The sequence below is a fragment of the Thalia democratica genome, chromosome 2 (genome assembly GCF_965202585.1).
Source record: "Thalia democratica chromosome 2, ktThaDemo2.hap1.1, whole genome shotgun sequence".
Taxonomy (NCBI): domain Eukaryota; kingdom Metazoa; phylum Chordata; class Thaliacea; order Salpida; family Salpidae; genus Thalia; species Thalia democratica.
In genome coordinates this window covers 33,309,511-33,381,599 of record NC_139166.1, presented here as the reverse complement: position 1 = coordinate 33,381,599, position 72,089 = coordinate 33,309,511, and the positions used below count along the sequence as shown (strand labels likewise).

Here is a 72,089-nt window from a genome sequence, read left to right as displayed (position 1 = left end):
GACTACAAACACGTAAATAATCTAATTTAAAATAGTTTATCATTTGTTTTAAAACTTTTAGTTTACTTTTTTATGAAATTATTAATATTTGTTTAAATTGATACCGTACGAACAAAAGTTCGTAACATAAAATTGTACCTGGTAAAAAAATATAAAGTCGGTAAAAATGTTGATTTATTTACTATTTGACAACCAAAGAAGTTTAAGTGTGAGTTTTTACCTAAAACATTTAAAGTTTTGTAAAATATATTTTTAATTCTAAACCTATATTTATATGTAATATTTAAAAGATATTAAAAAAAAATATTACAAATAATATTAAAATAATTGAGTTCGGTACTAAATTATTGTTTTAATTTTGAAATAAACAGTGTGTAATATATCAAGTACTACAAATCAAAAAACTAGAATATAGAAAAGAATTAAAACTTGACTTTGAAGTGGTATTTATTTGTATTAATATTTTTATGCTCTTTTTTATTTAACTTAAAACAAATCATAATACTGAAGTTCGTGTTAAAAAATATATACTCATAATCTAAAAATACGTTTCTAAACTTAAGGTAACTTCAAAATCGTGTTTCTGTTAATCTCTTTTAAACCTAAACACTATATGCTCAAAATGCTTACTTTGTGAAGCAACTTTGTACATTATAAAGTGTGCTAAAAATAACATATAAGCAAGTATTTATCTCTCTAAACCCCTTCCTATAACGTAAGCTATCATAGATAGAACAATGTCGTCAGAGCGTATTGTGTTATAAAACTTCATTTGCTCTTTCTGCTGTGTGTCTATATTTAGAACCGTATATATTTTCTTTTTATTGTCGCTGAGCTAAACGTTTCCTCATTTTATTTTAAAAACATATTATTCTTTTATCACTTTTCGCACTTTTTTTTCTGACTGTACTGCTCAATTTATTTTTGAAACTGAAAACATACATTTAATTTTTAAAATTACTTATACAAAAAGCTTCAAAATTTTCTAGATTTTAATGAACATTTCAGCATTGAAAAAGGTTCTTTTAGTATATTTGTATAACAGAGCTTCTAATTTCTACATGCTTCGCTATCGTTGCAATCGCTTACTGTAATTCTACAAGTTTTTATGTACGTCAAGGCTAGCCATTAACAACAAATGTTATTTATTTTTAGCACACCATAATACGCATTTTGTCCCCTTTTATGTTTTATAAATTAAGTAGACATTTAAATCGTTTAATTATTAGTAATAAACTTTTATGTATAAATTTAAGTGCAAACAGTATTTTGTACAACGTAAGTATATGTACTAAACCTTGGATAAACATTACGTTATGAAAAAAAAAATGTTTTAAATGAATTTAAATTTAAATTAGCTACTTAAAAATATTTTGTGTTATAAAATTAGCATTTTAAGCTGTTTTCATTGTTTAGTAATAATAAAATTTTATTTTTTAAATAAGATAAATAATTGAAGCTTGTTTAAAGTAGAAATACTATAACTGAATACAAGCTTAACAGTTTTTTTTAAACAATTTACTTATGTATTTATATTTTGTTGATCTTTAAATGTTTTTTTTTACTTTGATAACGAGTATGAAATATTCTATAATTTTTTGAAAACTTATTGAATCATTACTGCAACTCTTTTAAACTCTATTTTCGCTACTCAAAACGCTTGTAAAAATGCTTCGCAAGCTTTTTAAAAATCGCTTTTATAAAGTTATTATTTTAAAACTTTTTTATTGTTTATTACTTTCAATAAAGTTTGAACCAGTATTTTAAAGATATACTTTATTTACTTTTTGGCTTATAAGTTTTTTTAGAATTTAAGACTTCCGATAAGTTAAAATTATTTTTTGTTTATTTTTGTAAGTTGTAAGGCTACTTTCTTATTATTTTGAAGTAATATATTAGCAGTTTAATCGCTCTTTTTTGTACACAAAATTTAGTTCTAGTTTTATATTCAACCTACTCTAGATAGTTTTTGAATCATGTATACTTTTGAAAATTGTTGTTATAAAACATATAAACTTAAACTATATACATATATACGTTGTTTTTAAGCTAACCTTTATTTGAAATTTTTTTTTTAATACTTTTTCAACAATCAAAAAACAATCGTATGTTAATCTGAACAAAAAACTCAAACTAAAAATTAAGTGTATTACTTTGAATAATGTATTTAAGCAATCTTGATTTTTAGCGTAGTATTTTTTTATAAAACAAGTTTACAACGTTTGAAACATATTTATAAAAAAAAAGTACTAAAAGTTAGCCATTTTTATCACAAAGGTTATGAAAACTATCTATAATTTCTTTAGTTTCTTGAAATTATAACAAATGTTTTGAGTTAGATTAAAGTATTCGTCCTACTTAAAATAAAACAATCTACCACTATTTGCTTTAAGCTGCTTTACTAAAATTTATCTATAATATCAACAAGTATAAAACTAATAAACAACCCCATTTATGTTCAAACCTATCAGAATTTTTTTTTACTAATAGCTAAACTAGTTAAATAGGTTTTAACTACAACTTATTTCTATAACAATAATTCTTCAAAAGTATCTTATATTTTTAAATAAAAAATGCTCAAACTTTAAAAAGCAATTAAATTACAGTTTATAGTTCTCAAAAAAAAAAAACTGTTGTTTGAAAGTTTTAAGGTATACAAGAATCAAAATTATTAAGTAAATATGTTTTTCCATAAATAAATGCAAGTGTAAGGATATGCAACACTTCTCTCAAAGTTATTCTTTACTTATTTTTCTCTTCTTTTTTTGCACTAAATATGAACCTCTTAAACTAATAAGCTCATGCTTTTATTTAAAGCCCTAAAGCGTTTTGATTTGTATAAAATCACGTAAATTGTTTCAGATTTAATTGTTTTGATCAAATCTTTATCTTTATAACTTCTTTGTCTACAATTTAAAACTTCTTAAATACTGTTTTGCTTACTATAAAAATTTTTATAAAATAGTTTACTTTAAACTACTTAAATTTATGCATTAGTATTTCAAGTGCTTTTTCATCGTATTTGTTTAATTTAAAACTAAAACATTAAAAATATTCATAGAAGCTGCTACTAATTAAAATGATGACAAATATTCTAACTACCGTTTAAAATGGTCGAAAAATTAAAACTATTTAGTACGAGATATAAGTTTATTTATAGATTTTGATGATTTTACTTTTGCTGTCATACTTAAATGTATTTACTTAAAGGAATAAAAGAAATTGAAACACATTTTGCCTTAGGTTGTAGTCTGTATATGTTTAATTCAATTTTAAACTGTAATATGAAAACAAAGTACCAAAATATTGAAAGGAAGGTAGAAAGAAATTATTGTAAACTAGCATTAAAAATATTTCTAATATAAGCTTTTAAAATCATACTTCAATTTTGTAGTGGATAAAACTTTTAGTAACATAATTGTAAGAAGCGTATGAAGAATAGTTATTAAGTTTAGCGTTTTAAAGTTGTATATTAAAGTTTACTACTAAAAATGACAAAACAGCACATTACAACGAAAAAATTGTAGATAGAAATTAAGTTACTAAAATCTGATTGTAATCATAAATTTTCTATAATCTGTTTTCCTAAATCAAAAGTTTGATAAATAGCGTATAGATTTGAAGTTTTAAAATTATTTGTAAAAAAAATTCAATTTTTTATATGGGTGAACAAACATAAAAGGTATACACACTCGCCAGTACTCAACCAAACATACACAAGTGTTATAACAATAAAATAAACAATAAAAACTAGTTAAAATGTTTGATAGTTACTCTATTTGGTTTCCAAATGATAATATATAAATTCAAAAACTAAATTATTAATTACTTCTAGCCTACATACTAGCATATATAAGTCTAGACAATTATAAAAAAGTTATTACATACTGATTAAGCTATAAAATGGATAATGACATATAAAAAAACAGAGTAACACAAAAAAGGAAGTTTAGATTTTGTATTAAAACCTGACTTCATTTATATTCAAACGAAAAGTACCATAAAAACTTGCAGAAGTAACACTTAAAAACGGAAGTCGAATTTCACTTATGTTGTTTGTACCAAAATAAACTTAAAGAAGCGTCAAAACATTAATAATAAATTTTCTTTATAACCATTTAGTTTAGTTTCCTTGTAAAACTACACATTGACAAATAATTTTACATTTATAAATATTCAAAAAAATATCTTGTGATAAATTTTTATAATTATGGCTTTTTTATTTATAAAATGTATATATATAAATATATATATATGTTAATTTTTTAAAGGTTGAAAAAAAATTCTGAAAAAAAATTGATAGATTTAATTAACATATTGAGAAAACATTTAAAACTTTTCTTGTATTCGTATTAACTCAATTTTTTAATAAATTTGTTATATCTATCTATCGGAAATTATTTTTGTTCAGAAAAAACTTTTTAGTAAATATTATTTCATAGTATGTTGTTTTTAAATTTAGTTTACATCGTTTAATCATACTAATAAATTTTAACTCGTTTTTTATGGGCTTTAAGATAGGCAGTGAAGTTTTAATTAAACGATATTTTAATAAAAATATATTCAAATGAAGTACAAACTACCATTTAATTCTTTTAATATAAAGTTTTTTATAGCTTTAATGCTAGAATATTACACTGGGTTATTAAATAAAAACCTTAAATACTTATTAAAAAGTAAGCAAGTAAATAATATATATTATCAAAATAAAATATCTAGTTATAAGAGCTGAAATTAAGTTTGATAGATATCTACTTACTACACCAACAAAACTATATACTCTTAGTTTTTGTTGATATATTTTATAAAAAAAAATCACGGTTTTAAGTATTTAATTTTAGTTTTCGACAATCTTACATATATAATTAGTTTTTAAAAACGTTATAAAAGTTATTCTAGCTACTTTTAAAACTCTCAAAGTTACGTAATTTAATCAAGTATTTAAAAAACTCAACTAAAATTAAAACTAAATTTATACTTCAAAATATGTTCCATTAAAAAAGATAAAGTTCTGTTTTGTAACGACTACTTCACTGTAAATAAACTTTTTCTCAAAGGTCTTGCTAACTAACTTTTATAAAACTTATTTAGAATAGTGTTATGGAAACTTACTTTTTATTACATTAAAACCATTTAAATTTAATATTAACTTATTTTTATATCTTTATATATGTTTATTTAAAAAAAAAAGAAGTTTTAACTTTAACTAAGCGGTTTATAATTCAAGTTTATATCTGCTATATTGTTTAAACACAAAATTTTAATATTTATTAGCGGTAAAGTTTTTGTTTTATATTAAAAACAGGAAAAAAACTGGTAAGGATCTAATAATAACGTTGTGCTGTTAACAAGTTTAGTTTTGTAAAACAACTTATTTAGAAACAAAACTGCTAGCAACTTGTATGAATCAAAATCTTACCTACATTAGCATCTTTTAGAAACAATTACTCTTTAATAACAGAAGTCTAAAAATAAAAATATAACTAATTTATTTTTAATAATCTTAAGAAAACAAAAATATAAAACTGTTTCGATCGTTACAGTAAAAATAATTTATATTTGACAGAAATTTTTTTAGTTCACAATATAAAGTAAATTTTTAGATAAATTCAAATAGAATTGCATACTAGCTAAAAGTTTTTAACAAAAACTAAATAACTTTTTTTGCTAACGATTGTAGATATATAAGTTAGACATAAGTTATCAACTAACTGTTTATTTGGGTAGCTGTCTAAATTGCGCGAGCGTACAAAATTGCACGAAGATACTTTTTCAGACAATTTTGCACGGGTTAATTTTTTTGAATTTTATTTTTTAGTTTTTTTATTATTTTTATTAATTAAAAAAAATATATATATACTATCACTGTTACCCCAAACCCTTACCCTCGGTCGGTAAGTTAGTTTTATTTTTTTGTTTGTTTATTTATTTTAATAAAATTTTTTTTTTTTAATTTTAATTAAAATAAAAAAAATTTATTGTATATTTTTCAAAATGTTTTATTATCATTACTGTTACCCCTAACCCTTACCCTCGGTCGGTAACTTTTTTTTTTTAATATTTTTTTTAATTTTTTACTATCACTGTTACCCCTAACCCTTACCCTTGGTCAGTAACTTTTTTTTTTTTTTTTATTAAATAATTTTTTAGTTTTTTTTTTGTATTTTTTATATTTTTATATTTTTACTCTCGTTCAAAAATGTAACTCGTGCAAAATTGACCCTTTGTGCAGAATCATCTTCGTGCAATTTTGTTCCCTGGTACAATTTTGTGCCCTTGTGCAAATTTGGCTTCGTGCAATTTAGTGCATTCGTGCAATTTTGTTCTCGTGTACTTTTGTCCCCTCGTGCAATTTAGTAACCTCATGCAATTTTATCTTCGTGCAATTTAGACCCGTTCCCGTTTATTCAGTCTATTGAACAAATCTAAACTGTTCTCAAATTTAATATATAATAAATAATGCAATGCTTATGTTTATATTTAATGCGCTGACCAGAAATGATTTAAAAAAAAATTATAAGTTGTTAACTTTAGTTAAATGGCATAAAATCTTCTTGAACTAAAATAAAACTAGGTGGAATAGTCATACTTAAAACCGCTAATGTTTTTTTGAAAAAACATGTCTTTTTGATTTAGGTTTAATCTATAGAAGTTTTATTAAACTATTTTAGAAAAAAAAAAACGTCTTTCTAAAAGTGATAAACAGTTTGCTTTTTAAATAGAGAACTTTAAAACTCATTTAATTAAAATTTAAAAACTCAGTATAAAAAACAACTACATAATATTTTTACTAAAATTTGAGTATTACATTTGATCGATCTTATAAATACATTATTTTTTAGCAAAACACAGAGTTATGTGTTTTTCTGCCTCATTAAGTAAGACGTTAGTTTTAAAATAACGAAAAGCTTTAAACAAAAAAATTCATTAAAATTTTCTGTAAAATTTGTGGACTTCAGTAGCCTTTTTAAAAGCGTGTTTAAAGCTTTTCTTCTAAAAACAAATCTAACCTGGGTACACTTGTGAAAACATAAAGAAAATTAAAAGGAAAATTCCGACTTTTTTTATTTGTTTTTTATGGTTATCAAAACAACTAAAAGTCTATATGCTTTTAACATGTTGTGTTTTAAACGGTTTTGTTTTCACTGTCAAATTCGAAACGCGGCTTTTAACTACACACAGTTATATTAAGCGAAAAATATCATAATAAAACTTTGTGTGGTATTATGATTTAATCAAAATATAAATACTAGATCATTTTTTAAAGCATTATTGTGCTAAGGTTTGCTATACTTTCACGAAATTCTCCAAAACAATTTTTATATCTATTTAAAGTAATAAAATAAAACTAAAATTAGATTTAAGAGTTCATAAATGTGATAAAAATATTAGGTTTTTATTTTAACATAAAACTTTAGGGTATTTAAACTTAACAAAATTTCAGCAACAATATTCTAATTAATTAACTAATTTATTTATTTAGACGACTAGGATTGCATACGAATTTTAATAATTTTTGTTAAATAAGGTAATATTTAGGATTTTCTACAAGGTTTTAATTGCTTAAAAAATACTAAAATAGAGGTAAAGAAACGCAATAACTTACACAAGTTTTACTTTTACAATAATAAAAGAATAAAAAAAAAGAGAGTAAAATTTAGTCGAAATAAATAAACAGAACTTTTTTTTTTCGGAAGAACATAAACTTTACTTTTTATTATTTAGAGCTTATAAAAAGTTAATACGACTGAGTTTATTATCTAAACAAACTTTTTTTTCAGTTAAGTACCAATTAAATTTTAATGCTACAAAAATTTTAGTTAAGTTTCATATTTTTTGTATGTATCTTTTTATGGAAGCCTTTAATACTAAAATTGATTTTTATGCAGCTTAAAATAGTTAAATTAAGTAAGTGGGGTATAGCTCGATGACTGAAACGCTTTTCTATACAACAAGTGTTTTGACCATATTTTTAGGAGTTTTTTATTTAACATGTTCAATGAACCTATTATTGCATAACAATATCAAAGTAGCTGTATATTAAAATACATTATAAGTTATTTTCTTAAATTCTAGTAGTTAATCATTAGGTTTGCACATTTTTTTAGGTTATATTTTAACTTTGAATACATTTTTCAAAGAAATAACTACTTTTTTTAAAGTATAAAACAACAAATTAAATAAAACTTAGTGAAATAACACTAGCTTAAAAAACAAAGCTCTTATTTTTTTGAATGAGCAAAAAGTTTTTAAGAAAGTTAAAAGTATATCTTTAAAAAAAAATGCAAACATAAAAAATGTATCTCTTAAAGCTTGAATCGAAGTCTAACATTTTTAAAGATAATTTACGGCTAAGAATTAAAAATAAAACTGTTCATAATTGCATGTATTAGTAAATTAGCCATATAAAATAAATTTAATAATAAAATTAACCCTAAGGTTGAATTAAAATATAAACTTCTAGCTTATTTAAACAAGTTAATACACAGTTTTTAATCTATCAGTGTTTTAGTAGTGAAAAAACTAAGTATAATAATTGGTAAGTAGATTTAAATTGTAAACAATAAACTGTTTCGTTTTAGTTTACACTTACTAACTTAATTTTTTTTTTTTTATAAAACAGGTTTAAAAAAATTAATGTCTTCTTTATTTCAACCCCTAGTTTTGTTTTAATAAAAAAAACATTTAGTAAAATTTAAGGTAGCTCCTAAAACTATGTTTTTATTTTATTTTATAAATAAAATCCTTATAAGTATGTGATTGTTTTAAAGCGTTTTAAAAATATATTTTGTGACTTTAAAACAATTGACTTTTGTAAACAGGAATTTTAAGCTTTAAATTTTTTATAAGTAGTTAATTTTAAATATTTAAAAAAAATTTATTTTTTGAAAAAAAAAAAAAAACCTAATATACAATAAAAGTCACCAAAATGTTTTAGTACCTTTAAGCCTAAGTATAAAGATGCGCGTAATTAATTAGTTAGTTTCAAATTTTCTATCCTCTAAAGTTTTATGTTAAAGACTAAAATACAAAGAAATAGTTTTAAAACAAGGTTTCAGGTTTCGATTTTTAAACTTAAAACTACAAATTAAAAGTTTAGTTTTCTTTACCAACAATTAATTATTCTAACCGCTCATTACATACAAATTAGTGACGTACTGACCGTATAAAATAACAAAGCTACAGTTAAATAAAATGTTTTCAAAAAGCTAAAAAAACAAATTTTATAAAGTAGTTGATATAAGAACAATGCCTGTCGAGTTTTCTGTTGAACAAAACTCACATTTTTTTTGTGTTAAGAATAGAACCGCTTCTTGTTGTTTTTACCTAAAATAAACATTGTACATAAAACATAAAAATAGAATATTAAACTGATAAAAATTATCCTATAAATACTTTGGATTTTTTTGCATAAAATAATTGTACAAGGCCAAAGCTATTTTTCAGTCTTAATATGTTAAAAACACAACTGAGTTATAAATGTTGCTCAATCTTGCAGGAAATTTTATCTGAAGCTATTTATATACATTTCCCAGTAGTTGATGCGAAAACTTTTTTTATGATGTGTATTAAAATATAAAATTTGATTTTTAATGAAATATCAAAATATTTAAAGGAACTACGAAAAAAAAGTTAAGTAGTGAAGTTTAAGATCTAAAAAAAAATAAACCCATATTTTTCGATCTTGTTTTAATACTATAAGCGCAAAAAAAAACTTACCTGTTGAAAAACATTTTAATTGTAATATCTAGTTATAAAAAGTGTAGATGTATTTTATCTTTTTTCAAAAGTTCCTTATTAACATTAAATACTAATACTAAAATATAAATTGCTTTAAATGTAAAAATTAAAAGGACGTAAATTTGCAATTTGTAGTGTACTTTAAATGATTTCAAATTAATCATTTAAAAAAAAAAAAAAAAGTTTAACTCTGAATTGAGAACGATAAAACTAAATAAAATTAAAACTATATTTTAACTGCTTTTTACATGTACAAACCAAATGGCAGACTTAGACATGTACAACAGAGTTACGTCAATAAAAATTTTTTTCTCACTACTAATGTTTAGTGCTTAATTTGTGTAGATTTAATTCAAGTTGTTATAATAAGTAATAAGTCTGTAAATACTCTTTTTTAGTTTTATTAAACTTTTGCTAAGCTTATATCGAACGGTTCATTGTATTTATGGCAAAAAGAAAACCGACCATAGGTTATCGTAAAATAGAAATCAAAGAAGGAAATAGTCTAATGGTTATAACAAAGGCTGTGGTTTTTATTGTCAATAAAGGCAGAAATATATCAAAAAGAGTACTTAACATATTTTAAATACCACTTTTTCATCTAAATATTTTGTATTTTTATAGTGTTTAAAACTTTTTTTTTTTTTTCAAAAAATTTAACCCAAGTATGTAGTTTGTAGCTCAATGTATGAAAGGCCTTTACTTACACCAGATCCATTGACAGTAATGGCTAGTTGTTACTTTTGAATTTCCTTTTTCTTTTATCTTATTTAGTTATTTTTCTTCATCGTTGACTTTCGAAGTCCTTGTTTTTTCTAAAAAATCTTAAAAAAAATTCTACTATCGACTTATAACTGGCAGTTGTTTCACAAAATGGTTGTCAGATTTGGTCACAAGCTGTCCCTAAACAGTCTGAGTGTAGAGAAAATTATTCAATCTTATTTAAAGCTCCGCGAAATCAGTAGGATTGAAGCTTTCGCTAACTAAAATCTAAACATTTCCTAACATTATAAACAATATTAAAGACCTTTTTTAGGGGTGAGAAAACTGTGGCCCGCAGGCCAAATGTAAAATTTACAGCACATAATGGTAATTTTAGGTAAATTTAACAAATGTGATGAGTTATAAAAGTTAATAAGGTATGTAAATGTTTATAAAACGATATTTAAACTAACTTTTTATTCTCAGTTTATTAAAAGTTGTGCTAATGAAAAATAATAGAAACTTATAAAGATAGCAAGTAATAATATCAATGAAATATCTAAAACTGTACATAACTTGCATAAAAAATATAATTGATACGTGTAGGCAGGGTAACATCCTGTTTTGCGGGTAGAATTGTAAAGTTACGAGTATTTAATAATGCTTAAGCAATAAAATCATGATTAAAACTTATCTAGACGCTTTAATTAACTTATTTTATTTTAGTTTTATAACAGAACGCCTACATAACAAAAATAAACTTTAAACGTGTTAAAATAAGTTATTTGTAATTTTTCATTTTTGCTTTAGACAGACGATTGTAGACTGTTGATTAAAAAAATATGATCAAAATCCATTGTTTGCGTATTTTGGTTAGTTTAATTTTTGAAACTGTCGGTTTGTTTAAACTCAAACCTTTTTAAAGCTTCAATACAAGTAGAGTAGCAAAAATAAAGATCAAGATTTTGAATTGGTGTTTTGCTCTGTGAGTATTTGAAAAGACAAATACTCTTTGAAATCCAACAAAGTACAAATTAAGATCAAAAACAATATACCTGTAAGGTTATTTTCATTCAATCGATAAAGGTCTTTACTATACTCAAACTTAAACTTAATAAATTATTTCTATCAAACAAACATTAAGTTTTCAAAGTAACTCTTTTTAACGGGTATGATTTATGCACGAGTCGTAACCTTTGTACAGGTTATTTTTGTAATACTTAATCAAAACTAAACTAAAACTTTATAGAGGTTTAATTAAGTTTTGATAATGATTAAAATAAACGGAAGTTTAATTGAAGCTTTAAAACTAAGTAAAAAAATTACAAGGACCAGTTAGCACATTTCAAAACTGCATAAATGATATTTTTACACGAATTTTTATTTTTTCGTTTTTATATTCTTTATTTGTTTACTACAAGGTCCATTTGTTAGATGTAACAAGTTACTTTAATCGTTATGATTTATTTAACCAACTGTTTTTATTTTAAAATAATTAAAATTGGTTGATAAAATTAGATTTTATTTATACTTTATCATAGCTACAAATTAAAAACTTTTATTTTAAAGCAACAGTACTGTGTGACTTTTAAAACATTCCTGTTCATCTACAAAAATATAGAAATTTTTATAAAGTTCTTTTTAGATCTCGAATGTTTGTTTATTAACTTTCATAATTAAAGATTATTAAAATTTTTTTTAAGTACTAACAGAATAGTTCTGAAAACTTTTTGGAACTTAGTTCCGTAATAAAATTGCTATTAAAGATTAAAATAAAAACATAAAAAAAGAGTCAACTAAATTTATTGGTAGAAAGCAGGGGCGTCGCGTGGGGTGTTGCACTGCCGCAACTGCACCACCTTAAAATTTTGTAAGAAAAATATAAGTATCTATAACGTTTTCGTTATTTTTTAGAACAAAATCTCTTACAAAAATCCAATTTAGAAAACAACCATTTTGCTCTCTTCACTGCCGCAAACTCTTAGCTGACTGCCGCAAACGAACTCAAAACAGCAAAATTTCTTCAAGAATTACCGCAAAATCAATATCTTGCAATAAGTAAGCTAAGTTGAAAATTCCCTGAAACAGTACAGGTTTAAGTATCATTCCACAAGTTATTGTAAACAAAAAATGAAAACAAAGCTTTGCAGAGCAGAGGTAACTCGAGTAGAAGCAACTCGAGAAGAAGCAACTCGAAAAGAAGCAATTCGAGAAGAAGCAACTCGAGAAGAAGCAACTCGAGCAGAAGCAACTCGAGCAGAAGCAACTTGAGCAGAAGCAACTCTAGCAGAGACAACTCAAGTAGGGGCAAATCGATAACCTTCAACCCAGTTTTTTTTCTGCACAACCTAAGAAAAATACCACGCGACGCCACTGGTAGAAAGTATTTGAGTTAAAGATGATGTTTGACAGAATTAAATTTCCGACTAAAAGCTAGAGTGTAGCTTTTTGACTTAACTAATAAGAAAAGATTACTTGCAAATGTTATGTAATGTAGATGTAATGATGGTTACCTAGAAATAAACCTTACAACCAGTTTTCTTATAAACACTTTAACATTACGATTTTATTTGTTTTTCATTCATTTCAATTTTTGTTCATTTAAACTTAAAATAACCTTTAAGTGGTAACCATAAGTCATACTTTTTTTACTTGTACAAATTTATTTTTATAGTTTTAATACATTTGTAACAAAAGTATTTGCGTTACAAAAAAAGTTTGAATTTTAGGAAATCAGTGATTATTTTTTTATTTGTGTACTGAAAGTACAAAACATAAAATTAACTGAGGAAGCATCTTCTAAAAGCTGTTGAAGCAAAAAAATAAGTACTCATTTAAACTTAAAACATATAAATCTTTTTATCTACAATTTTTTTTTAATACTGTCGTGTGTAATGTATACACATGCATATATAGTATTTTCATACCAACATTAATTATGTGAAGTAAATTTTGTAACAAGGGTAGGTAAAAGAATAAACTTTTATAAAGATTGTTAAGTAATGAAATAAGTAAAAGCTTACATAATTACAATTTTTTTTAAAACAAATTTTTTCATTTCTGTTAAAATTTTTGAAAATTCACTAAGGATAGATGAAACAGTAGTATTATATCTTATTTTAAACAATATATTCTAACCAAGTTAAGAATGACAAATAATACTGAAATAAGGTATGGCTAACAGACCTAATCATAATGACTACGAATTTTATATATATATATATATAAACCACAGATGTTCTTGTGCTAAAACTTTATTTTAACTAACGGCGTTTCACTGCTCTCAAATAAATTTAAGAACAGATCTACGGAGTCTCAAAAACCTCTAAGAATATTATTCTTAGACCTATTCTTAGAGCTTTTTAAGACTCCGTAGATCTGTTCTTAAATTTATTTGAGAGCAGTGAAACGCAGTTAGTTGAAATAAATTTTTAGCACAAGAACATCTGTGGTATATATTCCGATAAGCTTAGCTTATAAGGATCTCCAGGATTTAACGCCTTTTAACGTTACATCTTATATATATCTATATTTGTACTTACAAGTTTGCTTTTCATTGAATAAAACTTGGCTGAAGACGCGTATTAAACGCAGAAACAGCTGTCCCAAGCAAAAGTTTATTTTGTGTATTTTAATTTTATATATACTTATATATATTTTATATAGTTTTATTCCCAAACTGTAAGCTTAACTTATACTAACGAAATACAAACTTTTATTATTTTGAATTGTTATCCAGTTTGAAGTGACTAAGAGTAGTTTTTTTGTGAACTGTGGTCACTTTTGAACGGTTTGTTTATTATTAATGCAAGAGTTTATATAATTTAAGAATTCTAACATTTATTTTATTAAAATTTATTTATTTACTATCTTAGTGATTGTATTTGTTTCAACAAATTTGGTCAAAAAATCCCTAATATGTTTATGAAATGTAGATAATTATATAATTCGTAGTTATTATGATCAGATCTGTTAGCCATACCTTATTTCAGCATTGTTAGTCTTTCTTAACTTGGTTAGAATATATTATTTTAAACAAGATATAATATTACTGTTTCATCTATCCTTAGTGAATTTTAAAAAATACATAGATCATGTATGTAAAATTGAATAAAAGATTACGGCCGGATTCTATCTGAGATTTGGCCGGGTTCGGATCTAAATTTTTGGAAAGATGTTGTTTTCCGAAATCTTATTATTATAGCTCAAGAATGGAAACTTGATAGCTACATTTTTGAACAATTAAACCTTTTTACGGATCGGCTGCAGTTGTAAGATTTTAGAGATTATTCTATTCATAACATTATGCAAATGAGGTAAACTATTATAAAGAAGTATATTTTAGGATCTAAACCCATATCCTCAACCATTTATAACATAAACGTTTAATCTATACCCTAAACCTTAACCCACCTTACCCAAATGTATAAAAAGTAAACAGAAGAATTTTTTAAAAGAGTTAAAATACTTTAACACTTTAAGTAAGTAAAATATAAGCCAATTAGAAGCGCCTTAGATTTGCAACTGACGCCCTTTTCACTTTTTTATCTAACCTTTAAACGTCCATCAGGTCAAAGGGGTTCTACAACTTTAGCAACCTTGACAGAAAATATAGAAGAGGCTTTCGAAAGAAGGTTGTACACTACAAATAACAGCTAACATTTAAACCTACAAGATAACAGCTTTTGTTAGTTACACAGCTGTTGATCCACGGTATCGACTTTACTTTTTCCGTCCTAATCTCAACAGGAGGTTGAAAGACTACTGAAATTGTAAGTAAAAAAAAAGCATAGTTGTCATGGATTAGTCAAAGTTGTCACTTTCCTCTAGTACCGCCTAAAAATCCTATAACTCAACTATCTAAAATTGAAGGTCCCATTGGTGTTTGTCGTTCTACTATACGTTTGAAACAGAAACAAGTACAGCCACTCACTAAAGCGAGCAACAAGATTTAGTTGATTAAGTATTGAGACAGAAATTAAGATAGTTTTTTTGTTAAAGAAAATAAACAAATTCAAGAAGCTTGATTTTTATCTTTGTGGAAGTCATAAAAGAAAAGATACCCATGTCTCGCTAGGTTTGCGAGGAAAAGTCTTTCGGCACCTCCATCTTCTATTCATTCTGAAAGGTTATTTTCTAAAACTGGTAAATTGTAGAAGCTAAAAAAATCGATTGGTTCCAATGACCGGCAATTTTTTTTATTACTTTATCACATCTTTTAAAAGCTAAAAAATGTATTTTTTGGATATGAGTAAATGTTATCTACAAATTACTTACTTTTATATATCTAAACAGTTCCTAAAAATGTTAATCTTCATGTTGTAATTCAAACTATTGTTCACAAAAGTTTAATAAAAGCTTATCAAAAAAAAAGATTGTTATTTTTTAAACATTTTAGCATTTACTTTCTTTTCTGTTACAGCATGGAAGGATAAAGTTTAAGTTTAATCGTATAAGTAGCTTGAAATCATATTTAAAAATTTAAACTTAGATTTTGTATAAGTAGAATTTTATTGTATTGTTTGTACGAAGTTTATTTTGTTTTTTTAGTGTTCAAAATAAAATAGTTTAACCGTAATATTGTATTTATTTTTTAACAAAATATATGATTAACCATTTTTTAATAAATTAGTGGCATTATAAGAACTAATTTTTTAAGTTTTCTCTCTATTAACACTACATAAACCATAAAATATTTAGTATTTTGATCCAGCCGGATCTAAAGTTTTAAAATAGATTAGGATCTCGTATATAACTTTTTTAAATATAATTAGAGTTCAATACGATTTAACAAAAAATTAACTAGATTCGAAACACGCTTTTAATTTATTTACTAGTTTATTTAATAGTTATATTTTTTTACGTATTATGATAAGTCATATCTTACAATACTTTGTAACAATAACCCTGTTAATTAAGAAACTAACACAAGCTTAGTTCACTAAAAGACTACTCTTAGTCGCTACAAACTAGATACATACACAAATTGATAAAAATTTGTATTTCGTTAGTATAAGTTAAGCTTATAGATTAGAAATAAAATAAAACAAATCAAAGTTGAAAAAGTAACAAACTATAAAAGTTTAGTTATTAGTTGTCTTTAAGTATCATATAAAGTATAAAATTGAACCTTCAACTTTTAAAAATTAAATATAGTAATAGATATCTAGTTGACTAAACTCGTACAAAGTCAAAGCTGTTTAAAATAAGATATCAAACCAACAAGAGTTTCGCAAAAAAACAACTAAATTAGCCTTAATTTTGAAGCTTTTAGCTAAATTACCTTGCTTAATTCTTTGAACTCTTGTTAAAAAATCATAATTGAGTTACAAGCCTCTAGAACCTCCCAAGCTCATTTTTATGATTACCCACTTTGCAGAAAAAAAAGTACACCTTTATTAAAGAGTTCCTTATTTACTATTTTGTCTTCTTCGTAGTTACTGACCCTGATAATTGAAATTGTCATAAGGGGTGTTAACTTGTCAAAACCATATCTTTAATAATATAAATGAAAAGTTTTAAAAAGCATATAATAGATTTGATGTTTATATGTTTTTAAGAAAGTAAGCAACTAATTATGAAAAGTCTAAAAGTTTAAATGGGTTCTACTGGAGATTATAACAGGGTTGCCAAAAGTTTTTTCTAAATTTCTCCAATTGTATTTTACAGAAGAATTTTTTAGTACATTTTTAGTAAAAAAATAAATTTCAAACAAAAAACTGTTTTAGATAGTAAAACAACATTAAAATTTTGCTGTAAAGATACTTCAATTGTATTTTTTTATGGAAAATAACTAAATAATACAAAAATTCTTACCTCTACTTAATAGACTTTTTGTATGGATACTACATTTATTGAGCAACAAACGAAGCGCTTAAAAAGTTTAGTCCTATGACCTGGTGCACGAAGGAACCTTTCGGTTATCGTATATTATATTGTATCTATTCAAATTTTTGTTATTTTAATGTAAAAACTGTTTAAAGTTCTAGGATTTTCTAGATTTGTGTTTTCAAAATATTTTAAATTCCAGTTTTTTTTGCCTAAATTGTCAAGTTCCAGGTTTTTCAAAGACTCCAGGTTTTTTGGTATCTATGTTATAAATAAAACGACTGTTAATAGATATTCCTGAACAAGACATTTAACTGTATCCGTTGTGTATGATACGGCTACTGAAAGGTTTTTTCGTACTTCTGAGCACTCTTTTTGTCGTTAAATAATCAGTATACGAATTTATCCGTATAAACAATTTACTCACATAAAAATTGTAGCCTTTTTTTACTGTAAATTTTTAAATCTTACTAATTATATACTATTCAATAAACAGGAATCTAAAAAGTTTAAGCATGTGAACTTTGAAATTCTTACATCAGATCAGAGGTCGGCAAACTGCAAATCAAAAAATAGCTACCTATTATGTACTTTTTAATTGAGGTTTAAAATTACAGTAGTAATTTATAAGTAGTGAGTACTAGTACTTCACTATTGAAAATTTTATCACATTTTCGAATAAAAACAGTATATTTTTATTGGTGTTTCTGTAGGAACCAAATATGCACGAAGGGACACTTTTGCACGAGTGGTTACTTTTGAACGTTTTTTTTACTATCAGTGATACCTCTAACCTTTAGTCGGTAACTTTGTTTTTAGTTACTTTTTTAACTATCACTGTAACCCAAACCCTTAGTTGGGTCTTTTTTTCTGATTAAAATGTTTTTGTTTATTTTAACTATCACTATTAGCCCTAACCCTTAGGTAGTAGTTATTTATCACTTTTATTTTTTTAAATACTGTGGAAAAAGGACCCAACGTCAAAAGTGGCTCCTTGTACAAAAAATACCACTCCTGTAAAAATGTCTTCGTGCATATTTGACCCAATATAAATAACTTCGGAAACTTATTTTTAGAATAATTACCCTTTAAATATAAAAGCCTGCCAACCAGGGTTGCCTAAGGTTTTTGAGAAATTTCTTCCAGGTTTTCCAAAGAACAAATTTTTGGGTTTATCTTAAGTTTAAGGTTAAACATTTTCTCAATTAGTATAACAAAGTCGAAAAGATATTGTAAAGCTACGTTTAAAAAAATTTTAACAAGAAAATATATCAACAAAATATTTTTATCTATAAGACTGATTTTTTGTATCAAATCAAAATTTTTTTACTTTACAAGTAAAATTTGTTTAAAATTCTAGGTTTTTTAGTATTTTTTGTTCAAAAGCTTTTAATATTTTTTCACAAAAAATAACATTGGCAATTATTTCAAAGCTTAAAGTATAAACCATAAGAAACTTTTATCGAACGAAAAAATTTCATTAACCTTCAAGGTATAACAAGTTGAAAAAAAAATCAGATAGAACAGTATGGAATGAAAAATTATTTTCATATCTAACTGCTAAAAATATACCTCCTTCATTTTTAAAGCAATTTAATTCAAAATTTCAGGAAATGTTTTACTTAATATTACAAACATCTTGTAGGAAGCAGATTAAAAAAAAAGTATGGCCAAAGTTAAATAATTATTTAAAAAAAAAAAAAAAATCTTTTACAAAAATTTAAAAATATGTTTTCTATAAATTGTTTAAAACTTATTAAAAATTACTCTGAAAAAGTTTAAAAATTGAAGGATGAGATAAATTTTTAGTGAAATAGTTTTTTTTGTCCTTCTAGTTTGAGTCCCCATAAGGACCCTATTGAACGCTTTATTTGATCGTTTAAATCTCAAAAATTACTTCAAATTATAACAAGCAGTAAAAAGTAGCTTATCTAATTATGTAAAAATAAGACTAAATTTGAAAAAAAGTGTTTTACTGCCCTATGCTCTTAATATTTGACAAATTGTTATAAACTTGTGCCGAAGGTTGAAACTTGCATTATTCGATAGTTTTGAGAAAAAAGTTATTCTAAAATTGAAAATAGGTATAAAAATAAACATTTTGTGAAGATGTTCTAATGCGAAACACCAAATAAATATATTTTTATCATAAGGAGCTGCATTCTTTTAATGCGTATAAAACCTTAACAGACTTTGAAAAACCCACACTTCGTAGTAAACTGGTGTCGAAACGATTAATAACGATATTTTGTTACGTGAAGGAATTATTTGAAAGTTATTTCTGTTACTCCGCAAGAAGGGAACATTTAAGAATCGAGAAATAGTCGTATTTGTCAGCAAACTGTAAGAACTGAAGCTGTTAGTTACTTATTGCATGCATTGTAGTATTATAGATTACTTGTTTATTAATTAATACAATTTCTTTCTTCTTTTTTGAAAACTAATAATTGTTATTTTAATAAAGTACTTAAAATTAAATCTAATGTGATATAACTTAGAAATATAAGTTACTTTAAGTAAAGAATATTATTTGTAACTCTAGTACTATAAGCTACTCGTAATTAAGAAAGCCAGCTTGGCTTTAGTGCTTGGAAACAACATTTATAAGACCTCAGTACTATTTAAGCCCATATACATATCCTGTATTTATATTAATTTATAAACTAATTAAACGTTGGAAAATCTTAGCTATATAAAAAAGTAAAACGATAAAACCTATCAGTTAATTCTACTTTTACATTTAGTATGTTACTTAAAAAATTGAAGTAAGATAATAATTTTTTTTAAATTTAATTAATTCATAAAATAGACAATATTTCAAGACTAAAAGTCAATGTTATTGAATAAATACATATAAGGAGTATCTAATAAGCAGTGCAAAAAGTGTTTAAATATTTTATTTTGACAGAAATAACAGAAAAAAATAAAATTCAGTAAATAAATATAAAAATTGTGCAAAGAACTTAAATTCTCAAAAATCTAATATCAACTGAGATCAATTTTGGAATGTTACTAACTATTAACACACACTTAACTATGCTGAAATTTTATCTAATATACAAGTAAATTTTTGTTTATAAACAAACACTTAAATAATAAATTTCATAGTTAGTTTTTTTTATTAGTTGATATTTTCATCTAAAAACTTAATGGTTTCAGTTCGGTTTTTATCGTTCCATTTGCTAAACTCATCTGTTTGTTATTAATGTTAGATAAAAGGAAAAGCTAAAAATATATTTATAAAACAATAAAAATGAAAATTTTGACACTTTTTGTAGTTTTGAAAGTTTTGGTTAACATATTCAAAATTAACTTAAAATATCTCGAGCTGAGAAGTGGTAATCATAGTAAAACTTCTATTGTAAACACTGTTCTTAAAAAGAATTACTAACGTTTTAGTTTCATAAATTAACAAGGTGTTTGCAAGACTTATTCATAAAGTTAATATAAGTTTTACAAATAAAATCTATTGAATAAGTTTTAGAACAATATTTGTACTCGTTGATTTGATCTATGTATATATTTCATAGATTTAATTATATATGTGTATATGTTAAAAGCTAACTGTAGAAACAAATTAAAAAAATATTTATTTACCTAAAAGTATAATTGCCAGGTTTTAATCATTTAAAAGCCACACAAGTTGTAACAAACAAACGTTTAGCACAGCAACATTAACTTTCTGGCAACTCTGCTATACAGTACATAGATAATATTTCTTTATTTTTGTTTCGAACCTCGACTATCAAAATATTTCAAAATAGTGTTTATAATGTAATGTATTTTAACAAAAAAACACTAGTACAAACTTTAATATATATGCTTAAGCGGATTTTTTGGTTTTAGGTTTACTATCCAAAAATAAAAGATTATGTATAAGAAATAAATTAATTAGCAATAACATTTTGGAACCTTTTGATCTCAACTTTAATTTAAATCTAATTTCATAACTAGGGTTGACGTAGGTTTTTTGAAATATTTTTCCAGCTTTTAAAAATTTCTTCAAGGTTATTGAAAATAGAAGTTTTTTTGCCCATTTTTATTATAAAATTAAATTTAAGGTAAAAAGCTGTCTTAAATAATAAAAAAATATTCAGAAAACACGTTGATGCTTTTTTGAATGTGTTTTATAATAAATAAAATTCTAAAAAAAAACAAAAAAAAATTGTGTATGATAGATTTTTCGTATGTAATACAAATTTAATATTTTTATATGTAAAAATTGTTCAAAATTCCAGTTTTTTTCAAAGTTCCAGGTTTTTCGAGTTTTTTTTGCCTACATTGTCAAGTTAAAGAGTTTATGGCAACCTTGTTTAAAGTTATAAACGCCAACACGCATAACTATCTATAAATGAAATACTGAGTTTATCAAACTGCAAACCTTTTATAGTGTTGAGTGAATTCAAATAGAGTTTAGAAAGCTCGTCGCAAACTTCCTTACTTTTATCCATATTTATTTGTTGTTTTCGAGATTTTAATATATCTATTTTGTTGTTTAGTTCTGACTTTTCTTTTTTCCACCTTGAATATTCACCTAATAAAAAAACTACGTTTTACAAATAAATTTTATACATGCAAACTATTTTAATTATCTAACTTTTAAAGCCATAGTTTCACAACGAAACATCGTAAGGTAATTTTAGAAAAATAAACTTAAATAAATGCTTGTTTTGTAAGTTCCACGCTTGTTTTATTAAAAATTTAATTTTTCACATTAAGATAAATCTATTTAGCTTCATAAGAATAACTTTATTACTACAAGTACATAAGCACGTAAATAAATATACATTCAGTAGCTTACTTCGATTAAACTCTAACCTGCTATTCGAGTTTTGAGAACTTTAATGTCATGTTTGTGTTTTTCTTGTATTTTTTTTAGTTTATCTTCGTTGTTGCGTTCAACTTTTATTGAAGAATTTAATGATTTGATTTTCTCTTCATAACTTCCACACCTTAAAATTTGTATAAATTATGAAAAAATATAAAACATGTTTTAGTTCTATTCTAAAATATAAATTTTAAAATCGTTGTATTATCTAAATTTACGACTTGTTTAAAATTTAAATAAATAATTGTTAGTAAAACTCAAAAATCTACAAACTAATTTACTTATACAAAACTGTTCAGTGTTTCAAAATAAATACTATCAGTTTGTTTGTATCAGCTAATTTTTCAATAATGTAGTATTAAATCTAATTAAAGATTAAATTTAAAAATTTAGTAAATATTAATTAAAGCAAAATTTTGTATTACATAAAATATAAAATGATTAAATAAACTAAAGACCTGTGTCATGTATATATAAAGTAAATCTAAAATAAGTTGTTTATTCAAACTTGAACACCACTTGAAGGGCTTTTAAATAGTTATTAGAAAAATACGAATTTAAAAATACTAGTACATATGTTTCATAAAGCTAAACGCTTTAATGATCAGCTAGTTAAATTTAAAATAACAAGGACTTTACTAAACAGAGATGCAAAAGTTATACAAAAAACAAAAAACACTATGACGTAATATTGTGCATTACAAAAATTCGGTACAAAAATTGATCTTTCCGTCTAAGTAATCAAACAACTAAAAATTCACAAAAACCACAGTTAAGTGACTATAAAATACTTTGAAATTTATTGTATTTTAAGAGGAGCTTTTTCATATGTCGACAAGACGATATGAATTCACTCCTCTTATTTAAACAACCTTCCTTTTTTAACGCTTACATAACGGCTGTTGATTCTTTTAAGCACAGCCTACAAACAGGGTTATTACCATCTGCTATTGGCTGCGCTTTTTTTATCATCTCCCAAATTAATTTTAAATCAATGTTTTTGTGCTTTAGGCCGCAAACATACTTTGAAAGCTCAGTCTCATTTTCGTATACACCAACTTTAAAAAAATTTCTATGGTTAGCATACCGAAATCTGAACTGAGTGGAGCATAAGCCGATGTAGAACTTCTTTTCAAGGTCAGAGTTAACTGTTGCATTGTAAATAATGTTATCTGAACGGCAATTGCCCCCTTCCAAATCATATTTACAGCCACCAGCGCAATACACTGATTTTTGATTAAATTACTTTAGTTTAAAATTCTTTGATTGTGTGACTTAATTGATCTCTCCAAATTTGCCATACCTTTGAACTCTCAAAGTTGTCTTTAAAAAGTTTTCTTCGTTGTAAAGTAAATAAAGTTTAAAGTAAGTCTATATATAACTAATTGTTTTGAAAACAAAATATATAAACATTGAGATAAAAGAAATCTTAAAAATTAAAAGAAAACTATAGAATTTCATCAAAAATTAAGTTTCATGTAAAAAATTTGCCGACTCTTAACATTATTTTCAAACACAAATCGTAAGTAACGTGCAGATTTTGAGAAAAAAATGTTTTTAACAACATTTATACTTTTGATATACAAAAATATTTTGAGCAACAGTTTTATAATTACCATAGCCCGATTGTTTAGAACTAAACCAAATTTTTGCAATACTAGAGTATTTAAACATAAAACATTTTTTACTGGATTTAGCCGAGATTAACAGCAATATAAGACTATACTATATATCAAAACACTTGCTTTGAAGTTATCATATTGTGTTAAACCAGGTACTTGTACTATTCCTATTCTACTTTTAAACATTACCAACGACATGTCAACTGGAGTGTATCTGATACACACTTCCAACTGAAGTTTGTACTCACTTGACATTTTGAATTCGAATCTGTTCTTTGTGATGGTCTTCCATTTCCTGCAACTTGTTTTTCCACTTGTTGTCAATTTGTTCTTCTGTAGTTTGTACACTTTGTTGGATGCGCTGTGATTGTAAATTTTGCTCATTTGTTTTAAAATCAATATAAATATTTACCTTTATTAAAAGGTTAAACCTTTCAGTATTTTTCAATAAAAATACCTAAGACCACATAAGTATAACACTTATAACAGTTTGAGCAAAGCTACATAAATATCTAACAGTACAAATTTGTAGAAAGTGCAAGATGTTGAAAATTTTTATAAGTTTATAAACTTAAAAATAAGCATAATTAGTCCAAACAAATTTGATCCAACTTTTGTACAAAAAAAAGTTTTCTTATAAATTTCTTAAATTTACAGGCTTATAATTATTTGGATTATTTATAGCAGTATAATATTTTCTATAAATTCAGCTATGTTACATTAATTTGTATTGTAATGTTTCAGTTTCTAAACTTTTTTTAAAAGTTTAATCAACGGCTAAAAAAAGTTAAAAAGTTGTTTTTGTACGTAAATAATAACAAATATCTTAAAAAGAGATTAAAATAGAAAATTTATGTAATAAACCTTATGTTTACAAGCAAAGAAGTTCGTGTATAAATATAGATTTAGAAAAAATCGTGTAATGTTTAAGAAAAACAAAACTAAATTTTAACTTACTGAAGCAAATTAAAAAGTACTAGTTAGCTTAATGTAAATATTGAACAACTAGTTTTGTTTTATAGAGTTTTTTTTCCAGTAAATAAATATAAAGTAAGCTAATATTTTCAAAATTAGTTAATAATTAGTTAGTAAAGATTCTAACGAAACAAGTTCGTTATAATATAATGATTTTTTGGATCTTAAAAGCTTCGTGGAATTGTATCAACTTGTTTAACACCCAGAAACGTAATAAATAGATTAAAAAGTACTGTGCAAATTTTTGATATTAAAATAAATTTTTATACTTATAAATGTGCAACCAGTGTACATCAAACAAAGTGTACCAAATATTTTTTGTAAAAACTAATTTATTGCGGAATATTTTACAAAAACATTAAAACACTTCAAGTAAATTATGTTCTGTTTCTAAACATATATTTAAAAAGACGTTTTGCCTGCAATTTAGATAGATACTGCTGCTTCAAACTTGATTTCATTTCATTGATACTCTTGTTCATCCAAATCTAAAGAAATATTGCTAACAAAAACATATCAATTAATGTTAGAAGTGCTTATCTCATATGTACTGATTAACTTTAAATAACACACTTCTGAACTCTCAGAGTGTAAATAACTAAACATATTAGTAAATAAACTGATGATACACATTTTGGTTTATAAGGAATACTTATATAATAATTGGGTAAGATTTCAAATATGGACACTTTTGTACGGGTTTAATTTTTTTTTAATTAATCTTATTTTTATTGATTTTTATTTGCACAAGCTAAACAATACGTAGCTGGCAAGAGATTTCTAGTTATTGAGCTAGATCACAAGCCGTACTTTACCGACCCCTGCTTTAACTCTAAAACTATTAAAACGTTTTTACAAATATTATATTATTGAAAGCAACTTCACCTGGTTATTTTTTTCCCAATTTTCTTTTTCTCTTTTAATTACCTCTTCAATCTTATCTTTATGTTCTATTTCAAGCTGCTTTATTCTGAATTTTTATTAGGAATTTTATAAGCAATCTAAGCATTACATTTTAAAATCAAACTTATAAACTGTATCAGAACAAGACTAAACTACTAATCAATGTTTGAAGCAATTAAAACAACGTTGACAAAGATTGCCTTGTAAACCACAAATATGTACTGATCAATAAAATATTCGAATTTTAAAAGTGTGTCTTATTTAAAAAGTGTGTATCATTTAAAAAGTGTAGTATAAACATTTTGCTTGTTGTTCTTCATTTTTTCCTTTTATTTACTTAGCTTTAAAAAACAATTTTTTTTTAATTGGCTTGTACTTAGTCTCATACCCATAAGTTAGCCAATAAAGCTTATAAACGTATTGTGAAATAGCTTTAAGTTTTCCATAAACAAATTTATATACAAAATAATTAGATGTAATACAATAAATTATAAGGTTTAGTTTTAATTAAATAACTTCATTAACAAAAAGTAATAAAAAAGTCTAGTATGATAAAAATGGTATTTAGTTTAAAATATTAAGTAATTCTAGTAATCTGCTATATAAAATTTCATAATAGTCTTTTAAAGAACTTTTCAAATTTAAAACGGAATAAGTGTCAATACCAATAGTTTGAATAGGTAACTTGCTAAGATCTCTACACTTCTTCTAAAACTATTCTTACAATTTTTTTAAATTTTAAAATACGAATCAAGTTTGTAATGATAATTAGAGAATAATACTTAAAACAAAGGATATTAAAATAGCAGATGGTAGAATATTTTATTCTTTTTATATCTTAGTATATTTATATGTTTTAAATAAAAGTTTTTTTACAGGGATTTCAATGCATTTTACGTTATATCTGACATTTGCGTTGTAGTTTGTCAGGAAATAAAATAATAATTGTTAATATTACTTGGTAATATAAGCATTCTCAAATTCAAATTTCGCTTTCTTCAGCATACTATTTTGGCTTTCAATTGACTTTCTGTTCCATTTCTCGCGTTCAATAGAAATCTATATTATTTATAAATATCAAAAAAGTGCTTTTTGAAAGGTTGAAAATAAAAATAAAACGAAGACATCAATAAGTTATTTCAAAAATATGGACATTTTTCAATGAACTTCACCGCACGACCAACAACAACAGCATCCGAGACAACCTACGACCGGTTTCGTCCTTTCTAGGACTCACCAGGCAGGCATAGTCGCAAGAAACTTTACCCACAAATGTTTGCTTCAGTGCATTTGCACTTAAGCCCGCTTGGTTAAGACAGCGACAGCGGTTTCTCGCGAATAAGCCTGCCTGATGAGTCCTGAAAAGGATGGAACCAGTCGTAGGTTGTCTCGGATGCTGTTGTTGTTGGTCGTGCGGTGAAGTTCATTGTTTATTATATATATTTAAGAAGTCGTTTAAGATTGTTGTTTTCGACAGTTTTAGAATTATTTATAAGCATTTAGTTTAAAGAAGAATGCATATATGAACTGAATTTATGTTTCAAAGATTTGTGTGAATAAAAAAAAACAACGTAATAAGGGCTGTAAAGTTTTGTGAGAGTTTTTAAAAAAGAAAACAAAAAGAAAGATTTTTAACACTTAAGTATACAATTTTAAAATTGAATTTGGCCTGAAAACTTTGGCTTTGAAAAACCTAAAAAAAATTAAAGAAAGTGTCCAGTATACTTGACATACAATATATTAGATTCCAATTATATTGTTAAAGCTGAAGAATGGCAACTTGTTAGCCACATTAATGAACTGCTTGAAACTTTTTATAAATTAAAGCCGCAGTGCAGTAAAAACAACGCATTGCTGTCTAGTGTATTTCCTTATGCAGAAGTACTTACTTTTTTAAACTTTAAAGCGAATAGTTCATCAGGTCAAAGTGGTTCTACAACTTTAGCAACCTTGGCAGAAAATATAGAAGAGGCTTTCGAAAGAAGGTTGTACACTACAAATAACAGCTAACATTTAAACCTACAAGATAACAGCTTGTTGTTAGTTACACAGCTGTTGATCCACGGTATCGACTTTACTTTTTCCCTCCTAATCTCAACAGGAGGTTGATAGACTGGTGAAATTAGAAGTAAAAAAGCATAGTTGTCGTGAGACTGGTCAAAGTAGTCAATTTTGTCTAGTACCGCCTAATAATCATATAAATCAACTACCTAAAAATGATCTTCCAATTGGTGTTTGTCATTCTACTGAACGTTTGATACAGAAAAAAAGTACAGCCACTCATGAAAGCGTTATTTTGTAAATTTAGCCTGACTTTTCAAGATTTGACGGAATTAGCCTGAATTTTACCTTCCTCTTAGGTACGCGTTTTAAATACGCACTTTTAGTTAAATACGCATTCCGAGTACTCATATTTTAATAAGTACGTATTTTGAGTACACATATTTTGACAAGTACGCATTTCTTATTCAGTACACATTTTTGGACCAAAAAAAAAACTTTCTGTCAGGTTTCTTTGTTATTTAGACTAGTAATTCTTAGCTACAAACTTTCTATTGAGTAGCTGCTGTGTTCAGAATGTGTACTTTAGCGAAAGATAACTGCAATAATAAGTTATTGGAATGTAAAAGTATATATTATAAACTTATTTATAAAAAACTTTGCATTGAACTAGGTATATTTTTTTCTTACTGCTTACCTCTTTGCAAATAATCTCAAAGTGTCACAAATGTAGGTAAACTACTGGCAAAGAATTTTTTATTAATTACTCAAACTAAATCACAATTATAAAAACGAAAAATTATATTAAAATCTAAAACATTTGTTATTAACTTCGCTAAAACTTTAAAAAAAATTTATCATGACGATACTAAAAAAAAATTTCCATGACATTACATAAAATATTTAAATAAACCTTACAAAAAAAATCGAAAAAAAAGATAAATTTAAAAATTAAGACAGATAAAAATTAAATTATAAAGATCTCAATAATTTACTTAAACAAAAATCAGTCTGATTCTAAAATTTTGCAAAATAGACTTTTAAGTATATATCAAAGTTTCACTAAGGAATTGTCCTTGCCACAGATCATCAATACTAAAAGATTACATACACCAATACTTGTTCAAATAGGGTAATAAATCAACATGCTTCTAGGAAAATTTTGCAACTTTAGTCTGACTGAATGTTTTTTTGTTGTTAATTTTTTACCATTTTAAGGCTTTGAAAATTAAGGAATTTTGTAATTTAGAAGTGACAAATTCCTACATTTTGCCATTTTAACTTTAAAGAATATGATTTTAGGTCATTTTGACCCCAAAAAACTGACTTAGCCTGACCCGTGGCAACCCTGGATTAAAAACTATTTATTTTACCTTTAGCCAAGTAATTGCCTTTTAGAAGTACTTGGTAAAAAAACTTTATTATTATTATTATTGTTTTTACAAAATACGAACTTTGTTATCTAATTTACGCATGTACACTGTACAGTGTAGAATACAGTATTGCTAAATATTTATGTATTCAAATTTGTTTCTGTACTAAACAACCTTGCTTTCTATTAATTCTTGTAAATCAATTTTCGAATTATTTCTTTGTTCATCTAACTTGTCTTCTATGTCATCCATTGCTTTGGAATGGCTCTTCTTTATTTGTTCCAGCTCCTTAAATAAGAAAAAATTAAAACATATATTAGAGAAAACAATTTGTCTATTATTCCTACCAAACTTGTTTGCAGATTTTCAATGCAAATTACAAAAAAGACTAACAAACAAAAACAAATAAACTGAATAGCACTATAATGGAGTTAGACTGTTCAAACTTAATAACTTGATAATTTGAATTGTCGTGGTATGAATTGTACATAACACAAACAAATATTTATCTAGTATATAGAAAAAACAAACACTTTGATTTTGAGGTACACAATTCTAGTTAAAACTATATTATCGAAACATTTTCGTTGTGTTTCAAATTTATGCCTAAACACAAAAGTATGTTTTTAACTATTTCTGAAAAGTTTACAAAAGTAGTTTATTAAAAAAAAAGTAACTCAATTATTTTAAGAGAAACTTTTTGTTTTTATGCTAGAACTTAAAGATCAAATATCAAGATCCAAACTTAGTCTTTTTACTTTAAAATACATTAAACATATATTACAAATTTTAGTTAACTAAATTTTAAAAGCAGAAAAAAATTTAATACATAATACTTTAGATTAGGGCTGGCAATATACAGCCTGCGGGCCAGATACAGTCGAAATTCTTAAATCTTTGCCCAACAATTTATTTTTTAGCTTAAAACATATTGTGCAAATCAAATAAAACCGATCATCCTTATAATAAACATTTTAAAATGTGATCAAAGTTTAATTTTTAATACAAAATAGTAATTTTCTAATTATTTAGTGATCTGCAATTTTTTCTTAAATATATTTTTTATAGTACAACTTTTCAAAAATATGCGGCCCGCTAAGAAGTTTTTCTTAACAAATTCGGCCCGTGAATTTTTTTTTCTTGTAGATCAGGACTGCAAATGAAATAAGTTGCCTACCCATACAGTAGATTAACAGTTATGAAAAAAAAACTTTTATACATATTAAAACCTACAAGGCGTAACAGTTAAATTAGTTTTAAAAAATCAGGTCATTGTCCAAAAATGAATTTTTAAAATGTTTGGTATTTCTAGTGTTTCATTCAAATTTCAGAAAAAAGTAACAACGCCAAACTTATTAGTCAACTTAAATTACTTTTTGATATTGTATGTTGAGATTTGAATCTATTTTTTTCAGTTCGTTACATACTTCTACATATCGATTTTTCACTTCAATCAGTTCAGTTGTAACTTGCATATACTTTTTTCTATGAAAAATTACTTTATCGTTATTTTAATAATATAGTGAGAAAGCTTATATGAAATTAATAGCTATAAAAAAACTTTCATTTTACTAAGACAAATTTTATTCCTTTCCTATACCCTAGAAAACTTATCAGACAAAAAAATTTCAGTGAAACTGTTTAAGTAAAACTATTCTATAAGTTATTAAAACTATATACTGTAAATTTATCTTGAAACGCTTAGTTTTATTTATATTTTAAGTAAATAACTTATGTGTAGACTCTTTTAATTTGATATAAAACTCAACTAATATAATTATTTAGTTTAAAATATATTCGATAAACAAAATCAACAGATTACAATTTTCATTAACCTGTTTTAATTATTAAACTAGAATTGAAATTCAGTTTATATACAAAAAAAAAGGTATGACGTGATAATTTTTTAATCTATTAGTCAAACTAAAAAATCACTGCATATTTCAAAAATTATCTTTTTTTTGAATATTATAGATCATATGAGATTATTTCAAAAAAATCAATCAAATTTCGAATTGTGCTGCTATTTTAAATGTAGCTGATAGATTGACAAATTATTACGTGAAATTAACTTTTATTTTCTAATAAAAACTAAATTTAGACTCTAATTTAATAATAAAAACAGTTAATTAATAAAATATCTAATTTAAAATATGCATTAAATTAAATTTATATTGTCCTGAATTAATCTGTATATAGAATAAATATTATCATGTTTACTGTATACTGGAAAATTTAATATTTAATGCTATCACCTTGAATTTAAATTTTATAACTAAAAAACTTATCTAACTAATTTTAAAGCCAAGAACTTTTGTTTTTTAATTAAGTATTTATTTTTATTAAAACCGAATTTTTGTTAAAACAAATTAAATTAAGAATAACTTTATCAAGTTTAAAAACATTTTAGACTTTTTTTAAACCGGAACTTTCACAGTTAAAAATATTTTTCTTACATAACATTAAATTTCAACACTTGGTAATACAAAAGTATAAGTCAACTACTTTTCGTCAAAAATAATTTCATCTTTTTCGGCTTCTAATACTTTTAATTTTTCACTGTATTCTTCATTTAGTTTATTTGTAATTTGTAATCTTTTTTCATCAAATAGCTGATTTAATGAGGTTTCTCTCCTGTTAAACTTGCAATTATAATAGATGAACAATCTTTTACGGTGCATAGCTTATTTAAAAAAATAAACAACACAATTTTATTATCATTTATTTATCTTTAAGTACTTCCAACTAAGACTTATCTATGGTGAAGCGTTTCACCAGACTTTGCTCTCCTTGCTATTTTAAAGGCGAGTTCAAAATACTTTAAAACACTTTACTTTCTCTTGGTTAACCAGGTAATTTAGAATCGAAAGTTATAACAACAATAAAAATATCAACAGCGTTAAAATGATTAGCCCTCAAAAGTGTCCAGTTTACGTAAAATCTCTTTATCTTTGCAATATTTCTGAGAGAAAAATATTAATAAGCTGGTTAAAGGGTCTATCAGAAAACAAGACAATAATTTTTCTTTTTCGATTGGACAACACTTAATTGACAATCATGAGAGTTCCAGTAACTACAGTAGTAGAATTTTTCAACTTTAATGCGAGCTTAGAGCTCTTTTCAGCTACATATTCAGTACGCTTTATGTATTTAATCATTAAACCCCAGTTTTTGTAAGTAGTAAAAGATTGTTTATTGTACTAGGTTTTTTAAATCATTATATTAAGTAGTTTTATAGTAATAGTTTTCTTAGATATTTTAAAAGTTTAATTTCATTAATCGTTCGTTCGTTTTAGTATGATTTTAAATCTTACAACTTTTGACAGTAAACAGTAATATTTCTTTAACATTAACTCTTAGTTAACTTTCAAACTCTAATTTTACACTAGATCAGGGACGTAGCTAGCTCAAAAAAGTTACGAATCTGCAAAAATTTTATCATCTGAAATGACGCGTGTTAACGTCCTAGCGGGAACACAGCAATTTAAACTATCTCTAGTGTTATTGAATTTAATATGAAAATATGCAGATATGTAAATACTTCAAAAATGGAATGTTGAAGTATGAGTGATAATTGTATATAAGGCAATCTATTTTACTCCACACCCCCTATGACTCTTTATGTGTTTCCACTTGTGTAAACCCACTAAACTTTCATTGAAAATAGGTATAAGAAAATCACAATTTAAATCAAAAACATTTATATTGTTTTCAAAATCAAATATATAATGTAGTCAATAGATACAGCATTAATTTATGAAAATTTTTATAACATAAAATTAGATGATTCTGAATTTTGAAGAAAAATCTATAGCTTCCATTAGAATTAATTTTGCAATTCAGCTTTTTGACAAATTAAATTTTTAATGCGCTAAATGTATACAATTTAGATGTTTTTAACTCATTTAGTTTTTACGACACTAAAAGTGCTAAAGAGTACATATATGTCTAAATTATTTTTTAGGAGTGCATAACTAAGTATCAATGAATACTAAAAGCTAAGAAAGCAGAGTCTTTTCAAGCTGAAATAAAAGCAAGTTTTTTGCACATAAGTATACGTTTCTGCAGATACCAAGCTACTTGCCTAAACTAGATCATTACATCACTTTATAACTTATAAACTTTTAAACGTTTGATTTTAATATTGATAACCCTTGTTAAAAGTACTTAACAACAAATAAACAAAAATGAAATGTGTTTTGTGTTTTTTTTTTGTTAATAGTATTCAAAACAATTACATGATAATTCAAATTCTTTAAAAATGATTAAGTGGTCATATCTCAAAAAGTAAAACATACTTGTAAAAGATAAAAAAGCGGTTGTAGATCTTATAAACAAGAATAAGATAGTAAAAAAAAATTGCTAAAAAATATTTATTAAAAGAGGATATTAAAAATTAAAAAAAAACATTATGTTATAAAACTGATTATCCGTATCTAAAAAAAGGGTGCACGACTATTCAAACTCGGACAATTAAAATTCTTAAAAAAAATTTAAAGCGCCACAACTAAAAAATTAATGTATATTAAATATTAATGTGTATATTTGTCACATATTAAAAATACGGGTAGCTGTCTAAATTGCACAAGCGTACAAAATTGCACGAGGGGACAAAATTGCAAAACTACACGAGTGCACAAAATTGTACGAAGATACTTTTGCACTAAGATACTTTTGCACGAGGGGTTAAATTGCACGAAGACCCTTTTGCACGAGCAGACAATTTTGCACGGAGACAATTTTTCACGGGTTATTTTTTTACTATCACTGTTACCCCTAGCCCTTACCCTCGGTCAGTAACTTTTTTTTTTTGTTTATTTATTTCTTTTTGTATTTTTTTATTCCCGTGCAAAAATGTAACTCGTGCAAAACTGACCCTTGGTAACTCCTTCGTGCAATTTTTTGCCGTCGTGCAAATTTGGCTTCGTGCAATTTTGTTCTCGTGCAATTTTGTCCCCTGGTGCAATTTAGTAACCTCGTGCAATTAAGACCCGTTCCCAAAAAATACATATGTAGGTCCTATTAATATCTACTTGCCATTTTTTTCTTTTAGAAAATTATTAAATATATTTTGAGATATGGTTTAAATAAAGTAAAAAACATAGTTGTTTTTAGTAATCTTTAAATATATTAAAAAATATTTAGAATTTTGTAAAAAATAAAAAGTGACTTGTAGACATTAATAAGGTATCCATATGTATTTTTATTTTTTCAAATTTACATTACTTATTAAGATATAGTTTTTTAAATATTTTTTTTGTTGGATTTTGAGTTGTTCGAATTTAGATTTGTCATGTAACCTCAAAAAATATTTGAAATTTTGCAAAAACAAAAAAAGGACTGTAGATATTAATTACTAGATACTATTTTCTTAATTTTTTGAAATATTTATTACTTTTTAAATTGTGGCAATTTTAATTTTTTTTAGAACTTTAATTGTCCGAATTTGAATAGTCGTGCACCTATTAGTCGTGCCCTTACTTAGTTTACAATATAAAAACTAGGAAAATATATTATTGCAATTCACTTCAGTAATTTATTTGCAGGAACTGTGTGATTTTTTGTTAAGATAAGATACAAATAGTTTGCAGTAAACCTAAGTTTTATTATAAAATTATTTAATAATCAAGTAAACCTTTGTAGAGCTTCTTCTTTATCTTGGTCATGAACTTCGATCGTCCTAAAAAGTTGCTGTTTCGCATCTTTTAGACATTGAGTTAATTTTTCCTGCTTTTCTGTCAATTCTCTAACTTTTTCGGACTCCTGATGTTCTAGACTGTTATTTTCTGTTTGAGTTTCTTCTGTTATCACACTCTGTTATATAATAAAAATATGTTAGAAAACAAAATACTCATAAATAGTATTTGAATACTACTTAGACTTGACTGGTTCAACAAAAAAATATGACTGACTCAGACGATTGAATAAGACTTGTAACTTCTCGATATCTTTTAAAACTGGATAACGAAAAATTAAAGACAGAATAATGTTTTAAATACAATAAAGTTTGTTTAGTACCTCAAAGATCTATATACCAAGCTTTCTGGTGAATTTTATTTTAAGTATGAAAAATACCTGCTAATAACAATAAACATATGTAACATAATTTTTTTAGACACTTCATAATAAAATACAACTAATTTTAAGACTTTAAAACTAATTAAGAACATGCAAAATAAGGAGAAGGGGTCAAAAATTTACGGAGTCACATTTCACGATTCATCATTTTTGCATGAAGCATCAATTGTTCACAAAATCACTTTTGCATGGATGATCACTTTTGCACGGGTGGCACTGTTGCACAAGTCATAATTTAATGATAACTATGCAACAGTGAAACCGTGCAACAAAGATCCTCTGTGCAAAAATTACTTTGTGAAAAAGTGATTCCCCGTGCATTTTTGACACCTGCAAATAAAATAAAGTTTTACTTTATTTTTTAAAGTAGAGCTTTTTTTTAAGATAATATCTAGTTTTAGAAGTTTTACAAAAACTTTAATAACTATATACAACTAATTTTTTTTTTAATATGTTAAATGTATAACTTTAGTACCAATAATTTTATTAAAAAGATGATAAGTAACAACAAAAATATGTAAAATAATTTATTAAGATAAATAAATAAGTGTATAAAACTTAATTTTTACTAAAAAAAAGTAATTTTATAAAAACAAACATAAAGTTATAATTGATCCATTTGTAAATTATCACGAAAATACACACAGTTAGTAGTTAATAACTAACAACTATTTAACCTCTTTTATCTATATGATTTTAGTAAAAACTTTTTTATTTTTTATATAAAGTGTACATATGTATTACTAATATAAGTGATAAATACAATTTAAATTCTATTTACTGAAAAATATAACAAGATAAAATTTTTAAACAAGGAATCAAACACTTACTTTATGTTATTTTTAAAAAATGTAAATACTTGAGAAATGTTTAAACACAATTTACTTATTATAAAAATCAATGAACTAAAACCTTTAATGTAAAAAATACTAATCGCATACTGTATAATTTGAATAGCAGCACGATATAAAGAAAAAAATTAGAACATATACATGTTAGACAAAATTCAAAGTCCATAATACTAAGTACATCAGTTTGCAAGAATAAAAATAAATAATCAGATATTATTTTCTTTAAACTGATTTATTCTTTCTCTCTTGCTTTATGTCATTGACTTTGAAAACCATTTAAAAATTTTATTAAATTTGTGTACATTAGCAAAATTTTTAAAAATATTGTTTCAAATTATAATTAAATTTTACTTTTGTTGAGTTGTTTGAAATTTGTTGTTTTAATTTCTTGCATTCTTCCCTGGATTTTTCTAGTTCACCTTCAAGCTTGCTTGCCTAAAAAATTAATTAAATTCTCTTCTTTTCTTATAGTTAATTATACTATCATTTATACTTTATAGACTTATACTTATTATACTATTACTAGTACATATTAACCAAAAAGTAAGTAATATATACAACTTATGTCGTTTAACAATGTTTAACATATTAACAATCCAACCAATTACTTATTAAAACAAAATTAGAAAAAAAATTCTAACATATATGATCTATTATTTATTAAAAAAAAATTGTACTTTACCAAATATATACAACAATATCTGACAGCTTTGAAAAGATTTATTTTGAATTTTACCAATAAGAAAATTAAAAAAATAAATTATTTAAAAAAGTATTGTTAAAAAGTCTTATTCCAACTTAAATTAAACATTCTGTCAATATAAAACTAAATTAGTTATAATATTTTAATACTTAAACTAAAATGCAAAAAAAAAGTTATAAAAAAAAAACACAAAAAAGCTTAATTTAAGGCTTAGATTAATTTATCAAAAAATTATAAGAAATAATACTGTAAATTATACAAACAATACTTTAAGAAAAAAAATATCTTTTCCATATTTAGTATATAACTTTTTTTAATCTCAAATATTTAGGAGTAGTCGATAAATAATAAAAATTTAACTAACTACTCTTATACTTTTGTAGTTTTAATAATACCCGATTCAACTATAACTACAGTATAAATTAAAGGTTTACTATCATTTCTAACTCGCTATCATTTCTAACCTGATCATTTCTAACCTGATCACTTCTAACCCGATCATTTCTAACCCGATCACTTCTAACCCGATCACTTCTAACCCGATCACTTCTAACCCGATCACTTCTAACCCGATCACTTCTAACCCGATCATTTCTAACCCGATCACTTCTAACCCGATCACTTCTAACCCGATCATTTCTAACCCGATCACTTCTAACCCGATCATTTCTAACCCGATCGCTTCTAACCCGATCATTTCTAACCGGATCATTTCTAACCTGATCACTTCTAACCCGATCACTTCTAACCTGATCATTTCTAACACGATCACTTCTAACCCGATCACTTCTAACCCGATCATTTCTAACCCGATCATTTCTAACCCGATCATTTCTAACAAGATCATTTCTAACCCAATCACTTCTAACCCAATTAAACCCGATCATTTCTAACCCGATCATTTCTAACCCGATCATATCTAACCCGATCGTTTATAACCCGATCACTTCTAACCCGAAATTTATTTAGTCGATCTGTATTAATATATTAATTTATTTTTTTTAAGATAAGGATTTTTTTTAAAAACAAATTAATTTCAACAATTTTTTTTTGTGAAGTTTAGTTTATTTTGTTTAAATTAAAACCTAATATTCAGATAGCTTTTGTTAAAATTAAATTGTTGATATTAATTGGTTTATTTAATGTTTTGACAATATGATTTAAACTTTGATTATTAATTAAGTGTAGTTAATTAGTTTTAAAAAGCATTAGGAAAAGTATAAGTCTTTTGTATTCCAAGGATTAAATATTAAGTTTTGATAGTCGTCAATGTAAGAAATATAATGAGTATCGCAGCGGTTAAAGTCTATTCTGTACTTTCTTTTGAAATGATTCTATATGGTTAATATATATTTTAAAGTGTAGAAATCAGATTACCAATTTGCCTCCAAATTCAAGGAGAATTTATATGAAATACAACTTTTTGAAAATATTAATATCAGCGTTTATGAAAATTTAAACAATACAGTTAATAAAATTTAGTAATTGTAATTATAATGGTGGTTTCATTTAAAATTAATATCACTAAAATCTAAGTTCTTTAAACGGAATTGTATACTGTTTAATAAAAAGCCAAAAGTAGAGGTAGAAGGTTTTTTAAATATTCAGAACTTGTCAGTTACTCGAACTTTGATTTAATTTTAATTCTTAAATAAACTGGTAAATTGTATATAAAGATTAACTGTAATTAAGTTATAATTAATTATAATAAACTTAACTATGAAAGTTTAGTGTCGAAAACTTATTATTACGCATTTTTCTTTTTCTTTTGAAATAAAATTTATGTAGGGCAAAATAAGTTTACATTTTTCATAAAAATTTAAAAGTTTTCAAAATTTAAAGTTGCAAAAACGCGATTATTCTCTCGATTAATAGTAGATATTTCTAAAATAATTTTCTTGATAGCTATTGAAAATTGTTGTCTTACAGGTTTTCAAAAACACAGAAACTTTAGATTATTTAGCGATCATTGATATGAAATGTAAGTATAAATTATTAGAGTAAATTATATAACTTAAAAACTTATAACAAAATAATAAAACCATTTTGTATTGTGAAACCTATTATATAGGTTTAAATTTTTGATAAAGAAAAAACTCATCATATTTATAGAAGTTTAGAGGTGCAAAAAACCACCGAGAATAAAGTCAATAGACTGCAAGCTGGCTTTACAGTAATGAATAAAAAATATATATGTTTTGCGTAATAATCGTCTGGAAAAAAATTTGATTAAAAGAAACAAAGAACTTAATGGAGTATTTATAAAATTCTGCTCCTAATTATACTTAATTTAACTATAATTAATTTATTATTCTATTTCAAAATTATTTACTTTTAATACTTATTTTGTTTTTACTTTCGTTATTTTAACTGCTTATAATAAAGTAATTTAAAAGAAATGTTTGTCAGTTAAAGTACTAATTTAAGTCGCAATTAAAACATAAGCAAAATTTAATTACCCTCGAACTTGTTATGCAAATAAACTTGTCTTTTTAACTATTAGTGTTAAACATTTTTTTTGCTCTAAAACTAAGTTGGATTTTATTAATGATGTGAAATCTAGACAGTCAATCGACATAACAACTTTTGCGGTTTAGTTATATGACATAACTGTTTTAATAGCTAGTTTCTATTAAAAACCAGGCTTTTCCACTTAATATAACAAAAGTTTTTAACTTCTCCTAATGTTTGTTTGAATTATATTATCTTAATAGGCCTATGCAAGTTGCATTACAATTTAAATAAGTTATTAAGATGAAACTTAAAACTATCCTACTATAAAAGGTTAATACATTAGTAAGCAATAATAAAACATTTACGTCAGACTTTCAATGTAGTTTTTAAACCGTAATATAAAAGTGTTTGTATCTGAATATTACAATTGTAAGAGTTTACTTTTTAAAATTTGCTAATGTTAAAACTAATGTAGTCACGTTAATTACAATAAGATCCAATTAAAATATAATTATCACTGCTTTTTTTAAAATCCTACAAAGAAGAGTTCAAAATACTTTAAAGTAAACAATTTAGTAAATTGTATATGTTTAACGAAAAATGTCTCTTAAAATGTATTGAAAAAACAAAAAAAAATAATAGAAAAAAACTAAAATTATGTGTAGGTAAAAAAATAAAAAATGAGGTAAAAAAAAAATATTAAAATTATGTTAAGTTAATACTAAGATTAAAATTTATACTAAATTTACGTAGGACATTAAAATCATTATGTTTTAAAGTAAGTAAAAGTTTAATTTTTTTTTATTATTTTAATAAGTTCATTAAGACTAGTTTGTTTTTGCATGAAGTCCAGTAAAAAAAATTAAAACGTAACATAAGTAAAATGGGTTAGAAACGATCGGGTTAGAAGTGATCGGGTTAGAAGTGATCAGGTTAGAAATGATCGGGTTAGAAATGATCGGGTTTAATTGGGTTAGAAGTGATTGGGTTAGAAATGATCTTGTTAGAAATAATCGGGTTAGAAGTGATCGGGTTAGAAATGATCGGGTTCGAAATGATCGGGTTAGAAGTGGTCGGGTTAGAAGTGATTGGGTTAGAAGTGATCAGGTTAGAAGTGATCGGGTTAGAAATGATCGGGTTAGAAGTGATCGGGTTAGAAATGATCGGGTTAGAAGTGATCGGGTTAGAAGTGATCGCGTTAGAAGTGATCGGGTTAGAAGTGATCGGGTTAGAAGTGATCGGGTTAGAAATGATCGGGTTAGAAGTGATCGGGTTAGAAGTGATCGGGTTAGAAATGATCGGGTTAGAAGTGATCGGGTTAGAAATGATCGGGTTAGAAGTGATCGGGTTAGAAGTGATCGGGTTAGAAGTGATCGGGTTAGAAATGATAGCAGGTTAGAAATGATCGGCTCCCAAATTAAAAATGTCCAAGTATAAATTGATATTTCTTAAAAAAAATTCTAGTTTTATTGTAAAAAATTTAGTATTTGAGACCATTCATATTAAAGTATATATTTTTCTTATGACAAATAAATACTTATACTCAATCTAAAATAAGATATAATATTAAAACTTTGTAAAGTAAACAAATAAAAATTTTAGGAATTTGGAAAAGGATTTAACTTACTTAATAAAAAAAAGTTCCAAAGATCCGTGAAAAGATTAATTCATAACGTAGTTTAGTTAAACACGTGAAAATAAATACAACATTTAACAACTACTATATTAGTATTTGTACTAATATTACTTAATAACAATAATTGTTTCAGCAAAAAGCTAACATAAAACAGAAAAAAATAATAAATAGTACACAGAAAACAAAAACCTGGTCTCTTTTTTCTTTATTTGATGCAAGTGATTTTTGTAGTTGAATTCTTAATTTGTTTAAAAGTGTATGATCAGTTTCAGCCTTAACAAGTTGCAAGTAATTACAGGAAATAGAATTCAAGTTTTCAAATTTATTCATTATATAACATTTAAAAAAGTTATAAATTTCCTAATAAATCTATTCTAATTGTTACGTAATTTTTACTAAAATTCTATAATAAAATAATAAGTAAAAAAGCACTGTTTTTTCTTTTAAAATAGATACTTGAGCATAAATTTTGTAAAAATATAATAATACTGAACCATTATGGTACACTATTTGGTACTAGGCAAAAGACTTCGAAAGACTAAAATAATAAGACGGGAAATTAAAAATAAAAAACCTTTATACATTTGACACAATTTCGTAAGGAAAAAAAAATTATAACTTAAAAAATTTAAATCAAAACTAAACAAATAACATTACTTACATCACTAACGTTTATTGTTTTTGTTTGCAACATATAATCAGTTATTGATTCATTAAAGTTATTATTGTCACCAATAGCAACAGATGCATTCTTTCCAGAAACAACAGACGATTGGATGTAAACTTCGAATTGACTTATTTCCTCTTCCAAGTTTCTGATGTTCATCTTTGAAGTTTTTTAATAAAAATTTAAAAAATTTGTAAACAATAAATAAAGTAGTAATACATTCTTTACACACAAAAATAATTAACCAGTTTCAACGTATATACTAAAAATGAAATATAGTTTAATTTTGATGAAAAATATTTTTTTAAGCACTTAAGTTTGTATTAAAAATATATACAAAAAGGAAAAACTACAAATAAACAACAAAAATTCATTTAAAAAACATTTTTGTTTTAAATTGAAACAAAAAATGATAATTAAAATAAAAATTAATTAAAAAATTAAACAAAAATCAAGTTAAAAAAAACGACATAAGTTATAACCTAGTATATACTACATTAATCAAGCTTATATTGCTTAAAAAAAGTTTTGCTTGTTTTCAAGTGAACACTTGAAAAAACAGAATACTTTTCTTAGTAATGACTTTCATCGCAAATATGACAATTATTATAAAATTAAAATTTTAATTTTTACAGAATAGCTTAATACTTCTACACAAATTACAAAAATTGAATACATACTTTGTAGTTTTCAGTTTTCAAATGTAAGTTTTTATTTTCATTTTTCAGTTCTCCATTAATTTGTTTTAAATAAGCAATCTCTCCACCACTTGCTAATAAACTCTGAAATAGTAGGTTTTTATACATAGTTTTGTTTTAACTTCTTCATATAACTTTAATTCGTACCTAAGTCTTAGTAACTTTTTGAGTACAGTATGGCCATAGACATTTTAAATTTGATTCAAGTACTTTCGAAGGTTTTAAAAAAAACTTCTTCAACTCTTTCCGGTGGGATTTTAAAACTAAATTATACAAGTAAGTTTTCTTTTTAAAAGGAATTATTACATTTTTACATGCTTTATTTAAACCTAAAATTCCTAGTAAAGTAATAGCAGAGTTGCCAAACGTTTTTTGAAAAAAAAATCATTTTTTTTTTATTACAAGTTTTTTTGTGCATCTTCAGTATAAAATTAAATCTACAGTAAAAATCTATTTGAAATAATAAAAAAATTTGAAAAGATACTGTAATGTTACTTTAAATGTGTTCTATAATAAGTATAATTATAAAAAGTACAAAAAAATATTATATGATAGATATTTTGTATTTAATTTATGTTACATTAAATGTAAAAATTATTCGAAATTCTGTGTTTTTTCAAAAATTTCTAAATTTCAGGTTTTTCCATTTTTTTGTTAAAATTATTTAACTCAAAGTTTTTCCAGGATTCCAGGTTTTTTGGCAACCCTGTAATAGTTATAAGCATCAAAATATAAAACAGCACCTTTTTTTATTACTTATGTATATTACTTTTACCCCCAGAAAAACTAAATTTCAACCACCACCTTTACATATAAATGTTAAGTTTTACACAAGATCATTCAATAAAAATCATCATCAATGAGTTTAACAAAATTTAAAAACTATAAAACCACAACCTTAATATAAAAATAGAATGATCAATATCATAATCTTAAACATATTAATAAATTTAGCAGTCTTTTTATACCAAAACTTGGTTTTCCAGCACTTCCTGGTATATAAGAATATTAAAACAAAAACCGAGCATAACTTAGGCTAATTGAGGATCAAGCTTTTTTAGAATTTCATTTCATTATATACTTTTTTCTTTAAAAACATGTATGTTATATAAGTATTTACAAAAGTTTGAGGTAACGAGTTTGGATAGTTCAAAAGACTTTTTTAAGGTAAATCTAACTAGTAAGGTTGAGTAAGAATACTCTACTAAAAAATATTTATTCCTACAATTTGAAAAGCAATACTTTTTTATTTTTATGTTGTAAAACTTTAAATGCTGAAACTTAATTTTATTAAACTTCAGTTTATAGTTTTTCAGTAAAAAAGGAAACAAAAAACTTTTCACAAGTTTGTAGAGAACTATTTATCATATTTAATAAATTATTTTATAAATAAATTGAAATTTCTATAAAAAGCAGTTATTAATCGTGTGCGGATCTTTTTTTCAAATTAAGGTACGGCCGAATCCTAAATATTTAAAGTTGCTTTTAATATAACTAGAACATAAACTTAACTCAAAATAGGGTTTCCAAATGTTTTTGGCAAGTTTTCTCCAGGTTTTTAGAAGTGCACATACTTTGGGTCTATTTTTAGTTTTAAGTTAGGTTTAAAGTAAGAAACTGTGTTAAATAGTATAAAAACATTGAAAAGATAATTTAAAGCTACTTTAAACCGTTTTTTAGTAAAAAGTATTTCTTAAGATAACAAAATGTTTTAACTATATGAAAGATTTTTTGTGTCAAATAGAAGTTTTACTACTTAACACGTCAAAATTGTTAAAAATTCCAGGGTTTCCTTTTTTTTTTTCAAAATTTCTCAAATTCCAGGTTTTTCAAGGTTTCCAGGTTTTTTGATAAAATGTTGTATTACTACTTTTTTTGTATAAAAGTTTGAAAAGTACCTTATTAATTTTTGTTAAAGTCAGTTATTTTAAATTAAGTTGAATAAGTATACAATTTTGGTGATTTAAGAACATATATTAAAATAAAACTTTTAGAAAATAAGTCAACTACTGTAAATATCTAATACTTAACATTTGTTTGTGGTTGACGGTTCGCTTAGTTATTTTTTCTTTTCGGGGGATATTTTATAAAAAAAAAATGATTTTTTATATTTTACACATTTTGTTTCTACAAAATAGAACTTGACTCATTGACCTTTTCATTTTATTTTATTTCTGGATTTGCTAGATTACTAATAAGAACAACTTGTACTTAATAATAAATCCTTTATAAAAAAACAATAAACAGTTTGGTAAAAAAAAAATTAGAACTCCTTTACAGCCTTTTTGTACTTGAAATTATATTACAGCTATACAACTAAAAACGATGGCTAGATTTTTTTACTTCAAATGCATACAAAAAATGAATTTGTAACATAACTATAGTTTAATAGCTTTCCTGTAAAAAACTTCTGTTAGTAGTGTGCTTCAAAGTTTAGTTTGAAATAACAGTCTATTGAGATGCTATTTGATTAAAAACTGGTATTTGAAAATATTTTTTAACAACATGTTTGTTACAGACGATAACTGTACACAGAGTTACAAAAAAAATAACTTATTTTATCAAATTTATTTTAAGTAAAATACAGAAGTTTAAAGCATTACTCATATAAAAATAAACAAATATTTAAAGGTTTTTTCAGGATTTTCTACTATTTAGTTGATAAAATTAACAGACTTTTTGTATTTTATGATTAACCTGTAAGTATTTAAAAAGCATTACAATCACGTTGTTGTATCAATTATGTAAGGATTTTCTCATTTTATATGAAGTTAAAGGACTTTCACCCTAAAGTAATTTTGTTCAAATTTATTGTGACCACAAGATTATATTTTCTATAATAACAAGTTTTTTTTTCGTTATAAATGATGTTTTTAATAAATTTTACTTTTTAAATGTAAATTTTAGTTTTAATAAATGACGTCAGGCGAGAGCAGCATGTCACGAAAAAGCTAAAAAGGTTTATTTTTAATGACGACGTGAAGCCTAAAGGTGAACAGTCATCTATTCATCTGCACCTCCTCAACAACCCTGTTTGTACCGAGAACTACCTGGATAATAGGTTCGAAATCCTATCCCGAGCTAGAAACACCTACCATCTTTCAGTTCTAGAATCTTTGTTTATTAGAACTCGCGAGCCAAAAGTTTGCAAACAAAGAGATTTTTACAATTTAAAACTTTACAAATAGCGTCTTTAGTAGTATTATTGTTGTCTTTATTGTCGTATTTTTAATGTGATTTTTATTTAATTTAGTTTCAGGTAAAAATTTCTACTATTTTAAATGTTTTTGTTTTAGCAATTTTGTCTTATAAATTACTTCAAGTTAGTTCAGTACAACTCTATTCTATTTTTCAAACTTCTTCTAAACAGACTTTTATACTTTATGATGTAACTATTTTTTGTTAGACTTTTCAAATTCACTATATACAACTAAAATTTTTCTATAATATTCATAGTTTTCAGCAATTTATTTCCGAAGAGAGCTAAACGAAAAATATCAATAAACTTTTTTCGAAAATAAGTGAGTTATGTTTAAACTTTTTAATTAAAACCAGTACCAAAACCAAACTATTCAAAAATTTTAGAATAAAATATAAAAAAATAACATACAAGGAAAATTTTGAAAATTATTGTAAAAAAAAAGGTTTTTGATTTTTAAAAGGCTATAAAAATAAATTATAAGTTCATAATTTTTGATTTGGTTGAAAAATACCATATTATAAAAAAAATTTCATTGTACATAAATTAAGCTAAAATAAGCTTTTTTAGAGTTTGTGCGCATATTTTTTTCAAATTGAGCCTGACACTTTTCAAAGTGGTTGTTCTTTAGGGGCGATTTTGGCTATAAAAGAGTGCTAATTTGTGAGGCAGAAAACAAACTGGTAATTAAGTAGTAAGTTGCTATACTTTTAATTGCAAAGACTTAAAAGTTCATAAAAATTAAAAACTATAGAAAAAAAGCAAAGTATACTAAAAAAATACAAAATTTACCTGAACTTGATTTTGAGCTTGTTGGAGATTTTGTGAAAGTTGATTAATAATGCGGCTTTTCTCAATAACAACTATTTCAGTTTGTTTTATTGAGCTACTCAATCTGACTTTTAAATCTTCACATTCTTCTTTCTATATTTGTGAATTTTCACAAATGTTTTTAATATACTTTAATATATATCATAATTTCTTTTTTAAATAGTTTTGAATAGTAACTTTTTTGAAAATAAATTTTTAATAATTTTTATGTTACTAAATTATATTTTTAAATTACAACAATAGTTTTAATATGAGTTTTTTCATAGTTATAAAACGAATTAAGTTTACATGAGTAATATCTAGTATCAAAAGTTCTTAAGTGTTTTAAACCTATTTTTTAGAAAGTATCAATATCTTTAAATTAATACGAACCTTGTTGCGACTACTTTCTTCTAAGTTTTGAAGCTGTTCTTTTAACAGGTACAATTGCTTGTTATGTTTGTTTTCCATCGCAGCTAAAATCTCATCATTTGATTGACGTGCTCGCTCAAGCGTGTCAGATCTTTGCAAGTGAATTAGTTGCTGTTGGAGATGTTCCACACTACATCTGCAACCCGACAGCTCTTTTTCCACCTAAATACGTGTTTATATTTCTATGATTGTTCCTTTTCTTTAATAATAATTATTTTTATATACTTAAGCCTGAAGGATCTCCTTAAACTCTTCTGGCAGCTAAAAATTTCTTTCAACGATTAAAATATTTTATTTGTTTACTTCTTTACCATATATGTTGCATTGAATGATAAAATTCTAAATAAAATTTAACTAGGCTCTCTAAAACTCAAAGGAAATAATTCAAATAGTTAGTAAGCTTTTTTTTAATCATAGGAAATAAATATTAAACTTCACCGCACGACTACCAACAACAGTTTCAAAAACAGTCTACGAACTGTTTTGTGCTAATTATGAATCATAGAGCAAACATGGATATATTCTCGCGACTATGTCTACCTGATAAACACTAATTAGGACAAGGTGGCCGTATATTATCTCGAAGTTGTTTATTGTGGTGCGGTGCAGTCTAATGCTTATTGAATGATGGCAAAAACATCTGAGCTTTAATGAAGATAGCCGAAATACTGCTAATAGTTAATAAAAAGTAATCATTAAGAAAACTTCAGTCGAATATTATTTTAATCTTATTAATTTAAATAGTAAGGTAATCACCTTTTTTACAAATAGATCTTACTTTGTAGAGGGTTGCCTTTGCTATTTTTGTCTAGAAACAATGTTTTATCTTATACGTAAAATTCTTTTTTTTTTTTTTTTTTTATTAGTCAGCTTTTTTAAGTTCGGTATTTTCTTGCAATATAAACTTGTAATTAAATGTATTTCTTAAACAGTGATAAGTTACTGTTAGTTACTGGTTTTTGAGAAACCTTCCAGGTTTTTGAAAGTACAAGTTTTTGGGTCTGTTCTAGTTTAAAGTTAAGTTTAAGGTTAAAAACTGTGTTAAATAGTATAACAACATTGAAAAGATACTATAAAGCAGGGTTGCCACAGATCAAGCTGAAAAAAATTTCGTGACTTTTTACTTAAACTTTCCTGACTTTTCTAAATCAAACTCCTAATTTTAACTTATTCTAAAATAGATAATCAAACACTTGAAATTATATAAAGCTTTCAATGTAATTTTTATACAGGTTAAAATAACAGTTTTTTACTGAAATCAATTATCTAACTTCAATTACATTCATTACAAGTTAATAACATAATCTGCTTTTTATTTGTTTTTCAAATTTAAACAACTTTGAAAATAATAAAGAGGTAAAGTATACAAATAAACTTGTTACATAAAATACTAAACTTAGTGCTTAATTTTAAAGAATTAATTATTTAATTAAATAAAAAACACTTTGATTCTAAAAATCTGCAAGATAAACTTTTGTGTATAAATCATTGTTAAACAAGGGAAGTGTCCTTGCCACAGATCATCAGTACTAAAAAGCATACAAAAACTGCTTGTTAAATAGGGTAGTTGTTCAATATGTTTATAAAAAAATTTTGCAGTTATATAAAAGGATATTTTATTAATTTTCATCAGATGAAGGCATTATAAAATTAAGTAATTTTGTAAATTTGTGGAAAGTTTTGCAATTTTAGTTTGACTTTAAATTATTTTTTACCATTTGAAGGCTTTGAAAATAAGGAATTTTGTAAATTTACATAGACAAATCTGATCTTTTTTAAAATTTGGTTTCCTTATCCTGACTTTTTCTGACTTTTGTCATTCATTTTTGTTTTTCCTCATTTTCCTGACTTTCTTGACCTTGTGGCAGCCCTGATAAAGCTACTTTAGATGCGTTAAATTTAAAAAAAACGATGATGACAAAATTTTTTATCTCTATGATAAAAATTTCGTTTCAAATCAAAATTTTAATATTTATCATTTGAAAATTGTTTAAAATTCCAGGTTATTCCAGGTATCAATTCAAAATTTCTCAAATTCCAGGTTTTTTCAGGAGTACAGGTTTTGTGGCAACTCTGAAAAGTACTTTTGAACAATTAATTTTTTTAATTGTATATATCTTGAATAACTTTTTATCAACTTCCTTAAGCTTTTTTTAACAACAACCTCAATTTTCGACGATCTTTCATTATCAAAATCAACTATCAGTTGTCGGTACTTTTCGTCAACATCTTTTATTTTTTCTTCTTTTTTTGTAACTAGCTTGTCAAGTAACTTGACTTGGTTATTATTTTCATTTTCGTTTTCTGTGTAAATAAAACAATTCGCTACAAATCAAAACCAATAGATATTAAAAAGTGTCTATATACAACTATACAAAATAAAATAATATTCAAGCTTGTATTTCAAAAATTTAAAATTTGAATTCTTTAAATACTTGGTCTAATTCGAAAATTAAGTTAAGTCTTAAAATATTTTTAGTACATGTTTATATGACCTTTTTTTATAAATTAAAGGCCATTGAGTCTGCATTAAATACTTTGAGCAATTCAGACTTTATTTTATTCTTATACATGCGCTTTATTATTATACTCTAACATACTTGTTTAAATACTGTTTTATAAACATATTATAAAATTCATATACTTATGTAAAGACCTATAAATCATATTTTATAATTTTGTATAGCATAAATACTTTCAATTCAACATATTAAAAGATGAAAAAAACAATCATTTACAAGATTAGATTGTAAAAACTTAGAATGTACTTAGTTTGTTCAGATGTAAAATAACGACAACTTCAATACAAATTTCAAATTAAAAGTCTTCCATAGACCAGTTCACTTTTTAAGAACAGCAAAACTTTGTTATTTGAATAAATTATTTCAGTATGCAAAATAGTATTTGACTCAATGGCAATCCTTGCATGAATAGATCTTGAAGATTTAACGCAGATATATAATCAATAAGTATATAAACGCAACATATTGCATACTATTTCGTTTTTGTATTTAAAGAATACTTTTTTTGTTAAACATATTATTTTTTAAGTCAGATTTACATGATAAAATAAAATACTTAGCTCATCAATAAAAGTCAAGAGTGTATATAGAGATAGAAGATTGTTTGTATATTTGTAATTATTACCGTTTTAAAACAAATACAGGCCGTTATAGAAATTATACACTTGGTAGAATAAAACAGTGTTTTTTAAACACCTTTAAAAAACAAAAAAGCCGCAATCCAACTATTTTTTAACGAATTGATTTAATTATTGACGTCGGTCCTACCTACACATACATTTCAGATGTGATAATATTTTTTGCATAATTACAGTGATTTTTTATACTTATCACTTTTATAGATCTTTTTTACAGTTTTATAGTTTTAAAAATCTGCTTTGGGTGAAACTGGTAAACCTTTAAAACTCATAAAAAACACTCTTGCACATTATACTACTACATAATACTTATACATTACACATTAATCAAGTATAAATATTTTAAAAATAATTCTACATTAAAACAAAAATTCAAGCCTGTTAGAACATGAATTTGATGATGAGTAATTCGTCTTTCTTTGTCCCATTCGCTTTGCATTTGTGTAATTTGAGATTTGAGCCGGTCAATTTGCTTACCTCTGGCTTCGTACAAAATTGCTAATTGCGCTTGCTCGTAAATTGGACCATAATCTGTTTGTCTGTTTAAAATAAAATAAACTAAAAGACTTTAAGTTTAGAAAATATTTATTTGAATTTTAGTTTAATAAATATTTTAAATTTTTCAATTGTTTACTCCAGTTTAAAACAATCCAAGAAACATTTTGCTTCATCGGGCAGAAAGTTTATAAGACTACTAAATATTTAGTATAACTATGATATATCCCTTAGGTGTTAATTTAAAAGAGTAACTAATAAACCAACTATATTATTTCTTGGGAATATTATGATTAAAATAAGGCAAGAGCAGGGATCATAGCAATATTTTAATGTTTAACATAGGCTGTTATACCAAAGCCTAAACATAAACTAAGCTAATTTAGGTACATTAAATAAATAATCATTTAGTTTTGGGATTAAGTCATTTTGTAATAAGATAAATGTAGAAACAAAAGCTTCTCAGTTGTTAATCATCAAGTTTCTTAGAAATTTGATAACCTACTAAAAATTTATTTATCCTTAAGGTTTTTTGGCAAAGTAGTATCAAAATTTCAAGGTCTTTAGATAGTAGAAAAATGATTAGCATTAAAAATTATATTTAAAAAAAAACCTGAAAAAAAATTTAATATCACAAAGTCTACTTGCTATTTGTAAATTCCTTAAAAATATACTTTCTGTATTAACTCTATTGTACTTATTGAAAATTTTCCAAATATTGACATTCAATACAAAATACTGTAGAAGATGTTAAAAAAGAACTAATCAGTATGACAGTGTAGATTTATCTACACTAATTGTATAGTTTTTCATTAAGTACTATTATCATTAAGATAGTTCATTACTTATTAATAAACTAAAACAAAATAAATTAGGAGTTATTCTTCAAGAGACAATTTTGATACATAAAGAACAGCCAAACTCAACATTCAGACAAAATCAATTTGCAAAAGAATTTAGTTAAGGGCATAGGGGGGTCATCCTTGTTTTTTTACAAATTTATCTTATTTTGTAGAGTTTTATCTTGGCTATCATTATTTTTAATTCCAAGTAACTTATGAGATATAAGCGAATCAAAGTTGGTGAGCTTAATAAGTTCCTTCAGGAAGACACAAAACAAAAACGCGTAAAAAGACTATTTTACTAAAATATTTTTTTTCTTTTATTTTTTAACCAATCTTCTTCAAATTTTCACAGTAAGTCAATTACTAAAATTTAAATCTTTTCAATGCTACATTTCTTTTTAAACGCTAAAATTCCAACATTCAAAGTCTCTTAAACTATATAAAGAACGTTTTTCGAAATTTTGAGGTGTCTAGCTCAAAAAATAAAAGAAAAAATAAATTTTAAGTTAATGTATAAAATTTGAGAACATTGATAACAAAAAATTTGTGGTCGATATGCTTGTATTGGATATTTTTTCAAAAATTACTATATCTTTTAAGTAAAATAACTTTTTTTAAATTCTCTAAAAACTGGCTTGTAATTTATATTTAAAGCTTTAATATAAGAGTCAATAATAACTTTTGTTAAAAAATGTTGGACCACCCTATGTCCTTATTTACATATTTACTAACAACTTTGATTTAAAAAAAAATCATTCTCTATTCTGCTTAAAACTCAAATTAACTTTTGTTTTACACTGAGCAACTATACTGACTTACTTATCACTAAATAATGATTTTACAATAAGTACCTATACCATGTAAAATTCCTACTGTTAACAAAACTGTATCATAAGCTTTAAAAAACGCTTAAAAAAGATAGAACTTAGGTACATCTTCCATATGGATCATATTAAAGCTTTTAACTTAGATGCCTTGTATTTCAAAACATAATTTGAATTTTTACACTGAAAACTGTATAGTGCAGCTAAATAAAAAAAAACTTTTTATAAATCAATTTGCAAAAAAAAAAAAAGTCACATCTACAGTCTTAATTGAATAAAATGTTTAACTTTTATAAATAGAAAACATATTGTCTAAAGTTTATAAGTAAAACCGAGGAACATAAATTTCTGTAGCAAAAAGTAGCATTAATTACAAGAGAAAAACATTTTGTACAATATACTAAACGTTTGAAACATACATTGAGTTGTTTTCTGTTTTACTTTGCTTTTTGTATTTAACTTGAGTTTGTTCTTCATTCAAGTCTTTTTCACCTGTTAAATCATTAAATTTTGTTGAATCCAATGTAATAACTATAACACTACAAAAAAAAATTAACAATTTAGAAGAAAGATAAAGTTCTGTATTTTTAAATTCCATAAATTAAACTATAAATTAAATCATAATAAAATTTCTACGTGAGCGTTTTATATTTAAAGCATAACTAATTTAATTTTCTGATAAAGGGAACTTCACCTCATTTTACTGAAAAATAGATTTCAGGTACAGTCACCTCTCGCGAATCTAAGCACTCGTTTGATTACACACTCTCGTTTAGATACGCATTTAAAAATTCTCGAAAAATACAAATACAATTTGAAAAATATTTAGTCATGTAAATTTATTGTATATATTGAGTTAACAACACATTTAATTTTTTATATATAATTTTAAATGCTAACCACCTGTATGCTTGTTTACTTAAAATTTTTTTAAATAATGTTTCTTGAAGGTTGGAAAAACATTTAATTGTGCCTCAATGTAACATAAAGTTTACTAGTTAATAACAGTTTTAATTGAAACTCTGCTCATTATATTTAAGTGTCTTAGCTCCTTTTTATGACTTTAAATAAATGAAGGTACAATTTTCAATTCCTCACAATATTAACGGCACAAAATTTTATTTTAACTCAGTAAATCTTTTATTTTAAGCTAAATTTTTTATTGCCCACCTAAGATTAAACTTGTTTTGCATGGTATTAGAGAAAGATATAAAAAGATCTTTAATACCATACAAGACAAGTTCAATCTTAGATGGGCAAGTAAAAAACTAGAAAATATGCTTTGTATACAGACAAACAGTTTGTACTAAAAAAAATGTTATGTATCAAAAAACTTTTTACATATGTGCACATCATGAATAAAAACTATTTCTGTAAACAACAAGCTGTAGCTAATTAAATGCATTATAGGACAGCTAATATCGTAAACATATTTGCTACCTCTCGTTTAGTTACGTTCTCTCGTTTAGTTACACATTTGTGCTGTAAACACAATGTACGTAGGTTCGCGAGGGGTGACTTTAATTAAATTTAAGCTTTTACATATTAGCATATGCTGATTAACTCGTAAATGAAACCTTTCAGACGTTCTTCCGGCGTAGTAACTACTAGAGTGACAAATAAATGTACAAATGATGTAACTTTTTTTGAATGGGAGAAATATCTTTGTGAATTCCACTTAGAGGTCAATTAATATACAAAACTGTTCTAAAACGTAGAGAATGGTGAAGTGTTTCACTAGACTTTGTTCTCCTTGCTATTTTAAAAGCGAGTTGAAAATACTCCAAAACTATTTCTTCTCTCTTAGTTAACCAGGTAGCTTAGTATAGAAAGTTGAAACAAAAGCAAAACTATCAACAACATTAAAATGATTGGCTTTCATAAATGTCAAGTTTACGTAAAACTTCTTTACCTAGGCAATATTTCTGAGAGATTTTTTAAGAAAACTTCCGAGGAAGTAAACCAGGTTTTTGGCTCGGTAGGTTTAAGAACAATTTTGTACCCTAATCGACCTCTATATTGAATTTACAAAATATTTCTCCCATTCAAGAAAAAACATCATTTATAAATTAAAGTGTCACTGTGCAGTGACTACGTAGAAAGTTGTCTCAAAAATTTCATTTACAATTTATCAGCATGTGCCAAATATCTTGATAAGCTGGTTTTTGGGTCAATCGGATATACAAGAGAAAAAATAATTTATTAATTAACAATTATAAGAGTGTCAGCAAGTACAAGGAAGAAAATTTTTCAATTTTATTGCGAGCTGAGAGATCTTTTCAATTACATATTCTGGATCAGTGGTGCCAAAGGTTTTTGGTAAATTTGTTTAAGGTTTTCTGAATTTCGTCTAGGTTTTTAAAAAACAATTTTTTCGGTCCATTTTAAGTATAAAATCAAACTAACATTATAAGCTACTTTAAAGCTACTTTAAATATGTTTTTTATGAAAAAATTATTTATAGACACAAAAATCATAATCGTTATATTAGATTTTGCGTTTGTTATTGAAATTTTGTTTTTTATTTTGTAAAAAAATTAAAATTCCCTTTTTTCAGGTATTTTTCAAAATTTCTTAAATTCCAGGTTTTTTCAGGATATCAGATTTTTGGCAACCCTGTCCGGAAGCTATAAGCTGAAAAAGTTTGTTTACCAGAATATATTTTTTAACTTTTTGTATTTAAAATAGTTTTAGAGCAGTTATTTTCTTAAATTTTCAAAAAGTTTTTTTTTTGTTTTCTTCTTTAGTTTGTTTTAGTATCATTTTAAATTTAATAATTCTAAACAGTAAGTTAAAGTACTAAAAATAACAGTAATAGTATTGTTGGTGAATTTTTCAATTCTAATTTTACACTGGATTACTACATTATTTTATATTTTATAAAAATGTTAAAGTTATGATTTGAATAAACTCTTATTTAGTTTATTCTTACTAAAATACTGTTTTGGTTAAAAGTACTTAACAATAAAAATAATGGAATGTGTTTTGATAAATTTAAAAACAAGTTAGAAGTATTAAATAACTTTCTGGTTTATCATATTCTTCGTCTTCATATGCCGGAAGTTCAGACAGTTCTTCAGCAATCTAAAACATAGATTTAAGGTGTAACTTTGTTTACTCTTTTGTAGAAAATAGTAAATATAAATAACTAAACAATTATGTTGATTTTACAAAAACAGTTTTTTCAAATTTTACTTAAGCTAGAAAACATATTTCTACTTTTTTGAAACTATATCCTTAAATAAAATACTTTAAATCATGGCTATAATACAAAAAAAAACTTAAGAAAAAATATTATTCCAACAACAATCTCAATATATTTGTAAATTAGTTTTTTATATCAATCTTGTGATTTTGTGATTTAATCATGTGATTACGCCATAGGAGTAAAATAGCAACAAAAACTATCTTAAACATACAATCTTTCATACTAAGATCTTCTATCTTTACTTTATATTTCAAATTTAACGAACTACATGTTTCATTATCAGATATAACAACTCCCGTTAATAATTATAACACTCTAGTTAGTTTAATTTAATTTGCACTATGGCGCCATCACAAAACACCCCTGGTAACAAGAACTAAAAAAGATAATACATATATCCCTCATAAAGTTTTTATGTCATACTAGTATAATTTTCATATTTTAAATTATAACGAAAATAAAAAATAAAGTCAAATTTATTAAACATACTTTAATATTTCTTTGACTTTTAGTAAATGTTGCGCTAGAAACTTGCTGAGAGTTTGTGAAAGAGTTAGATGGTGAAGCTTCAGATGAATTAGAAGTCCGAAGTGAAAACCTTACTTCTTTTTGGCTTTTACTATAATCGTTGGGAATATAAAAGTTTTCATTTGGATCAGTTGCATCTGCATACTAAAAAAAAGTTGGCATTAAAAATATGTTTTTTCAAATACTAAGAAAAATCAAAACGACTATGTTTATTTTGATTTAAAGTTATTTAAACTAATCTTCAAAATTTGATAAACTTTAAAAAGTATTAAAAATTTTTAATCAGTATTTATAAGTTAAATACAAAATAAATAAATTATAAACATCAAACTTAATAAAATGAACTAAAACTAAACAAAAGTTTATAATAGTTTTGAATAAGCTCAAGTTTGCCAAAGGTTTTCAAAATTTATTCCAGATTTTAAAAAGTTTTTGGTCTATTTGTAGTATTAAATTAAACTTAAGGTAAAGAAATTGTCTTAAATAGTATAACAAGATTTTAAAAATTCTTAAAAGCTACTTTAAATATTTTTTATGAAAAAAAACTTTATGGTAGATTTTTTGTATCAAATTAAAATTTTGTTACTTTTCATGTAAATTAATTTAAAATTCAAGGTTTTTAAGTAATATTTGTTCAAAATTTCTTTTTTTTTTGCAGTTCCAGGTTTTTGCAGAGTTCCAGGTTTTAGCAAAATTCCACGTTTTTAGGCAACTCTGTTAGTGTTACTTAAGCATTACTTTATAAACAAACGTATTTGAATATTTTTTTCAATTGACAATTTTGTACGTATGGTTTTTAACTATTTGATTTTAATTATTTAAAGCAATGAAATAAAAATTTATAAGTATATAAATTTTTTTTTGATATAACTCTTTAAGAAAAACGACTTTTTTCACGTACTATATATAAAACAGGAATGGCTCACAAATGCACGAAGCGTCACTTTTGCACAAGCTTTTACTGCTCTAATTAAGAAATTTTATAATTTAAAACTTATTTCTTTAAAATGTTGTTTCTCAGTAAATAATAAAAACATTTAGCTAATCAATTTTAAAATTGATTTTTTTATTGTAAAAAAGACGATCCGTGCATTTCTGACATCCACCCTAAATAAAATATTAAAGAAAAAAGTAAATTGACTCGAAATTAGACCAGCATTAGAATAAAGATATGGATAAAATTTAGTATTCAACTGTAATCAAATTGCGTTTAAAAATTTACAAACATTTTGTTGTTGTTGCCAAATCTCAGCATCTGTTATTTTTCTTTTGGATGCGAGAATTTGATTATGAAAAACCTAAAAGTTAAAAAACTTAAAGTAAACAACTGAATATTTTCTTTAGTTTTTATTTAAGTTTTTTTTTAGCACTTAATTATACTATAAAAGAACTAAAATACTTCTAATCATATCTTAAGTTCTTTTTTATTAGAAAAATTAATAAAAGTTTAACTTAATTATTCTCTGTTTTTAAAATGATATTATATAACTTCATAAGCTATTTAAAAAGAAAATAATAAGATTTCTTTTTTAAGGTATTGTTTTGTTTATCTTTAACAACAAAAAGACTACTTGTAAAAAACAACTGAGAAACAATGTTTTTAGCTGATTTATCAACATTGCCAAAATAATTATAAAACTAAAACAATTTTTATTAAGAATTTTACCAACTAGAAATTTTGTTTGTAAATATTTTATAATTGAAAACAATATTTAATCATTCTATTGATTCTTTGTAAAATTTATTGAAGTAAAATGTTTTTAAATTAAAAGGAAATTTAATGTTTTTTTTTTAATAACATTCAGATAAAAACGTTTAGTAGTATTAAGTGTTTGAGTAAATTTACAAATTTACTAAGTATAAATTTCATAGATAACAAAATATTACAGAAGGGTCGTATGATAGGTTGACATCATCAAATGAAAAGCTTGCATCTGTCACATCTATGCTCTTAAAGTCTATAAAGTAGTAGAAATTTAAAAAACGTTTCAAATAAATGTAAGATGCATGCTAAGTAATTTTTAAATATGTGCTTTAAATAATATACTAAGAAGTTAGATAAAACTCTTTACTAAATATTACACTAACTTAAATGTAAATTAAGTATAAAAATTTAACATAGTTTTAGATTATATAAGAGTCAGTAGGTAAGAAAGTTGTTCATACCATGGATTGAACAAAAAAAAAATTTAAAAATAGTTTCTTAGTAGGATATTTTTCTTCAAATTTTTATTTTTGGAATTTATATATATAGTTATTCAACTTAATAAATTAAATTTTTTCACACTGAGACCACCTTGAGGGTTTTATTAATAAAAAGGTTTATTTAAAGATGTGAAACTCAAAGGACTCGAGTTTCGTGCCTATGCACTCATCAGCTTCAAAACAAGTTTAAAATAAAGCACAAAACAAAATCACAAATGAAAGTTAAAACTTTTTGCATACATAGATTATGACGTAATTTTGAAACTATCAAAAATCATGCAAAACGGCTTGTGCAATAATTAATTTACCAATCGACAATGAACTGGCAAAAATTCATAAAACTTCAGTGAGTAACTATATATTCGGACAGATAATTGAAAGAGATAAAGATAAAATTAAGATACAAATTGAAATTTAGGTTATTTTAAGATGAAATTAAAACTTGTTAAACTTTAAAAGCACTTTTTTATATGTCTACAAGACAATACAAACTCGCTTCTTTTATTTATCTCTTGTCTTTCAGTGCATATACAACGGCTGATGCTTCTTTGAGACAAGATATGCAAATAAGTTATTTGTGTACAGCAAATTTAGAGAATATCATTAAGGCACACAACCAAAAAATTTTAAATCAAAACTTAGGAATTCGAAGTCAATGTGGCTGCGCTGGTAGCTGTAAATATAATTTGAAAGGAGGCAATTGCCGTTCAGAGAACATCGTCTACAAGGCCACAGTTAACTCTGGCGTTGAGACGAGGTTCTATGACGGCTTGTGCTCGACTCAGTTTAGATTCAGGTATGCCAATCATAAAAAATATTTCAAAGCTGCATATATGAAAATGACACTGAACTTTCGAAGTATGTTTGTGGCTTAAAGCGCAGCGGCATTGACTTTGAAATATCCTGGGAAGTTATAAAAAGAGCACAGCCTATAGCTGACGGCAATAGCCCAATATGTAGGCTGTGTCTCAAAGAAGCATCAGGCGTTGTATATGCACTGAAAGACAAGAGATGCCTAAATAAAAGAAGCGAGTTTGTATCGTCTTGTAGACATATAAAAAAGTCGCTTTTAAAGTTTAACAAGTTTTAACTTCATCTTAAAATAACCTAAATTTCAATTTGTAACTTAATTTTATCTTTATCTCTTTCAATTATCTGCCCGAATATATAGTTACTCACTGAAGTTTTATGAATTTTTGCCAGTTCATTGTCGATTGGTAAATTAATTTTTGCACAAGCCGTTTTGCATGATTTTTGATAGTTTCAAAATTACGTCATAATCTATTTATGCAAAAAGTTTTAACTTTCATTTGTGATTTTGTTTTGTGCTTTATTTTAAACTTGTTTTGAAGCTGATGAGTGCATAGGCACGAAACTCGAGTCCTTTGAGTTTCACATCTTTAAATAAACCTTTATATATTATGTATAACTGTTCAATATATAGTTTTAATTGTTTGCTAACAAAAGATCCTAGTTAAGTAACTTCACTGGAATATAAATAGAAACAAGTTATACAGTAATCTTCCTTTATTCTACCAACATATGTTTCTGTGTGTCAACGAATCAACACACTTCAACTGGGTTAAGTAAAAAAATAATTACTGTAATGAGAGAATAGAAGCATAGAATAAAGTAGGTGTATACATGTTTTCATTAAAATAAGATATTTTCTACAGATAATAGTTATTAATAAATAAAATACTTAATATTAAATCTGACTGTTATAAAACTATATAATATTTATGATTATTAAGTCTAAAATAAGTAAATTAAGCTAAATTACACAACAAAACAACAAATTATAATATAAACAAACAACTCACGTTAATGGGAAAGATAACTGATTCAAAATTTATGGTCGTTAACTAATGAAAAATACATTCATTGCAACTAATAATTACGTCACAATGTAAACGAGGTTATTTAAACTATTTAATTTGTATTGCAAAGATCATTAATTTAGTTTTTATGTAATCTATTATGAACAAAAATAAAACATTAACCATTAGATAGAGAATCAATTAAATTTAAAAAAACTTAATGACGGTGAAGGCAATAAAAGTCACAGAAACTTGATGTAACATGTATATTATATATTGAATGTTTGTAATGATTGAATCAAAGTTATATAGAATCTGCTTCCTAATTCTATATAACTTTGATTCAATCATTACAAACATTCAATATATAATATACATGTTACATCGAGTTTCTGTGACTTTTATTGCCTTCACCCTCGTTAAGTTTTATTAAATTTAATTGATTCTCTATATAATGGTTAATGTTTTATTTTTGTTCATAATAGATTACATAAAAACTAAATTAATGATCTTTGCAATACAAATTAAATAGTTTAAATAACCTCGTTTACATTGTGACGTAATTATTAGTTGCAATGAATGTATTTTTCATTAGTTAACGACCATAAATTTTGAATCAGTTATCTTTCCCATTAACGTGAGTTGTTTGTTTATATTATAATTTGTTGTTTTGTTGTGTAATTTAGCTTACTTTACTTATTTTAGACTTAATAATTATAAATATTATATAGTTTTATAACAGTCGGATTTAATATTAATATTTTACTTATTAATAACTATTATCTGTAGAAAATATCTTATTTTAATGAAAACATGTATACACCTACTTTATTCTATGCTTCTATTCTCTCATTACAGTAATTAATTTTTTACAGAACCCAGTTGAAGTGTGTTGATTCGTTGACACACAGAAACATATGTTGGTAGAATAAAGGAAGATTACTGTACAATTTGTTTTTATATTATGTATAAAGATTTTAACTTTACTGCTTTTATTTTAATTATCTAAAATGTAAAATTGTATAGAAGGAAAAACTAAAAATTCAACAAAGTTAGCTTAAACATTTTCTACTATCTATAAACTTTATTGTAAGAAATTTAATGTATTATTTTAGGACTAAAAATCAGAAGTAAAGAATATTTTATAGAGTTTTGTAATTTAGACAAACTAAACTGTATAAAAACTACATTTTTTAAGATTATACCAATACCAGACATTGTTGTTTTTTTTTTTAAATTGATCATAACTTCATGTTTATTAAAGTATAATATTAAGACAAAACAACACTAATAGCTATAATGCTACAACTTAATAACATTTTAGCTTTATTATAGTTGTATGTATAGTTAACATATATTAACATTGCAATTGTGTATAAAAATTTTTTGGTTGCATGGTAGTTAGATTTATAACCATAATATTGTTGTTATTAAATAAACTAAACAAATATATAAATATTTTTATATTTTGTTTTGATTTATACAAACATTACAATATCTTTTAAACACACGTAAGATAACACTGCAAAAGCATTAAAGAAAATAAATATATTTTTGTTTAGAATTGAATATAAATACCTGACCTGGTATAACTACACTAGGTGTAGGTTGTAAAGTTTCATTTGTAAATTTAAAATCTTCATCATTTAAATCTTGTGCGAGTAATTTTTGCATCTGAAAATCAAAAACTTTTAGTTATTTAATTTTTGATATGAATATAATATATTCTATCTTACAAAGTAGACTGTTCTTTTTCAAAATTCTAACTTTAAATATTTTAAATAAATCAATATTGATTATTTTTGTCACAATTGAATATTAAGGCCATGGAAAATAAGGCAATTGTTTTTACTGCTTCAAATTTAAAGTATTTAGGGAAGGTATAAACAATCAAAACAAGTGAGTTTAAAGTTTACTTACAGAGGCAATGAACTTAAACTATAAATTAACTACGTAATTGAAAAACTTTTTACACAGTTTTAAAGAAAACTTTTTTTTTCAATATTACGGTTTAAAATTGTTAACCAAGTTTAAATTTTGAATCTTTTTTAATTTTTATTTTGCTTTAATTATAACTTTTATATTTGCTTTTAATTCTGAAATACTGTACACTGTATTACAAAACAATATAGACAAAATAAATTGACTTCTATAGAATAAAAATCTAAAATTAAGTTTAAAACAATTTTTACTATATTAAAAAAAAAAATTGCTTGAACTATTTGTACAAATTTTTTTCAATAAACAATTGTTTATACTCTTTAAAATGTATTTATATATAATACTTCAAGCTTTCATACAAAAGTCCATAATTATTTTGGTAAAATAATATCTTATTATCCATTATAGCTTTAATTAAATATATTTAGATTGGTCAATGATTTTTGGGAAATTTTGTTGAGGAAATTTTTGTTGAAATCTTTTATCATTAATATTAGTTTTTCGAATATTTTTTGTGTTATTTTCTTTACTTTATGTAATACATTGGTTTAAAGCAATATCAAATTAAATAATTTTGTATTTAGTTTCTGTAAAAATTACAAACTTAAACAACAATTTATACCATTTTATAAACTTTAGAATTTAAAAATTGATTTATCCCCTATGCCCTTATTTTCATTAAAAGTAATCAATACAATTAAAAATGATTAAAATAGGATACTTAAAACTTCTTTTTTTCTGATACCAAAAATTTGCTATGCAAACTAGTCTGAAAACTTGCACTTTCAAAATAAACTTATCTAACAATTCCATAAAGTATTTAAAAGTTTAAAAAACTATATATTTATCTACAAATCAAAAACAGTGTTACAATGAAAACTTTTACTACAGAAAAAATCTTATAGAGATAAAAATATTTTAAAACAAACCTTTAAAAATTGTACAAATATTTTTGTAAATAAAGTAATAATAAAAACAATAAAATATTTACTTATATTGAAAATAGTGCAAACAAAAACAGCCTAAAAAGATTAATTATCAGTTTTAATAACAAACCTGTTCATTTCTTTGAATATCTTCATTTTCTTCTTCTAATATTACTGATTGGTTTGAACTCATTAACTTATTAAAATCCATTTTAATTACCTTAAATATACGTTATTGCCATCTAAAATTTTTGTTTTATTTTGATCAATTTTAAATGTTTTTTTATTAAGATGATTTTATATGAGAAAATATTTAAATAATTACTTTAGTTTTAACCACAAATTTAAAAATAAGAAAAACCAGTGCCTTTTCAACTATATTAATGCAGCCTTAAAATTATAAAACGTATAACTTTTGTCAAAAACAAAAACACAATAAGGTAAAGTATGAAACGACTTTTAACATTATAACTATTAACTTAATTACTCACAAGAACATTTTATATCTGAAACAACAAAAAAAAACTAAGCTCTAACAAAAATAGGTTTAAACTAGAAACAATATGACTTAGAAAATACTAATTATAGCTAATATTTAATTGTTTTCTAAATAATACATCAAACTAAATTAAACTAAGTTTTAAGTTTTTTGCATATAAGAATTAATTATTTTTACTTCAACTATAAATTTCTTAAGCTAGCAGTAATTTCAAGTTACTAGGGCAAAGTGATTTAAATAATCTATTCATACTATAATACTTTCTTTAGAATTTATTTTAAAAAAAATAAATGGCTGATAAAAAATCTGACTATTTCTTGACTGTTGAGAAATAGAAATTTAACATTATTCTAAAGCAAGGTCACTTAAAACTTGTACAGAAAATTTAAGGATAAAAGAAAACATTTATTATACAGGTAAATAATATACCCAACAGATTATTCATTGTAGGTATTTACTTATCTTATTTACTTTGTGTAAAATTTAAAAAATTATAACAAAACTAAAAAAATTCAAAATTTAATGAGTTAAGCTTTGGGCAAAATAAAATTAGTTTAATAAATGTCTGCAGTATACTAGTGTGTTACTTGTGTTTTAAATTTCTGGAATAGCACTGCTGATTGAGTTTGTACTTTTAAGACAATAAATTTGTGTAGATTTTCTTTAACTTCTCTGTGAAAATAAGTGACAACCATGCCATTTTTTAACCAAATTGAAAATTTGTTAAATTTAGATTATTAAAAATAGTATAAAATCAGCACAAAAGTAATAAAAAAAAGTACATTTTTTAGAGTTACTTGATACTAGGGGCTACACACGATGACTTCCTAGCGTGTATAGATTAATTTAAACATACTTTGAATACTATTGTAAATTGTACTAAAATAACAAGTTATAGTAAATTAATAATTCTATCTTAACTACAAAACAATGCAAAAATTTAGTATAAAAGGTAATGCACTTAAGGAACTTTTTCATGTTGCTCAGCAACTCTTATGACAGGTCATCACATGTTGCCACTGCTTAAATCAATAATTAAATATAAATACTACAGAAGAACTCCTTGTTCAAGTAAATTTTGTTAATATTCAAACAATGAACAATCTAAAAACAAAAGAAGAGATGTGCATACAAAATATATTATAATAAGATAAATAACTCTACATTACCCCTAGCTCATTTAAAACCTAACTAAAACTGTGTTTAGAGGGGGTTGAAAAAGGAACAAAATTACTTAAGTAAGTAAGCCTTAGTTTACAGCATTCTTGTTGCATTAAAGTAGTTTTTTTGACATAAGGCAAGTGCTTTATTAATTTGGAACCACACAGTGGTATTTGCTCTTCTTATTTGAGCTGTAATTGGTTCTATAGTAGTCTCACCATAAGAATGGTCACCAACATTGTCCAGAGAATCATTAAATTCTAAACTGGGTAGATTTCTATAGCTACTATGGATCGCCTTTCAATCAATACTTAGTAACCTGGAGTTGTAGTAATTTAGAAACTCATTGTTTATATAATCTTCGCCAAAAATATTTCACAATTGTTTGTCAAGTTTTTTTTAGGGTTTAAGCTTTGCACTCTTAAAGTTTGTCATTATCCAAGTTTCCTAATGCTCCACAGTGCAACTTAAGAAAATATTTTGTTTGATAGATACCTCTGCTCTACCATTTAATTTTGGGTAGTAAGCATAAATTTGTAGCATACCAAGTCTTCAGGGACTAGATGTGAATTCTGGTTCTCACCCTTAAAAGTACCTAGCACATTTGTGGTTATCAAATTAGTTGTGACCAATTGTAGCAAAGTAATTTTTCTCAGTTTTTTAGATAGACTCTTAATCCAACTTATGAGGATTTTTGGTACATTTCTCATGAATTCTATGAGGATAAAAACAGATCACAAAATTTCACATGGGTTGTTGTTGATGGTCGTGGAGTTCAGTTTAGTACATTAGTATCCCTAAAATCTAAATAAAATATCATTACTAAACATAATACTATTGAAAACTTTTTCCTGCTCCAATTAGTTTTAACAAAATTTATAACAATTTTATTGTTTTTTTTTCTATTTGAGAATGTATAACTTTAACAGACAATAGCTAGAAGTAAAAATTAAAATTCAAAACTTGTAGATTTATTTTAATAATCCTGACATCATGATAGCAATAACAACTTTTAAAAACATTTCAAGCTAAATAAAATAATAGTGAATAAACATAAAACTACAAACAACAAACTAAATATATAATACAGCTATTTTAATTTATAAGAAGGTTTATTATGGTTATGAGAATATTAGAAATATTAATATGGTATCTACAACTGAAATTAAAAAAAAACATTAAGATGTATATGCACTTTTAGCAGAAGATTGCCTATTAAAAACTCAAAATTATTGGTCCTAGGACCTGGTGTACAAAAAAACCTTTTGGTTATAAAATTAAACATACTTAAGGACACTTAAGTCCAGGACACTTGATGTCCAGAAAATTCAAGTTTATTAAGTGTCCTGGACAAGACGTTAAAAAGTATTTGAGTTGTGCAAGAATCGATAACTTAAAGGTTTTTTTGAGCACCAGGTCCTAGGACCAATTGTTTGAGTACTTTTTTTGTTGTTTAATAAATATAAACACAAACACACCATTTGAGTAAAGTTTAACGTCTTGATCACAATTATATTAATAAACATAAATCAAATAATAATAAATAAAGTTATGTTTAAGAATAATTTTACCACAACATTTAAAAACTTATATTTAAAAAGCAAAATTTTAGTATTTCATTTGAAAATTAACACCTCTTTCTTGCTTAAAAACGCTAAAACAAAAAAAAAACGCTCAAAAGTTTTGGTCCAAGGACCTGGTGTACAAAAAATCTTTCAGTTATCGAGTCATACACCAGTACAGTTTATTTTCATGACCAGGACTAAGGAGGTTAAAACCTGAACATTATTAAAACACAAATATGATTTGTTAAAATAGCAATCAAACTATTTTAGATACAATGTATAAATTAAAACACACCAAAACCAAAAGCACAATTTCTCAATCAAGTCACATAGGATTTTCACAGTACATACTTCAAACATTACTATTATATATTTCAACTGATTTTGTACACATTAGTTTTAAAAACTGCTTGATTTGGTTGAGTGCAAACGTAAGACAATTTATACATTTTTGTTTTTGACTATAACTGTTTTTTTAATTAATGAAAAACCAAAGAGTCTTAAAACTATATTAAAAAAAACCTACCACCTAATTTTTAGCAAATAACTATAGAAGTTTTTTAAGTATGTATTGTAGTTTTATATTTTTTTATAAATTTTTCAATGAACAACTTCCATAAAACTAAGCTCTAATATATTTTTTTACTGTTTGAAACAAAACTTAAGTTTATTTTAATTGATACGTAAACTAAGTATATAACCATTTACTAATATACTTCTTTATCAATAAAAAAGATTTTACGTTGATCTAAAATTTCTATTGTCGTCCCATAAGAATTGGTTGTTTATAGTTTACTAGTACTACCAAATCAACGACTACTTTATATGACAGGTTTCGGCTCTCGGCATGTGCCTGCAGCATAGTTGCCATTGTATTATTCCAGTTTATTGAACGATAAAAAAAGACGCTCAAAATACTTGGTCCTCGGATCTGAAGCACGAAGAACCTTTCGGTTATCGGGTCGCACACAACGGATACCATTTAACGTCTTGTCCAGGGCATTAAAATTTTACATTTTTATTTCATTTAGTTTAACATTGAGCATACTGCTGAAAACTACTCGAACATGATATTTTAATTTAAAACTAGCATACATTTGTGACGTATTCAAATTTTGTTATTTCTGGAAGCTCTAGCTTGTTTTTCGATAAATGTAATAAAATGTTTAACAGTATATTATAATAGTTTAAAGTAAATTGAAGTTAAATAATTATTTGTTTAGCACTACTATAAAAATAAGTTATAAAGCAACCAATTATATCCTACATAACTTAAACTTGGTTTGTTTTATTAAAAACTAACGATTTTGAATCTGGTCCGCGAAGTTTACCGACCCATGGTCTAAGAGAAACTTTTTTTTTAACTTGTATTAAAATAGTTTAATTCAAACATTTTATAACTTTACTTATTCGTTAAGATTAGGGTAGAAAACATAAAACCTCTCATCCGTGACTATTTTATAGCTAAAAAAAGTATGCAAAAAAATAATACTGAGCTTTTTATAACAAGAATTTAAATTTTTTAATATTAGTCTTGGGACAAGGTATAAAAATGTCTCGAATTAATGTGCGACTCGAAAAACAAAAGGTTTTTTTGTACACCAAGTTAGTCCTTGAAAGATTTTTTGAGTGCTTTATTTTGTTTTTCAATAAACCTTAAGTGTTTTTAGTTTGATCTTTAGTGCTCAGTGGTCAGTAATTTTTATTAACTTATTATTGCAATACAGTTTTAGTTTCATAGAGTTTGTTTAACTTTTTTTTTAATTACGTTGCTAGCAAAAGTATTTTTAGATAAATATAAACCGCTGACTAGAAAATTAACCCACTACTATTCTACGATTTTATGTTTGTGTTGTTTATTAAACGACAAAAAAGAGCTCAAAATAATAAGTCCTAGGACCTGGTTTACGAACAAACCTTTCAATTTATAAAACTCATCTTTTATTTAAGCGGTCTTGTCTTGATTTCGTTATAAATAACAGGATCATGTAAAATTTTCATAACTTTAAAAAGTTAGTATACCGATTGATATGTTTAACACCATAGTTAAAAATAAACTAATTCTGTCTAAAGATCTATCAAAACTAGTTATATAACAAATTTTAAACTACTTCATAACCTAGCAACCACTACTAATTGATTTATACTGAGTTTATTTTGTACTACTTATAAGATACCTTAGAAAACTACATTTGTTAAAGTAAATAAATGCTTAATAATAGCAGTTACTACCCCTTTAAGAAAAAATGTTAATTATCATAAAACAAACACAATAAATAAAGTTTTCTTTTTAATAAAATACTTTATTGACTCTTAGTTTTACAAACACACACAATTTATAATAATGATTTTTTAACTTTCTTTTAATGCAAACTTCACAACACTAAAAAATTAAAATTTTTAAAAGATAAAAGAAAAAATGCTTTATTAACTTTAAAAAGTATATATAATTGTCTACATAAGTATTATTAAAAACTAAGTGTTTTAATCGTTCAATACTTAAGTTTTAATAGGTTTAAGTGGTGATTTTGTTTTTTAAATAACGCAAACATTTATACAGTAGTTTACACTAACTAATTTTGTAGTTTTAGTATGCCAATTCAAATAGTTCATAAAAAACAAAATGACAATAAATTGCGATAAAAAAAAGAAAACGATAGTATAAATAAAATGGTGATTAGATCTAGTGTGACAAAAAGTCTTAGTAGTAAAAGTTTTGACAGTATAAATAGTATAAAAACCATCGATGATAAATTCCTACAAGTTACCTAAAAATGATTATAAGTACAATAAAAGCTGGTCTACCAACTCAAAGATAAAAATAAAACTTATAATCACACGATTAACACCAAAGGTAGCAAAATCAGAACATAAAAATAACATACAATCAGAAAATTTCCAAACTTATACATTGGTAGCGTATTAACAGAAAATTACTTTAAGACCAACTCTAACAATTTGATTTTAAAAACTATCTCGAATAATAGACGTCAACCTGAAGCAAAAGTACTTAAATAAGATTTGGCTAAGTTTTGTCTGAGGTCATTAAAATATAAAGTTTATTTTTTTGGAATGTCTTTTGTTTTAATAAAAAAAGCTTAATCAGGCGTGAATCTACTGAGGTCAACATCAAATCCAGTCAAAGTAGTCAGTAAAAAAAATATTGGCAAAAGTCATTAGATCAAAGCCTTTCAAAATATCAATTTCAATTTTCTGGAGATAATTTCAAAATTTAATAACAAAAAATTTTATCATATTATTTCGATCATCAGACCACAAGCTCTCAAAGACTAAGACCCTATCAATTTTTCTGTATTGTTTTATACAAATTAACTGAGTTATAATAGCGAGGCGTGCGATCGAACGAAGGTAAATAAACAGTCTTTAAAGTTAGTATTGTTTACACTTAGACTTGTCCTGGAAAAGATATTTTGAGTGTCTTTTTTTCGTTCAATAAACTATACTATACTTCTTGTATTCCTATAATAAATACACAAAGTAGGTTAAAATTGTGCTTTTAGATTTAAATTAAACATTTAAAGTCACGTTAGAAAACCAAGTCCTTAGACTAAATTTTTTGACCAATTTCCTTTTTATTTATTTTATATTTATCTATGTCGTTTCGTTGGACCGTAATTATCGCCCTTGATTTAAATCTGTTCGAGGCGCGTGTTTTGACTGGTTTCTTGTTTACTGTGCAACCCTTGAAAAAAACTGAAATAAACGTAATAAAAAGCGGTTATATATTATTTTTACAGCTTATAAAGTTAATTTTTACTTCAAGTGAATAACTTATTTATAAACATAACAAAACGCATTTCATTTTTTCTTAAATTTATTTGAGTACTTTCGAAGTAAGTCTTGTCAAAAATTGTATCTTACTAAATTATACTGAATTGAAATTGAAATAAAATTATACTGTAGTTTAAAGTTTTAGAATATAGAATGACGTAATGATCAAATGTAAAAATTGACTAAATGCTTATACCATAGAACTTTGCTGTACTAATAAAACTTGTTAGATTAAAATCAAACTAAAATAAACCAGCGGTAGAAATTTAAAAAAAACTACAATTTAAAATTTTTGAGAGAAAATTTTTACTTTAAAATACTTAATAATTATAACAGGAATTGTCAGGTTTAACATTTGTCAAGTTTAACTGACAATCTCAAAAATGTTAGGAATAATTTTTTTTGGTTTGACGTTACAGAAACTGAAGTATTTAATTTTATCAAGAGTTTAGATCCAAACAAAGCCAGTGGTGAAGATTGTATATCTATTAAGATCCTTAAGAAAGTAAACAATCTTACATACCCATTACTAAGCAAATTAATTAACCAAGCATTTTATGAAGGTGTTTATCCAAGTAACCAAAAACTCGCAAAATTTCACTTCTATCTAATTTTGATAAAATAATGGAAAAAGTAATCTATAACCGCCTGTACAGTTTTTTTTCTAAAAATAAATTTTAAACAAGTCTCAGTTTGGCTTTCGACAGAATCATTCCACAACTTTAGCCTTGTCTGAATTTGTTGAAAGGGTTATGTCCAATTTTGATAAAGGAAACGCAGTTTGTGCAGTCTTTTTGGATTTAAGTAAAGCATTTGATAGTGTAGATAGAAATATCTTACTAAGGAAATTGGAATTTTACGGTGTGAGAGGAAATATGCATCTACTAATCAGCTCATATCTAGATGGAAGAAAACAATTCGTTAGCTTTGGAGGATATGAGTCAACCTGTGAAAACAATGAAGTTGGGATACCAAAGGGTTCATTATTAGGACCGTTGTTATTCCTAATACATATAAATGACTTAGAGAATAGTACAAGTTTTAACGTCCTCAACTTTGCAGATGACACAATGTTATACAAAACATATACAAAAGACACATATCTAAATGACAGTAAACATTTTAACATAGAACTAAAAAAGGTATCAGATTGGCTTATGAGAAAAAAACTCAAACTAAATCTTAATAAAACCAGAAGCAAAATTTTATATCAATCAAAAAATAGTTTTTGGAAAAATAAAGATCCTTATGTAAAAATAGGTAAAACAGTTATACCAAACACAAATAGCTACAAATATTTAGGAATAATTATAGACAGAAATTAAAAATGTTCAGAACACATAGAAACTATAAAAACAAAATTACAAAAAACATTGGGTATATTATATAAAACCAGGCACTTCTTAAATGAAAAAGCATTATATTTGATCTTTAGTTCTTTGCTTATGAGCAATGTTAGATATGGCTTGTTGTGCTGGGGATGAGCAAATAAAAAATCTATAAATGATATAAGTGTTCTCATAAACAGAGCACTTAGATGCATACACTAAAAGAAATATGATGACAGTGTAAGAGAATTAAAAACTCAGAAAAAAATGTTAGATGTTGAAAGTCTTTATCTATATGAATTAGGTCTGTTTATGTTTAAGTTTAACAGTTAAAATTGTTTCAAGTTTAATTTATTACCAGATAACTTTAAAAATTACTATAAAAGTGTAAAAATTGTCCATAGTTATCATACCAGGTCTTCAGAAATAAATTTTTTCCTACCTAGATTCAACAGCAAAATTGGTCATAAATCACTATCCTTCCAAGGTAGTAAGTTATGGACTAAGCTACCATTATGTTTAAAAGATATAGGTCATTTTGGAAAGTTCCAGGATGAACTTAAAAGTTATCTTTTTAATAGTGATTCTCAAGGTCAATAGTGATCATTCCTACTCGCCTATTTACTTTGTTTAAAGAGTTGATAGTATTTGTCATTTAACATCAAAATTTTTATTCATTTTTTATACTTTTGTTGGAAAGTAGATTTTTCTAGTTACAGTAACATTGGTTTAGTCTAGATTTTAGCACTTTCTGTCTAGTTATTTTTAAGATTATTCATTAAGATTACTATATTGAATTAAGTTCAGAATACTTACCAACTTTTGTTTTTTTTTTTCTGCTTATAAACTTTTTTTTTATATTTTATTATTATTGTTTTTTTTTTTTTTTTTGCATGCAAGTGTAAAAAGAATAGTTATATATGTTTATATTTTAGCAGAAAATAAAGTATTTAAAAACTAAGCTGAGATAACTGTTTCAAGCAAACTTATGTTTAAAAATCTCTCTTTGAGCAAATCAAAGAAAAAATCTTCTTTTTAATGTTTGCAAATGTACTTTCTTTCTATTACAGTTTCAGACTTAATTCTAAAGTTCTAATTTGAAAGTTCTAATAATTTAGTTCTAATTGCCTACTGAAGAAGAATTTGAAAGTACTTTAGGCAAAATAACGAATAATAATAAATTTGTAGACTTATTTGTTAAATAAAAAAAACTTTTTTATTTAAAACGATCGATAAAGACAAAAAAATCACGAAGAACATCACACAACCAAGGGAAGATTTGAGACACTTA

General features: G+C 24.9%; 1 protein-coding gene across 1 annotated transcript; it reads right to left on the bottom strand.

The window, feature by feature from the left end:
• Positions 1-20,392: 20,392 nt before the first annotated feature.
• LOC145828548 (centrosomal protein of 152 kDa-like) lies at positions 20,393-61,252 on the bottom strand. Its single transcript, XM_082936304.1, has 25 exons — positions 61,170-61,252; positions 57,449-57,519; positions 56,788-56,859; positions 55,523-55,705; positions 54,849-54,909; positions 52,245-52,317; positions 50,040-50,200; positions 48,666-48,805; positions 46,463-46,663; positions 46,052-46,183; positions 42,043-42,144; positions 41,357-41,521; positions 40,885-40,968; positions 36,254-36,337; positions 34,609-34,787; positions 31,479-31,607; positions 30,347-30,458; positions 29,148-29,261; positions 26,558-26,658; positions 25,582-25,666; positions 25,116-25,184; positions 23,970-24,082; positions 22,090-22,223; positions 21,653-21,805; positions 20,393-20,463 (listed from the first exon to the last, which is right to left on the bottom strand). The coding sequence occupies exons 7-25, from the start codon at positions 50,098-50,100 to the stop codon at positions 20,393-20,395; spliced, it is 2,229 nt and encodes a 742-aa protein (XP_082792430.1). The 5' UTR covers positions 50,101-50,200; positions 52,245-52,317; positions 54,849-54,909; positions 55,523-55,705; positions 56,788-56,859; positions 57,449-57,519; positions 61,170-61,252.
• Between the last annotated feature and the right edge of the window lie 10,837 nt (positions 61,253-72,089).

Bases quoted from the DNA above. Each gene is read 5' to 3' on its own strand.
- LOC145828548 (XM_082936304.1), bottom strand. From the start codon at position 50,100: ATGCAAAGCGAATGGGACAAAGAAAGACGAATTACTCATCATCAAATT. The intron at 36,338-40,884 runs GTTTTTGTTTTC...TTAATTTTTTAG, and splicing joins ATAAAGAAAAAAGAGACCAG to GCAAGCAAGCTTGAAGGTGA. The intron at 25,185-25,581 runs GTGAAGTTGCTT...ATATTTCTTTAG, and splicing joins ATTGGGAAAAAAATAACCAG to ATTTGGATGAACAAGAGTAT.